This window comes from Dama dama, chromosome 4, assembly GCF_033118175.1.
Source record: "Dama dama isolate Ldn47 chromosome 4, ASM3311817v1, whole genome shotgun sequence".
Taxonomy (NCBI): Eukaryota; Metazoa; Chordata; class Mammalia; order Artiodactyla; family Cervidae; genus Dama; species Dama dama.
The window spans coordinates 8,926,604-8,990,801 of NC_083684.1; the positions used below are offsets into that span (position 1 = coordinate 8,926,604).

A 64,198-nucleotide genomic window follows, 5' to 3' on the forward strand; every position below is an offset into this window, starting at 1 on the left:
CAGCAATTAAAGTGAATGAGCTGGGTCTCTGTATTAGCGGGAATAAATCTAAAACTACGTAGGTAGGGAAAGGCAGGTTGTAAACCTGATGTAGCAGATGATACAGTTCATGTAAGTTTTTACAAATATTATACTGCACTGGTGGATTTAGAAGCGTGTGGTAAATTTGAAAAGCCCACACAGAAATAAGGCACAGTGAGTTCAAAATAGGGATCACCTTCCAAGAAGGAGAAGAGGGGACTTTAGCTCAAATGGTTCTATGTTTTATTTTTTTTATTTTATTTTTTTGGTTCTATGTTTTAAAAAGAAATACTTGAAGCAAATCTGGAAAAAGATAACATTTACTAAACTCCAATGAAAGGTACAAATGTGGTATTATTTTCTGTATTTCTGTATTTCCCACTATTTTTTTTAATAGGAAAAAAAAAAAAAAAAACCACTTGGAAAGTGCCTAGAGCAGTATAGCCCCGGGCGGAGGCCGTGGGAGGCTCTTTGACCACACCCTCACTCTGCCCACAGGGCCCCAGCCTGAGCCACGTCTGGGGCCCCAGACCTCGGCCTTTCCTGCCCCAGGCGCAGAGTGTGAGGGCTTGGGAAGCTCCCAAAGGCCCCCACTCCTCCCTGAAGACTCACCTGCGCGTCAGGGTGTGAGGCCCAAGCGGCAGGGCAGGCCTCTGATCTCCCTCCCGGCCAGGCCCAGCTCGCTCCAGACAGAGCCCCTCAGCCCTCTAACGGGGCCTGGCTCGGGGCCGTCAGGCGCTCAGGGGCTCTGGGACTTCCTCAGCCACCTCCCAGACCTGGCCGGCCATGGCCCTGTGTGCTAAGTCACTTCAGTTGTGTCCAACTCTTTGTGACCCCATGGACTGCAGCCCACCAGGCTCCTCTGTCCGTGGGATTCTCCAGCCAAGAGTACCGGAGCGGGTGGCCATGCCCTCCTCCAGGGCATCTTCCTGACCCAGGGATCAAACCGGCATCTCTTATGTTTCCTGCATCATAAACTGGGAGGCAGTTTTTCCACCACCAGAGCCACCTGGGAAGCCCAGAATGCATCCTGGCACTCACCGAAGGCGGCCCCTACAAGGGCAAAACAGGAGAGGAGCCAGAGAGGAGCCATGTTGCTGCCGTCAGGGAGATACGGGGTGCCTGCCCCAGGCTCCTTTTATATCCTCCGGGACCCCACAGGCTCCACCCAGCCCGAGAGCCATCTCCCTCCTGTTATCTAGGAACCTTGGGTGATAAAGGGCACCAAGCCCCCCCGGAAGCCTGAACTGGCTCTCAGCTTCAGATATCCCAGCGCCTGGGAAAAGGGCAGCTGCCCTGGCACAACGTGGCCCAGGAGTCTACCAGGGCGCTGAGGGCAAGACCAGTGCCCAGGCTGGGAGCTCAGGTCCCACAGGGCCCAGCTCAGGGCAGCCAGGACGCAGGGCGGTGGGTTCTGCTCCCAGCTTGCTGGGAGGATTCCCAGCTCCTAAGTACAGGTGGCCCCAGCACCAGGCACAGAGAATCCCAGCTAGTCATCACTGGGGGGCCTTGGGTTCTCAGAAAAGAGTGCTTTCAATGCGAGACTCATCTAGAAGCACAGTATCACACAAAGATGCTGGGCCATCCAGAGGTCACCTCGAAACCAGCCCAGCCAAGCAGCTTCAAGCCTGTGTGAGGGCACGTGAAGGAATCACCCCATGGGTGGCCACAGGCAGGTCACCCAGGTTGGCAGACATGCTGTCCCGTATCTGCTGCTAACCTCAAACACACATTCTCTCTGCCTGTGATAACTCACAACTTAAGAAACTGGTGATTGCATAAAGCTTGAGCTTCAGATAAAATGGGGCTTTAATTTAGCACCATCAAATGATACACTGAGGAAACAGCAAGGAAAGGATTTTAATTGTCACAGAACAATGGGAAGAGGACAAATGTAGGTAATACGCCGGTGGCGTGTTTGCTGTCAGTCAAAGACTTTCCAGCACCTTGGACACAAGGTCCTTCTCTCCCCTGGGCCAGGGCCTGGTGTGGACCCCGGGGACAACCCACAGTAACAGAGCACAGGGCGCCCCTGCCCTCCTGGGGCCAAGACCCCAGTGAGAGACATAGACACGACACAAACATGAAAAGAACATGGGGAGTCCGAGAAACCAAGAGAGTGTCTAGGCATCTGCTGCTCCGGACCTGGGCCAGCCTGGGTCTCACCGATAAGCCAGTCTGAGAAGGAAAATCAGCCAGCTGGGCAAACTGCGTCTATTTCCAGAGCGTCCAGGGCTCTGTGGTCCCAGGGTCACGGGCATCTAGAGAGAAGCTGGTCAGGGCAAGCAGGACAGTGTTACAGGTCTGGATTTGGACTTCATCAGCTTTGAAGTTCTGTCTCCAAGTTGTGAATTTAGTTTTGTTTTAGAATTCTCTGCAGGGGGATGTTCAAAATACTTAAACACTGTTGAGCAGACGCTCTGACCAGTGAGAACAGTGACATGGCCGGGACAGGCCCACAGAGGCCCTGAACCCTGTCTCTGGGGGGAGGCGGAGGCAGCCAGATTGCAGGGGGCAAACAGAGTGGGGCCAGCAGCTGTTTGATAACTGGGTCTGAAGCTTTTTGATTTTTTAAGAATTATTATTATTTTTGGCTGTGCCTGATGTTCGTTGCAGCACACGGGCTCTTTACTGCAGGGCGCATGCTTCTCTAGTTGCCCCCACGGCATGTAAGATTTTAGCTCCCCAACCAGGGATTGAACCTGTGTCCTCTGCATTCACAGGCAGATTCTTAACCACCGGACCACCAGGGAAGACCCACTTTTGATATTTTAACAGGCTGGGTTCAGTCCAGGAAAGTCAGCCCTGGCTTTGAGCATAAGGAATAATCCATACTGAATTCCAGGCCAAGGTAATTTATGGAAATATTAACATTTGCTGTTTTGTTTTTCCTTCACTCATTCCAAGCAGGTAGCAAAGCCATTTGAAATTTCCTTGCCTCTGGGATTTTTCCAGAGTGGAAAGCAGAAGCAGCCTGAAGTCACTGGCTCCTGAGGCCTGTTGGGAAAGTAAACTCTTGGCTGAGTAGAGTTCAAGAGTGATAAGGCCTTGGCAGGGGTGGGGCGGTGGGGGTGTGTTCACCACAGGGGAGGGGGTGCTTCCCTAGCCCATAGAGATTTTCCAGACCATGAGGTGAGCACCCCTAGGATGAGGGTGACCGTCCTGTCACAAGGAATGACAGCCTTTGCCACTTGCCTAAAGCCATCTCCCCCTTCTTGTCCTCGAGGAGGGTTCCCCTGGAAGGTCACCCCAGCCCAGCTTTCGGGGGGGAGGACTCCGATGAACAGAAGCCAGCAGAGGCAGAGGTGCTCTTCCCTTCCTGATCCTTGACTGACTCCCGTGCAGAGGTGGTGCTTGGCGCCTCGGCTGCCATCCTCAGATCCAGAGAGGAAAGACCCTGACCCAGAATCACACCATCTCCCAGTGCTGAGCGAAAGCCTACACCTGCACACCTCCAGATCTCTGCCGTGTGAGAAAAGCAGATCTCTGCCGTTGAGCTACTGTCAGCCAAGTGTTTTATCCTGAAAAGCATCTTCAGTGACGCAGAGTAACTGTGGGAATGCTCCTGGATGTCCTCTGTTTTCCCTGCAGAACTACTCTCCACCCTTTCCATCCTGCTGGCCTCCAGCAAGACTGTCCTTCAGGGATGAGACTGCATGACAGCGTCCCTGGTTCTCTGGCTTCCTGGTGGGGTCAAAGCCAGAGACGGGAGGAGAGAGGAGTCAAGTATTTATTCTCTGGGTTCCCCCCGCCCCCAGAGGCTGCTGTGGGTTGACACAAACTACTATGTATAAAATAAGCTACAGGGGGCAATTCCCTGGCAGTCCAGTGGTTAAGACTCTGTGCTCCCATTGCAGGGAGTATGGGTTCAATCCCTGGTCAACCCCTGGACAAACCACGGTCAGGGAACTAAGATCCTGCATGCCTCAGGGAGGAAAAAAAAAAAAAGCCACAGGACACATTGTACAACATGAGGAACACAGCCAATATTCAACAATAACTACAAATATAGCTAATATTTAACAACAACTATAAATATAAATAACATTAAAAATTTATGAATCCCTATATTGTACACCTGTAACTTATGTAATACTGTACATCAACAATACTTCAATTAAAAAAAAACAAAGAGCTCTGAAAATGGATGGTGGTGATGGGTGCACAACAGTATGACTGTACTTTGTACCTTCTGAATTGTACACTTAAAAATGATTAAGATGGTAAATTTCATGTTATGCATATTTTAGCACAATTTTGAAAAGTGAAAAAAAAAGTGATACCCCTTCACAGCTGTAATTTTAAAAATGGAAAATAAGTTTTGGTGAAGCTGTGTGGAAACTGGAATCTTTGTACATTACTGGTGGGAATGGTGCAGCTCCTGTGGAAAACAGTCTGGCAGAGTCCCAAAAGATTAAACAGAGAGCCACCATGTGACTCAGCAATTCCACTCCTAGATACACAATCCCTAATCTTTGGCCCTGCATCCAATTTAGGACTAACCGCAGAAAGCTAAGTGTGTACTCCTAATCAGTCTCAAAGGATGCCCAGATTCTAGTTGGCCCTCCTCCAGCTTCCCTGTGCCCACACCTCCTACGGGTGCATCTGAAGCTCTCCACTATAAAGCATTTCCTCTCCTCTGCTTGCCTTTGAGTCTCTGCCAAATGCAAGTGATGCTGCCTGACTACCTGGGTATAGCAAGCTCTCAATGAACAATCTTTTTGGTCCTCATTTGGGTGGTCTTTACTGATTTCTACAAAGGCCAAGCTCCTATTGGCGGCCTCCTCCTTGCTTGTCACCCTCCCCGGGGGCCAGGTAATCATTCTTGCATTTCCAGCCCCACTGACCTTAGCCCTAAGCACCTCCATCTCCTTATGGTTTCCCTAAGCCCTCGCTACACCTTTAGAAAGTCTCTTTGTTAGACTCTAGTGAGACTCCTGGTAGAATAAAATCAAAGTTCAAATTTCAATCTGTAATAGGAAAATAAAGAAACCTACACTTCTTTCCTGCCTGTGTTTAGGGCTGAGAATCACTTCATTACCAGGAGCAAAAAGCAAGTGGGATGATAGATGGATAACAGCGCAAATGTCCCAGCAAGAGAATGGGTACATGCAGTGTGGTGTATGAGACTTTCCTGGCGGTCCAGTGGTTAAGATTCTGCCTTGCCAAAGCAGGGGTTGTGAATTCCATCCCTGGTTGGGGAGCTAAGATCCTACATGTCAAGCAGCATGGCCAAAAGATTAAAAAGAAAAAAGTTTTTTTAAGTGTGGAGTATTACACAATATTGTAAAGCAACTATACCTCAAAAAGATTTTTTTTTAAAGTGTTATATACTTATGAAGTGCAACACCACTCAGCAATACAAAGGAACACACTGCTGATACACTCAGGAAGACATTTGGTAGAGTGGAAGAATCCAGACACAAAGACAGCATACTGTATGGTTTCATGTGTATAAATTTTAGAACAGGTAAAACTAATCTATGGTGAAAGACATCGGGACAGTGGTTGCTGGTTGCCTCAGAGAAGGGGAAGATGGAAATCGGCACGAGGAAACTCTGGGGAGTAATGATATTATTTTACATCTTGGCTGTGGGGTTTGTTACACTATCATCTACATATGTCAGCACTTATCTGTTCACTTTGGATCTGTGCGTTTCACCACGTGCAAACTGTATTCAATATATCTTACCTTTGATGGTAAAGAGGGTTGGGATTTGACCCCCTCAAGAGGAGGAGCTCCCCAACCTGAGGAGACTACCTTCTGAGGTCCCGCTTGGAGGAAGAGGGCACAGTTCCAGAGGCGCAGTCCGAGCCCTGACACGACCCCGCGCGGGGCCAGACCCCAGGAGGCGGCTGGGCCCCCGCCCGCTGACCCGGGCTCCCGGGCGGGCCCCGTCTCCTCTCCTGAGGGACGGTCTCTGAGGGGCACCTGTCCGCGGGCTGACTCCCGCACGGCCCCCTGAACATTCTTGACGCCACAGTCCGGCAACGAGCGAACAGGTGCAGAGTGAAGGCCTTCTGACAGGAAGACCACCCGCGGCCGCCTCCCCCCGGGCGTTTGTCTGGGCTCTGGGAGTCTACGCAGGGTTCCAGACACCGGGACGGGCCAGACAAGTATTCGCGGCAAAGGGAACCCAGGAAAAGGCTCTTCACTGTACACTGGGTTGGCCAGACAACCTTGGGGTCCAGAGGCCCCGGCCTCCGACCTGTAAGGAGGCGCCCACCGCTGGGGCCGGGGCCTGGAGGGCGGCGGGTGTTCCACCCGGAGGGAAAACGCCCAGAGACCAGAAGTCGGAGCTGTGGAGAAAGACTCCGCCCTCAGGGGGCCTTTCTCTGGGCGGGGGCGGGCAGAGCGCGCAGTCTCAGGGGCGCGCGCGGGAGGGCACCGCTTGCCCCGCGCCGCGCCCTTAGCCCCGCCCCCAGGGGCTCCGTCCGGTCCGGCCCGCCCCCTTAGCCCCGCCCCCAGGGCTCCGTCCGGCCCGGCCCGCCCCCTTAGCCCCACCCCCAGGGCTCCGTCCGGCCCGGCCCGCCCCCTTAGCCCCACCCCCAGGGCTCCGCCCGGTCCGGCCCGCCCCCTTAGCCCCACCCCCAGGGCTCCGTCCGGCCCTCCCCGCCCCCTTAGCCCCGCCCCCAGAGGGCCCGCCCCGCCCCGCCCCGCCCCGCCCCGCCCCGCCCCGCAGCTGCGCGTCTTCCCAGATCGCCGCCGGCCGCGTGCAGGGGGCGCGGCGCCCGCGGGGCCCGGGCCGGCTGTCGGCTCCCAAGGCCACGGCCACGGGTCGGCCCCGGTCGTGCTCTCCCACCGGCCGCGCCCCAGCCCACTCAGGCTCGGCGGCTGCCTCCTCGCATTTGTGCTTCACCAGGGCCCCCTCCAGCGGCCCCTGGCCTCTCCCCTGCCTCGTGCCCTCCCGGCGCTTGCTGCCATCCCGGCTCGCTCCACCAGGCCTGTGCCCTCCTGTGCCTCGACACCGGCCCCACCCAACAGCTAGCAGACTGGTAGATCACAGCTTAATGTCTCCCTCCGAGTGGGGCCTCCTGCTTTGGTATTAGTAATAATAACAACAATGATTATGATAACCCCTTGGCTGGTGGTAATGTGTTTTTTTTTTTTACTTTTTTTTTTAAACTGTTCCCCACTCCTTTCCCACGTAGGCTCCTAAGGCAGGACTTTGTGTTTCTTTCTTTTGTTTATTCTGTCCCAGCGGAAGCCTGGTAAGCTCTGGTTGATAAGATGGATGAACTTGAACAGGTGGTGGGTTTCACATGGACAGGGCTCACGCTCTGCATTCTGTTTCATAACCTGCTTTCCCACCTGATGCATTGTGGCCGTCCCTTCCTGTCATAGCAGTCCTTTAGAAAGCACAGAGCGCCCCACAGGTAGTCAAAAAGGAAAAGTACCAGATGGGCCAGGCCTTTTCATGAAGTAGGACCTGTACTCTAAGCATCCCCATCTTACATATTAATACTTACAAAAGGGATCAGAGAGGCTGAGTAACTTGCCCAAGGCCCCCACAGCTGTTTTGTGCCAAAACCTGTGAACCACCACACTAGAGTCATCAGTGCAATGGAAATGAAAAATAGCCATGAGATACCATTTTACCCATGTGTTTTGGGGTGCTTGCCCTGTGCCTGATGGCCTCACCTTCAAATTTCTCACCCCCCAGTTTCCCAGTTGCTGGGAAAGGGTCCTACTGCCCACCGGAAGTAGGCCTCCTTGCCTCCTGCTTTTCCTCCTGGTGCAGCCTCCACCAGCTCTTGCCGGGACAACAGCAGGGGCCCCCTGGCTGGCCCTGAGCCCAGTCCTGCCTTTCGATGCCATGTGCTCAATTCTAAGGGCACGATGCCTGGTTGGGGGGGCCGGGCTCCACGTGAACGGGCAGTGGGTGGCTTGCCCTCTGAACCATGCGGCACACAGCTCACGTGACCACCGCTGACACTGAACTGAGCCTTCAGTGAGCCGCCTTGGCCATCCCGAGACGAGGGGCGCATCCTCAGCCCACCGGTCACCCGTGCCTCCCCATGCTGCAGTCCCTGCCCCTCCTCCTACGTGACCACACTGCCCATGGGGTGCTGAACCACTGCACACCAACTCGATTACTCGCCCAAGGTCTTCCAGACTATGAGAGACTGAGCTGGGGCTCAAATCCTGCCCAGACCTGGCTGCTGCTCGAAGGGCCCCTCCAGAAGCAGGGCCTGGAGAAGGAAACCTGACTGTCCTTTCCCCTTAGCTGGTCGAGGGCCACCTTGTTCGGCCCACCTTTACCCTTCTCACTGGCCCAAACTCGGCCATGGTTGCAGCTGCTGCCATCCCAGGCCCTGATGCCAGCCCAGGCCCTGATGCCAGCCCTGCTCTGGCACATCCTATCCAGTGGGCACATGCTCAGGAAAGGGATTATCACCTCAAGGTCTTCAGATAGCAGCCTGGTGCACAGGGATATAATAGGGACCCTGCAGCAGGCATCCCACACCTCTCTGAAGGCAGCACCATGAACTTCCTTTGGCTTCTCTCCTGCTACGCCCTCCTGGGCACAGCCTTTGGTAAGTACCTGGGCAGGCAGAGGCCAGAAAGGCTGTCTCCCCTTCCACCAACTGTTGGAAGGGATGCTGGCTCCACCAACCCCCAGATAAGCTAGGGGCAGTTCCCGGGGTCCCGGCTCTCAGCTCAGCCATGCACGGTGCTGTGCGGGTCTCTCTCCCTCTCTGAGCCTCATGTCTCTAGAATGAGGACGCTGGGAAGACTGGACCACACCATCCAGTGTGAGGTCCCCAGGGTGGAGGTGTGCAAGGAGGGTGGGCCCTGTGCAAGGAGGGGGAGCGGTTCTAGAGGGCCAGAAAGTTCTGTGAAGAGTTAGTGGCTCCCAAGCAGCCTCAGATGATGAGCAAGTGGGCGGGCGTGGCTTGGCCCCCATCAGCTCTTTCAGGCCCTGAACCAGCCCTTTTAAACTTTCAAATTTGTGTTCACTGTGTGTCGGGCACAGAGTAAGTTCCTGCTTTGCCTTAGTAGTCAAAGCATCTTTCATCTTTATTATATACCAACTCTATGAGGTTGCCTTACGATCCCCATTTTGCTGATGGGAAAACTGAGTGAGTAAGCTGGGCAGTGTGATAGGGCTGGGTTCAAACCCACAGAGCCCAGCCTCCTAGCCTGTCCTCTGGTGCTGCCACCACATTGCACTCGGTCTGCTGGCCTCTGCTGTCCCTGGGGTATTCCTGGGGCCATGGGTCCTGGGTGAGACCTTGGCCTCCATGCCTCCATACTCCCTCCCCAGGCTGCGGGGTCCCCGCCATCCAACCTGTGCTGAGCGGCCTCTCCAGGATCGTCAACGGGGAAGAAGCTGTCCCTGGCTCCTGGCCCTGGCAGGTGTCCCTGCAGGTGAGGGGGTTTCTGTGTGCGAGGGGGCAGGCACCGGGTCTGCTGGGCAGGGGGCTGCTGCCTGGGTCGGTGCTGCTGGTGTCCAGGGATGCGCTGGGAGGGATGCGCTGACCCTCCCCATCTTCCTCCAGGACAGAACCGGCTTCCACTTCTGCGGGGGCTCCCTCATCAATGAGAACTGGGTGGTCACCGCTGCCCACTGCGGTGTCACGTGAGGGCCCCGGGTCCCCAGGAAACCCTTTGGGGTGGTTTCTTCCAGCACTGAGGACTTGCCCTTTAATGCCATTTCCCAGTTTCTTTTTGTTTGTTTCTCCTCCCCCGGGGTCTCCTTCTCTCCCTGGCGAGGGTCTCCCCTGGAGCGGAGGGCAGGCTGCCCCTAGCCAAGTTGGGCCCCCAGCAGGCTTCGAGCCCCAACCCCGAGGTTCTTACCTGCCTGCCCCGAGGCCGCCCTGCATTCTCAGCAGCCTGAGCCGCGGCAGCCACGTCGGGCCACCCGCCTCCCAGGTTCTAATATTGAGATGTGCAGCAAATCCAGGACCTGCCGGTCTCCCGGGGTCGCGGGGAAAACTTGCGACAGGCGGGACCGCACAGTGGATTCCGAGCTTCAAGCTCCGACCCACACCACACCCCTGTGAGCACGCGCACAAAGACACGCAAACTCTCGCACGTGTTTGTGCCCCGACGCACATGCGCACTCCACGCCCCACCTACCAGCCTCCAGCGGGAACCTCTCTTTTCTTTGGCTCTCTGCAGAACCTCCGATGTTGTCGTGGCTGGGGAGTTTGACCAGGGCTCAAGCTCTGAGAGCATCCAGAAGCTGAAGATTGCCAAGGTATGGTGGCCCTACGGGGTCGTCCAGGTGTGACCCCAGTTAGGGCGGTCCCTTGGGAGTGGCCACCCACATGAAGTCCCAGACACTCCAGTCCCCTCGGTCACCCCGATACCCCAACCCCGATACCCCATCACGATGGAGCAAAGCAGAAGGCCAGGTGTGTGAGGCTCCAGGAAGGGAAGGTCTGCACCTTGAGCCTGGGCTGCAGTTCCTGGCTTCTCCCCAGACCCCAAAGGCGGCTGTTTGTCTCCCTCCCCCCACCACCCCCCACACACAGGTTTTCAAGAACTCGAACTACAACTCGTTAACCATCAACAACGACATCACCCTGCTGAAGCTGTCGACGGCGGCGAGCTTCTCCCAGACCGTGTCCGCCGTGTGCCTGCCCAGCTCCAGCGACAACTTCGCCGCTGGGACGATGTGCGCCACCACGGGCTGGGGCCTGACCCGATCCACCAGTGAGTGAGGGGTGGCCACGGGCCACCACGGGCTGGGGCCTGACCCGATCCACCAGTGAGTGAGGGGTGGCCATGGGCCACCACGGGCGGGTTGGCTGGGAGGCGGGGAGCACAGTCGCTGACCACCCACCCTGCCCTTCCAGATGCCAACACCCCTGACCGGCTGCAGCAGGCGTCCCTGCCCCTCCTGTCCAATACCAGCTGCAAGAAATACTGGGGCACTAAGATCACCAACGCCATGATCTGTGCGGGCGCCAGCGGTGTCTCCTCTTGCATGGTAGGGCCCCCCAGCCCCAGGAGGGTTCAGGCCAAGGGCTTGGGCAAAGAGGGAGGAAATGGAAGCCGTAGGCAGCCCTCTTTCAGGGCCTGCCATTCTCTTCCGGAGCATTCCTGCCAGAGTAGCTGGGAAGACAGGCTCCCGGAGAACCCCCAGTGGCCTCAGCAGAGGGGCACTAGAGCGGGGCCTCTGCTCTCAGAGCTGCCATGTCACAAGATGCCCTTGATGTCCGCGTCTGAGCAGTGGCACCTCTTGACCTCGTGCAGTGCACAGCCTGAGCAGCAGAGCATGGCGGCCCTAAAGGCTCCTGAAGGGGTTGGCAGACCTTCCCCTCTCCCGGTGGCCCTGTGGCCAGCACCACGCTGTACTTTCCTCCTGTCAATCAAACCTGCTCTACTGAGCCTCTGTTATAGGACCCCAGGGGTGACCCAGGCTTCCAGGGGCACAAACCACAGGAGCTGCTGAAGTTTCTTTCACAACCCCTCTAATATGCACATGCTGACCTTCCACTGGCTGTCCAGTCTGGGACTGGGCGCTGGGAACAACGTTCACGAGTCTCTGGGCTGCCAGCTCCAAGCCCCCTCCTCCCTGTCCTGCAGGGCGACTCTGGTGGCCCCCTGGTCTGCAAGAAGAACGGAGCCTGGACCCTGGTGGGCATCGTGTCCTGGGGCAGCAGCACGTGCTCCACATCCACCCCTGGCGTGTATGCCCGCGTCACCGCTCTCGTCAACTGGGTGCAGCAGACCCTGGCCGCCAACTGAGCCCCCAGCCTCACGCTGGCCTCCCTGCCAACCTTGCTCCTACGTAGCCCCAATAAACTGGTGGAAGACATGTTGATGGTGTCTGTGTCCTGTGCTGGGGTTTCTGGGAGTTTGTTCTTCTCCTGAACTTGGACCTTCACTGAACCAGGTGGTGGGGGGTGTCCAGGAGGGCTCCTCGTTGGTGTACCTCCCACGAGTGGCCAGAAGGGGTGCACACAGATGAGGGAGGACCTTGGCCTCCCGCCTCCCCCTGCGGGGTCCTCTCCGTCGACCCTTGGCTCCTTGTGCTCAAGGCCTGCCCTGGGGAGGGGGCACCTGGGGGTGGAGTCTGGTGCTGGCCCCACACACTTGTGACTCCAGGAAACCTTCCCAGGAGCGGCCCCCAAGGGCTGTCTCTTTCCCAAGCCCGCGCTGCAGTCAGGTGCTTCTCAGCCCAAGGTCTTCTGATAAGGAGGGGATGGTGAGGCAGGCTGTGATTGGTGGGCCAGGGCAATATATTGGGGGTCCCTCAGGCAGACCCCATCTCCCCTGCTGAGCCGCACACCATGGCCCTTCTCTGGGTTGTCCTTGGCTTCTTCCTCTTTGGCAGCAGCTTCGGTAAGTGCAGGGCTCAGGGAGGCCTGGCAGCCCCAGGTCAAGCCTCACCCCTGCCCTGGCCCCCAGCCCCAGAAGCAGGGGACGGGAGGGTCCAAGTCCTCGTACCTTGAACCACCCCTGCCACCCACCCCTCCAGGTGCCCCTCCGACCCTCCTTGGGCACCTACACCCGGCTCCCCACTCCTCCGCTGGGCCTGGGGCCCTCCTGCCACCTGGAGGTCCCTTGGGCTCCTGACTTGGTCTCCTCCATTCGCTCAGAAGCCTTGGGGTGGTCTGGGCTCCTCTGCCCTCCAAACGTGCCACTGAGCCATGTGAACTCTGCCTCAGGAATGTTCCCCAGGTCCATCCATCTTGCCCGGCCCCTCCACCCTCTGGGTTTGGACACACTCCTGGGTTGGTGTCACCCCACCTATGGTAATTGTTCAGTCGCTCAGTCGTGTCGGATTCTTTGCGACCCCATGGATTGCAGCACACCAGGCTTCCCTGTCCTTCACCATCTCCCAGAATTTGCTCAAACTCATGTCCATTGAGTCAGTGATGCCATCCAACCATCTCATCCTCTGCTGCCTCCTTCTCCTCCCGCCTTCAATCTTTTCCAGCATCAGGGTCTTTGCCAATGAGTCAGTTCTTCGCATCAGGTGGCCAAAGTATAGGGTAATACTCTCACGCAAATCTGCTCCCCCTGAAGACTCAGAGGCCATGAGAGCACCCAGGACCTCCTAGCCTCTGGGAAAGGATCCTGGACTCAGAGGGGACTGACACTCCCCTCAAGGCACATAGCAGCCCGGGCCTGGGCCCTAATTGCAGAGACCCTCCGCTTCAGGGACCGTCCACAAGAATGTCTAAGGGCAGCTGTCAGCTAGCCAGGAGGGGGCTAAATTTCTTGCAGCAGACAAAGCTCTGGGTGCCAGGGTGCCACGGAGGCCTGGAAGAGCCACGTCTGCACCCTGATCCCCCTTGAGGCACCATCTACAGACCAGCGCCCCGTCTCTGCCCCTCAGGCTGCGGGGTCCCCGCCATCGACCCTGTGCTGAGCGGCCTCTCCAGGATTGTCAACGGAGAGGACGCCGTGCCCGGCTCCTGGCCCTGGCAGGTGTCCCTGCAGGTGAGGGGGGGCTGAGGAGGAGCAGGTTAGACGGGGGGAGCTGAGGCGGGAGAGGCAAGGCTGACTCTCTCCCAACCCCTCCCTAGACCAGGTCCGGGTTCCACTTCTGCGGAGGCTCCCTCATCAATGAGGACTGGGTGGTCACTGCCGCCCACTGCGGGGTCAGGTGAGGCCCCACCTCACCTGCTCAAAGGGACCACCTTCACCTCCCAGCCCCAAGCAGGCTCAGGGAGTGGGCACGGGGCTGCTGAGGGGGGCAAGGGGCTGGGGGCGGCTGCTCTTGTTCCCCACCTGCAGGCAGAACAGTCTCCAGGAAAAGCCACCCTCCACCCCTGCCAGCACCCTGGCCCCCAGACCCCAGCTTGGTCCAGGACAGCGGGTCTGGGCCTCCGCCTTCACAGTACAGGCAGAGAAACCGAGGCCCAGGGAGAACAGGGGTGCCCCGGGGTCCCCGCATGATGGGGCCCAGGTGGGCTCGCCGGCCTGGCACAGTGCCCAGGCCTCTGCGGGGGTGGCCGTGAGCCTGAGCTCTGTCTGTGGCTTCCTTTCTAGGCAGGGTCACCTGGTGGTGGCCGGGGTGTCCGACCAGGGCTCCGAGGAGGAGGACGGCCAGGTGCTTAGAGTCGCGGAGGTACTCACGGTGGGCGGGCAGCGCAGGGAGGTGGGGGGGAGAGCTGGGGCGGGGAGGAGGGGGGCGCTGGGGGGGGGTCATGGACTGAGGACCCTGACCAGCGGCTCCGCTTCACCCCGCTGGCACCTCTCTAGGCTGACTTTCTGTTCTTCTCCTTCCCAAACACAGCTCCTTTACAAACACTCAAGGTTGTTTTGCTCATTGTAGGAAAATGCAAAATGTCACATGCCACTCCCCCCTCCCCCGCCAATTTGGTCTGTTCGGCCTCATCTGTGTTCCCTCAACACCCTTTGCACCCCCACCTCCCAACTGCACGCCTGCGCCCCCCTTGCCCCCGCCCCTGCGGCCTGCCCAGTCCCCGCCGTTCCGCGCAGGTCTTCGAACACCCGCAGTGGGACCTGCGCGCCGTGCGCAACGACGTGGCCCTGCTGAAGCTGGCGGCGCCCGCCCGCCTCTCTGCAGCCGTGGCCCCCGTCTGCCTGCCCAGCGCCGACGCCAGCTTCCCCGCGGGCTCCCTGTGCACCGTCACCGGCTGGGGCAAGACCCGGTACAACGGTGAGTGTCCGTGAGAACTGCTCAGGGCCCAGACTCCTTCTGTGCTTTCAGCTAAGTCCTGAGCACAATCGGAAATCGCAACAATCAACCTTCCCTTTCTTTACCTAAAGAAAGTGAAAGTGAAGTCGCTCAGTCGTGTCCGACTCTTTGCGACCCCATCGACTGTAGCCCACCAGGCTTCTCTGTCCATGTGGTTTTCCAGGCAAGAGTACTGGAGTGGGTTGCCATTGCCTTCTCGAGATGATCTTCCAGACCCAGGGATTGAACCCGGGTCTCCTACATTGTAGGCAGACGCTTTACCGTCTGAGCCAGGGAAGTCCACTTAACCCTCTTAATTAAAAACCTATCAAGCAAAATTAAAAATGAAGTTTAACAATATATACCTGACCAGTTGAAGAAACACCTAAGTTCCAGCACCTGTGTTGCCCCCTCTAATCTGCATGGAGGTAGACTGGGACAGGTGGGTGTGCCCAGCACCCCTGAAGTCAGGCCCGAGCACCCAGGTTGCCCCTCCCTCCCTGACCCCAGCCGCCTCAGGCTCTTCCTCGCGTCCTGCTGGTCCTTTAACAGGCCGCGAGCAACCAGGAAAGGACAGAACAGGGAGGTGCTCCCTCGTGGGTCCCCCCAGCGCCCCCAGGCAGAGGAGGACTGGGGAGAAGGGCCAGCAGGCAGGGCTTGCTTGACCAACTGTGCTGCGAGTGCAGAACCGCACTGCCTGGCGTGGAACCGAGAGGGACCGCCTCCCAGACTCTGGGAAGGTGGCGCTCAGCACCCACGACCGTCCTGATGGAGTTGGCCCGTGCAGCAGGAGGGCAGGGTTCCGGCGGGCGCAGGTCTCCTCTCCCTGGGCCCCTGACCCCATGCCCTCTGTCCTTCCAGCCTTCGATACCCCTGACAAGCTGCAGCAGGCCACCCTGCCCATCCTCTCTAATGCTGACTGCCAAGAGTTCTGGGGCAGCAAGATCACCGACGTGATGATCTGCGCGGGGGCCAGCGGTATCTCCTCTTGCATGGTACGGCCTGCTACCCTGCCCACCTTCACTGGCTCCCCCTGGTCAGGCCAGGAGGGCTGTCCTCTCTGCCACGACCTCCTTACCCTCACTTCACTTCAGTGTCCCAGTGAAGGCGTGGACCAGAGCTATCAGAGGCCCCTGGTGAGAGCTGGCCCTGACCAGGTGTGGTGTGAGGCTTCCAGGGGTGTTTAATCTCACACCATGCTCACAAAGCGGACATTTCAGGCTGTTTTATAGGTGACGGGAGGCTGAGAGGACCAGCCCTTGCCCCAGGCCCCCCAGGAGTTGGGGGCAGAGCAGGGGCTGCCCTTTGAGTAGGTCCGAGTGCCCTTGGTCTGCACCCCCTGGGCTCGGCCAGGTCCAGGCACACCGGGGCCTGGCACCTTCTTTCTGGCTTGGACAGTCCTGTCTACCTCCTGCAGGGCGACTCTGGCGGTCCCCTGGTCTGCCAGAAGGATGGAGCCTGGACCCTGGCGGGCATTGTGTCCTGGGGCAGCAGCCGGTGTAGCCCATTCTTACCTGGTGTGTATGCCCGGGTCACCAAGTTCATTCCCTGGATTCTTGAAGTTCTGGAGGCCAACTGAACCTCTGCCCCACCCCAGCTCCCATCTGTGTAAAACCCAATAAAACTGCCTGCATCTTCACCTCTGCGTCTTCGCTGGGCTGGATGAGGGGTGGGAGGGTGGCCACCTTTCCTGAGGACCCTCGAGTTCAGAGCTGAGAGGGCTGGCAGATCGCCCAGCCCTACATCCTTCTTCACAGAGATGGGGACTGAGGCCCAGATTCACATGCACCACGGTGACAGCTGGTCCCCTCCCGGGAGGAGGACATAGCAACCCACTCCAGTGTTCTTGCCTGGAGAATCCCATGGACAGGAGCCTGATGGGCTACAGTCCACGGGGAGTACAGGCTACAAAGAGTCAGACATGACTGAAGCAACTTAGCACACTCTGGTCCCCTATCTCCCAACTTGGAAGCCCAGTCTCTGTAATTCAGATGGAACACTTCTGGAGAAGTTCCACAATCTGAAATTAAGAGCTCCTTTCTAAGGGCTAAGTTCTGGACAAGGGCTGTGAAAGAGGGTTTCTCTGCATGGAGTCCTGTGCCTCCCAGGGGTGCCCTCAGTGGGAGGCTCTCTGTCTTCAGATGTGGGGGCCGCAGCAGGGCTCACTGGCTCCTGGAGCAGCTCCCACCCCTGCACCCGCCTTCCCCTCGGCCACTGCCGGGGACCGGGGTGGATTTCCATCAGGCCTCGGCGCTGGCCACACAGCATGGAGCCTTCCTGGCCACGGGGCTCCGCCGGACGCGGCTCTTCAGCCTCCTTCCAGCAGCCCAGGATCCTCTGCCTCCTCTCCAGGCCCAGCCCTGCTCCCCCAGGCCTTCGTTTTCTTTTGAAGAGACCTACTTTCTCTTCGCCCTTCCGAAAGACCAGCCACAGCCTCAGCCTGAAACCCCTGGAAACCCCTCAACCCGCCAGCCCGCCTGTGGCACGCCTGCCCCCCCACCTGGCCTTCTAGCCTCTCATACCTCAGGAGGGTGCTTTTCATTTTTAAATTTTATTTAAATGTAGACTATTAGTCAAATGATTGGAAAATCAATAATGAAAAATAGTTTCTTAGGGTTTTCTCCTGGTGCAGAGAGAACATACCCCCAGCCACGCTTGCCCTGTGGGGGGGGGGGAGACACGTGGCCCCCTCACTGGTCAGCCCAAGGGGTCCCCTGAGGCCGTGTGGGTGGTGGGGCCTGTGGACCCCAGCCCACCCCGAGGGCTGGTGCCCCTGGGCCTGCAGTGCACTCGGGAGAGACCGCCAGCCCTCGTGGCCTTGGCTCTGGGCCCGGCTCTGCTGGGGCTCCGCCGGGAGGCCCCGCCCACCTCCTGGCCCGTCATAAATACACACGCCGCCCTGCGCAGTCTGGGCGCCCGGCCCCGCGCAGGGCAGCAGCTCTCCGGGCCCACGCCGCCCTGCCCTCCTGCCCTCGCCCCTCCGCGGGCGGCGCTCAGGCGGCAGCCAGCTGGCCCAGGACGCGGCGGAACTGCTGGGTGCTGTGGCCCAGCTCCTTGACCCGGTCCACCATGTCCTGGGCGGCGGCGGGCGACGGGTACTGCAGGGCGGCGGCCTTGGTGGTGGCCACGATGCCGCGCAGCAGCTCGCAGAGCAGGTTGCTGTAGTGGGTCACCTGGCTGCGCACGTCGGCCGCCTGCGCCTGCCGCGACAGCGTGTCCCCGATGAACACCAGCTTGTGCGCGCTGAGGATGACGAACTTGCTGTGCGCCACGAAGATCTTGGGCGGCTGGTTGGTGGCCACGGCGGTGAAGAAAGCGTCCACGGCGTTGGTCAGCGTGCTCAGGTTGGCCTCACACTGCTCCAGGTAGAAGAGCAGCAGCTGCCGGTCCGAGGGCCCCAGGCCGCCCGGCCGCCCCGGCGCCCCGGCCTGAGCCGGCGTCCAGCTGGCCAGGTCGTGCTCTATGGGCCGCGACACCTCTTGCTCCAGCCGCTCGAACTGCTTCAGCTGGCAGAGAGGGACAGCAGAGTGAAAAGCAGGCCGCAGGGCAGAAGGAACAGAGCCCAGCGGGAGAGCGAGGGCCCCGGTCAGAGGCCCGCGCTGGCCTCCCTGGTCCCACCCGCCCAGCCTGCCCTCAGACCGTCTCCAGATAACCTTCCCACTCATCTCAAGAGGTGGCAGGCCGCGTGTGTCACAGCTTTGAAAAGACAAAACTGCTAGAGCGGGGGACGGCTGAGTGGTGGCTGGGGTCAGGGGTGGCAGTCTCCTGGTTTGGATGCTGCTGTCCTCAGACGCCATCCCTGGCGGGGTGGGGGGCGCACTGAGAGAAGGGAACGCACTCGACACTTTCTTTCCAACTTCCCATCAATCTCTAAGTATTTCAAAATGAAAAGTTAAAAAAATATTCTCCTTAACGTATGCAGTATAAAAAGATTCAAATACACGCAGTAGAGAAGAAGAGAGTTATCACCTGGAGTTTCATGCACCCTGAAATCTGTTAAATCTCTGGTGAATTATCCTTTTAGGACTATACACTGAAGTCGTTGCAGATGAAACAATGTAAGGTCTTCACAATGATGTGGCAGACAAGTTGCTGCCCTGAGAATGACTGGGGCTGAGGAAGCCCGGGGTTCTTTTTCTCCAATGAGTTTACCTGGGGGGGTTATTTTCTTCAATTTTATACATGCATTAAATCTCTCACATAAAAATGTTAAGCAAAAACCAAAAGCTCATAGTATTTGCCTATTTCAGAAAAAATTCTCACCATTAACTAATGAATATTCTACAAAGGCATTTTCCTTTAAACACAAATAGTCCCTTTCCCTCTTGAATTAGAAAACTGGAGGACTTCCCTGGTGGCCCCGTGGTTGAGACTTTACTTCCACTGCACCGGGTGCAGGTTTGATCCCTGGTCGGGAAACTAAGATCCCTCTTCCCCCACACACAACCCCAGGAAAAGATAAAAACTGGAAACATACAGTATACTATGTATACATATATTAAATATCTACCTGTATATATATATATATATATAGCTTACAATATACATTAAATATGCATACATATTATAACTTACCTTGAGCACCCAACAATAATGGGCCGTGCACTTCCTGTCAGTGAGTACACATAAGCCACGTGATAAAAAGCCCCAGCAGTAGCAGCTCTGGCCTGGGTGTCAGTGGCGTGGACTGATAAGTCCTCACCACAAGCTGGTTCTGACTGGGTGGCTGTGACCGGCCCTGCACAGACTCAGGTTTCAGGCTTTACTTTATTAGCAAACCACTGTGACGCTGACCCTTCCTAGCACTTGAAACCCTGACTTTCCCTCTTAGCCGGATACATGGTGAAACTCGCTTGGTTCTCTTGTCCAGCGTGAGAATATGCTCATTTTTTGCGGCTTTATCTCCAGTGAGTCCTTTTCAATCTTTGACAGATGCTTAACAGCTATATCATATTCTACTGTCCGAATGGCCATACTTTATTCAGCCTACACCCCACTGGTAGGTATTTGGTGGTGGTGGGGTCTCCAGAGTTTTCACTGGTGTGGATGTGGAACAACAAACACTCCTGTCAACACATTTTATGTTCCTGTGCCCCTCTCTTGGAGACTCAAGATCTTTAGTTTCTCAAACACGCTCCTTTTACTTCAGCTTCTAGTAATCTATCTAAGTGACTGACCAGGTATATGAAGAGATTTGTAGATTTGTTTACAAAAGTAACTCTGGGAACAAACTAAATGTCCACCAACACGAGTCTGGTTAAGTAAATGCTGTCAGACTGCAGCAGGAGGCAGAGAGACACATGTGGCACATGTCCATTTCCTAAGTCAGTGGAGATTCCGTTCGTAGCCAGTCATTAACACCTATACCTTGACTGCACCTGTTCTACGTGCCCAGCACCTCCTGAGCATTATATACTGTTTACTCATGTAATTCTCACACTGACCCCAAGACGGGTATAACTATGTTCCCTACTTTGCAGCTGGGGAAACGTGGCTTTGAAAACCACACCCCAAGTCCCCAGTCTCAGGGTGAACCTGGTGGGCTCTTTCTGAGACCACCCTTCCCCATGCTCAAGGAATGGGAGATGAGGGAAACTTTCTGGGTGATATTTTCTGTGTTCATTTTTTACCGGACTATATTTTAATTTTTAAAATCTTCATAATCAGAATAAAACTCCCTTTTAAAGAAATTCATTTCCTATTCTATGGAAACAAGCCAAAATATGAGGAAAATTCTAGGTCCTCAGATAAACACAGCAGTGTTTTTCACAATAAGAAAAATGGGGTACAAACTAAACATTCAACTATAACTGATGTAGGCTGACTTTAAAAATAATTCATGGTCAATATTTAATGCCACGGAAACGTCCTGAGATGAAAGCAGATGTAACTGTTTTCATTCACGTCTCAGCCATGGACAGAGGCCCCTTCCGAGGCCGGAGCAGGACTGGAAACCAGCCCCAGAGCGTGGTGACCGCCCCCGAGGGTGAGCGGCTTCTTTTTGCTTTCACACGTCTCTGCGTGTGCTCAGATACCTACCACGATGACTGACAGCAACCTAAACACGAATCGCACTGACACACGGGGACAGTAATGCGGGAGAGCGGGGCGGGGCGTGTCTGGGGAGCCCCGGGGGGCTCAGCTCGCAAGGCGGACTCTCAGGACGACGGCGCCAGGACAGGTTGCGAGCGTGGGCGCCCTCACCTGCTGCAGCTCCAGCTGGCCCTTCCCTTGCCTCATGATGTTGCCCTTTTCCAGCAGCTCCTTCTGGGTCTTCTCGAACTCTTCCTTCCCCTGGAGGGGAGACACAGCATAGAGTTGAGCCACAGCGCCCAGGCCAGGGGGGTGCAGTGAGGCCAGCAGCCTCTGGGGGCGCTGCGGCCACGCTCGGGGTGAGGACGGGGCTCGGACGGGGCGGACGCACGCCACGCGGCCACATGAGGGCCGGGCTCGGGGCTCGGACGGGGCCGACGCACGCCACGCAGCCACGCGTGGGCCTGCCCCAGGGCTGGGCTCGGGGTGAGGTAGCAGGGCCCCGGGACTCCTTTAGGCCCAGCCCTCAGACTGGCACCCGCCACGTGGCACGCATAGGCTCGGAGTGAGAACAGGGCGTGTGGTGAGGATGGGCTGGGCGCACGCCAGCAGTCAGGCCCCACTGCCCTGCCCGGCCCCCACAGTGGGAATCACGGCCGGGCCTGCCCCCTGGTGCACAGGGTCTGCCTGCCCACCCCTGCCCGCTGTCCCTGGGATGCCCACTCGGCTGACACCCGGGCCTCGGCTCAGAGGCCCAGCCGGGCTCACTGTCCCGTCACCTCGCTGTTCCCCCTCTCCTCCTGCCAGGATCTTTGCCTTTGCTTGTACTTCAGGATTCACTTCCCCAAACAGGGCAAGGCAGCAGACAAGTCCTGCCCTTGCAGGTGATCGGCAGCCATCCCTGGGGGACATTGCAGGACCTCTGATGGTGCAGCCACATGGGTCCACGGGCCTGAGATAGGGGAGGACGGGACTCCAGGGGCCCAGCTGGCCTGGAAGGTCCAAGTGAGCAGGGCACTGGGACTCAGCAAGCCCTTGCCGGGACCCACGTCTACCTTTGGCCATAAGAGCCTTCTCTGGGGGGATCAAGGTCCCCATGACAGGGTGGCAAAGCCAGAGCCCTGAGGACCAGGGGCCCTCCCCAGGGCCCAGGTGCACCCACCTGCAGGTGGACGTAGTCATAGTCCTCCATCCAGCCCCCCTCGCTGTTCTCATACTGCCCGTCAGGCGAGTCCTGGGAGGTGAACTTGGGGGGCGAGGGCAGGGGCCGGGACTGGATGCTGCTGGCCTTGTCAGTGGGGTTGGGGTGCAGGGGGCCACCCCCCTCCGGCCCCGGAACAGAGGCCTTGGTCCGTCTGAAGAGCAGCGAGGCGTTGCCGTGCAGGAAGGAGGCCAGCTGCTTGGCGTCCTCGGGCACTGCCCGTGAGCAGGCCACCAGGCGGTCCAGGTCTTCGGGGGTGGCCCCCACACCTCCCCGGCCACTGTCAAGGGCCTGGCCATGGGCCACCAGTGTCTGGTACACGTCCTCCATCTTCTGCAGCTGCCGGCTCAGCTTAGCGTGCAGCGTGCGGTCAGAGGTGTGCGTGGCGTTGCCCACTGCGCTGCGGGCGAACTCCAGCAGCTCGTGGACGGCCGCATGCACGGCGGCCACAGCGGCCCGCAGGTCTGTGGTTGGAGGCTCCTGAGGCTCGGGGGGCCCACGTCGGCCCCCGCACGCGCCTGCGCTGCCTGCTAGGTCCAAGAGGTGGGCCACAGTGGCACTCACGCCCTGCTGCAGCCGGGCTAGGGCCTCCACGGCCACCTCCAGCTCCAGGGGCTCGCGGCCCGGCACCGCCGCCTCCAGGGAGGAGGCCGACTGGCTGCTGCGGGTGCTGCCAGTGCTCGAGGCCGACAGGCGCTTGGCGTCAGCCGGGGCCTCCCTCTCGGCCGCAGGGGGCACCGAGTACAGGCTGGTGTCTGCCATGGCACTGCTGGCCGTCTCGGGGGGCAGGAGCCGCTCCCGGGGCACGTCGTAGAGGGTGCCGGGGCTGGGCCGCCGCAAGCCTGGGGGCACGTCGTAGAGGTCGGGGGCCGGGGGCGGCACGTCATACACGTCCTCGGCCGGCGGGGAGTCCGGAGGGAGCGCGGCCAGGACCAGCGGGTGGCGGGTCGGGTCGAAGGGCTTGGCTTTGGCGAAGGCGGGGGGCACGTCGTAGGTCTCCTCACGCAGCAGGGGGCCGTCGGGCACGTCCTTGCTCACCGAGGGAGGGACGTCGTACACCTGGGGGTCGAGAAGCAGGTCACAGCTGCCCGTCCACCTGCCCCCGCCTCAGACCTGCGGGTGGACCCAGGCATCCACACACAGCCTGGCGCTCAAGCGTCGCCATTCTTCCTGCAGGTTACGCTTCAGAACCCGACTCTGGGGCCAGACCAGAGCTCAAAATCATGGCCCCACCACTTACTAGCTCTGTGACCTCAGGCGCTGGCTGCACCTCTGTGCCCGGCCAGTTGCCTATGAGAGAACGCCCTCACGGGTTTATTGTGAGGACTACACGATTTAATTCTCTGTGTAACTGCAAACACTCAGGGAGAGGTCAGCTATTGCACCATTACCTCCACCACCGTCAGCATTGCCACCACTGGGATATCCTCTAGTCTGTCAGTCTCTCAGTCCTGTCTGATTCTTTGTGACCCCATGGACTGGAGCCCGCCAGGCTCCTCTGTCCCTGGGATTCTCCAGGCAAGAATACTGGAGTGGCTTGCCATGCCCTCCTCCAGGGGATCTTCCTGACCCAGGGATCGAACCTGCTTCTCTTACGTGTCCTGTATTGGCAGGCAGGTTCTTTACCTCTACTCTGTGGCAGATATTAATAGGTGGCTGAGCCACCTGCATGCTGTGCTCAGGGTGCTGACGCCCTGGTTCGACCAGGACAGTCCTGGTTCGTGCCCCAGGCCCCTTCTAATTATTCATCCTCCTCCTCCCCCTCTCAGAAGAACCCTGGTTCGGACGGTGCATTCTGTGGTCCCCCTGCTATCCCATGTGATGCTCTCAAGAACCTCCTGGAGAACACCCTGCAGGGGAGGGACCCTTTCCCTGAAGAAAAAGCCGAGGCTCGGGGTGGGTGCCTGGATTCCACCCCCATCACAGAGGTCCTGGAGGCAGGTCTCTGGAGCCCCCTGCTCTGCAGGCTCCCGCCACAGGGCGCACACAGTCACACCCAGCACCCTGCGTGGCCGCAGCATCCCGTCTGCGCTCACCGCGTGGTGGCTGGCCGGCGGCAGGCCCTTCTCCACACTGGGGGGCACGTCGTACACGTCCAGCGATGGGTCCCGGCCATTGGGACCCTTGACGGCCATGGGGGGTGTGTCGTATACCTGAGAGCAGGAGAGGCACAGTAATGCAGGGGCCAGGGCCACCTGAGGGCAGGGAGAGAGGACCCCAAGCTGCACCCCAGGGCCTTCCGGGCCGGGGCTGGGGAGCGCAGCGCCCCCACCCGCCACCAGCCTGGACACCCACCTCCTGGCTGCACTGGCCGGGCAGCAGCCCGCGCACGGGGGGCACGTCGTAGATGTCCTGGGGCCCGGGGGCCAGCAGGTGGCGTGGGATGTCGTACTCGTCCTGCTCGGGCGGGGGGGCCTCAAACACGTAGCCCTGCCCCACGCGGGTGGGCACCACCACCTGCGGGCAGACGGCCGGCCGTCACCTCGGGCCCTGGAGGCCGGCCTCCACGGCCCCAGGGCGCTGCCACCACCAGAGGTGAGCAGGACACACACGATGGCCCCGGAGCCGAGGGTGTGTGCGTCCCTCGGGGTCCTGGCCTCTCTTCAGTCAGACCGCGTGCGGGGACCACAGGGACCCACTGTTGGCCAAGAGCCATCTGGTGTGGCAGGACACAGGTGCTGTCTCCACAGCCGAGCAATCCGCAAGGTTCCAGAGGTGCCTACGCGTGGGCTGAGGAGGGGGCCGCCCCTGCCGACAGCGCCTCCCAGCCGCACTGTCCACAGCGCGGCCTGCCCACGGCAGTGTCCCCACCGAAGGGCCTGGCAGCTGCCTTTGGACTCCAGATGATGGAGGCGGTGGTGCCAGGCAGGGTTCCCCCCAGGCCGGAGGAGGAGGGGGCCTGCAGGCGATCCCGGAGGTCAGGGCCCGGGGCCTGCCTGCCCTCCTTGTCCCGCACACCTGTGGGGGATTCCTGGGAAGGGGGTCACTGAGAACTCCCAGCCCCTAGAGCCAGTGCTACGGCAAACAGCAGGACACACGCTGTTCTGGCAAGTTGTGCGGGGGTATGAGGAAAGGATGGAGACCGGAACCAGGACCCCTGTTCCCCACAGCACCACACCCCGGGGGCCGCGGAGACCACCCTCCACGCACCCAAAAGGACAGGGCCTCGGTGGGGAGGTCTTCCCTCCCGGTGCAGGGTGCGGGGTCCCTGGCCCGCTGGTGGGCAGGGCTGGGCAGGCAGCCTCCCCCTGCGGGCCTCGTGAGCCCCCGGATCTGCTGACCCGGCAGGGGCACACCTCCTCCACACGGCTCCCAGCTCAGCCCTCTTGACAAAATGCCATTCTGTTCCCTAATCAAACGGGAGGTCCGGGACGCGGTGACTCAGGGCTCCCCACGCGTCCCTGGGGGCGGTCCTTCCCAGGTTCTCTTCTCCAGCACCAGACTTGAGTGTCCTCCAGGGCTATTTTCAGACGCTGGAGCCAGCCAGCAGCAGGCCGGAGGGGGGTGGGGGGGGCAGCTGGCGGGATGTGGCGGGTCGGCGGGACCCTGAGGCGAGGCCCGAGGGGACCCCGGGACGAGGGGTGCGTCCCGGCCTCTCCCTCTGTGCCCGCCAGCACCACCGCGGGGAGCAGCCATGCTGGCTGACAGATGTCTCTTGTTAGAGGGCAGAGCAAGCGGCCACCGGGAGGAAGCTGGTCAGGGAGACCTGTGCCCCAGAGAGCCGCGGAGCCCCTCATCACAGGCTGTTGGCTCCACACCTGAGGCCCCATCAGCAGACCTGGCACCCCAGGGGTGGGGGACAAACCCAGAGCTGAGCAGGAGACACAGCACCCAGCCCAGGGCCCACATGAGCTCTCACGCACACATCTCAAGGCACAGGAGACAGACACGCAGAAGCCGAGAAAATACGCCCCCCAGCCATGGCCAGACACACATCCAGACCATTACCTGGGCAGGCGCCACAGGGCACCGTCAGGAGACCGAAGTGAGACTGAAGGCTCCCAAGACCCCAGAACCCGGCAAGCGCCCTGCTGCCTTCTGCCCGGGCCAACCACCACCGGGCAGCCTGTCCCTGTTCCGGGCAACGTGCGTCACCCCACGCAACCCAGGCCAGCCCACTCTATGGTGCCGAAGGAAGGAGGCCCAGGTCTGACATGGGTTCCCCCCTCCTGAAGAGCAAGGCTGAGCTGAGCCGTGTCTGCAGCTCTGACCCAGAGGCGCTCCCCCAGGACTGGCCTCCTCCTCTGGGGCCTCCCGGCTTCTGCCCTCGGCTTCCTAAGCCATGCCCTAGCCCCAGAGGGCGCTGACTCCCGAGGGTCCCTGACCTCCCCCGAGCCACGCAGGCCGCCCTGCTCCAGGCTGCCAACAGGTGACCATTCCTGGGCGCCTGCCTCATCAGTCGCCTTCTGTTTCCCTGGCCCCAAGGCCCCACTGATACTCTGCAGGGTCCCCCTCAGTCCAGCCAACCTCCAGCCCTAGAACCAGGGGCCTCAGTTTCCCAGGCTTCTGAAAGCACAGCCTGAAATGTGGGCACAGATGCAAGCTGCAGAATGTTTACAGTCTTGCAGTTTGTTACAGAGACACTCGCCATCAGAAACCCCTTGGAGCCTGTCCCCCAAAGAGGGGGTGACAAGCAAAACTGGGGGCAGCTGTGATCACACTTAGAGACCCAAGAAAATGCTTCTGGCATCTAATGCCAGATTTATGACCTCAAAGGCGAAAGTCTGTACCATCTGTGAGAAATGAGTAGTTCAGTAGACAAAATACGCTGAAATCCCCCAGCGGGCCCGTCTCGATTGGGGGAGCTCCTCTCCAGGCGTTCTCACACATTATGCACCTGCCCGTGACAAGCAAGCACGGCTTTCATGACTATGAAATAAAAGCAGATGCAATCGAGGCTGCCCAGGCCAGGAGCAGCGAGGCTTCTCAGGGGAGGGTGAGGTTCCTGGACACAGAGCCTTACTCCCTGGGCCCCCAGCCAGGTCGGGGCCCTCGGGGACACTGGCTCTGGGCAACCCCCACAGTGGGCAGACAGGGGGAGCTCGCCAGCTGGGGGAACCCAGAGAGCAGTCCAAGAGCAAGCCGTGTGCACGGGAGGGAAACAGGACCCACAGATAAACGTGGGCCCGAGTCAACAGCCCACAGTGGGGCCTCGCTGCGCCGCCGGGCTGGGGGGTTCCACTGTGTCCGGCCTCAAAGCTGCGCCAGGACACGCCCGCCTGCAAAGGCTCGGAAAGGAGAGAGCAGGCGGGGAGAGCGCCTGCCCGGGGAGTGTGAGGAATGGAGCTGTGTGGGTTTGCCAGAGGGACTCTGGCCTGTCCCCAGGCTCCCCAGCCAGTCTCCCCACCCCGCCCCGCGCCACCGTGCAGCAGTCCCTGTCTGGGCCGCCCCAGCCCAGCCCCCAGCCTGTCCAGCCAGGCGGCGGAAGGAGCAGGAGACGAGGGGCCTCCGCCCAGGCCTCCCAGCTGCCAGGCTCTGCCCGTGGCAGGGCCAGGGTGACACCACACGCTGGACCGCTGCCCGGCGGGCATCTCGGCCCCGGGCCGGCAGAGCACAGAGGCCCAGTGCCGTGGGGAGAGTGTCCTCAGATGGGCAGCTCTGGGCGAGACACGCACTCCAGTCCTGCTCCGTCCACGGCAGACGGGCCCCGGGGTGAGGGGCGTGTGGGCAAGTCGGGGTGCCGCTGGGGTGCTGGGCTCTCACCTCCCGTGGGCAACAAACAGCCTGCCAGGGACTTGGACTGAAAGGCCCTCTCGGGCGACCAGACCGTCCAGCAGGCAGTGTGCACCCTCAGTCCAGGAGTCACGGACAGGTCACCCTGTGGCTTCCGCAGCTCGCTGCCACAGCCCGAGAGAGGGTCGGGCGCCTGGGGGACGCGCTCACTGCTGAGGGGCCCCCGGGCGCCCCGGGCCCTTCCTCCGTGCCCTGCCGGCTGACGCTCATGCAGCCGCCGTCCTGGCCTATGGGTCCCGAGCGAGGTGGCAGAGCAGAAGGACGGAGCAGCTGCAGGCCCGACGACAGCGGAGGCCCCGCCGCCCCGCACCGCTCACCCTCACCGCGCCACTGGGCAGAGAAGTGTCGTTGTCAGCCAGCGCATCCTTCTGGGATCCTGGCCACTCCAGCCTTGTGATCCATACCCCAATTACCCGTCAGAACCTCCACCCCCCTTTCCTGGGCTCCCTGCGCCCTCCCCTCTGTGCAGAATGGCTTTATCCTGCACGGAGGGGCAGGTCACTCCCACCCCAAACCCTCTGTCCTCAGGAGGGTACCAGGCCCCCAGGGTCCTGGCTACTCTCAGGCCTCCTGGGCCAGCTCCAGCTGCCACGCCAGTCTTAGACATGCTGGTCCTCTGCCGGGAAACCCTCCCACTGGGGCTTGTCAGCTGAAGGACACCTCGTGGCCCAAGACCAGCTGCATGTCTTCTCCTGGGCAGCTCACCCCCACACCAGCAGACACGTAAACACTCAGCACTCACCTCCCACTGCAGCCCCACACCAAACGCAGAGCCGCTACGGGAACCCCCGTGGTCCCATAGGTCACACTGGCTGGGCCCTGCTGTGTCCAGCAATCAGGCCTGGGCAAGACCCCCCGGAAGGGCCGCCTGATCTCCCAGGGAGGCCTTACCTTGGCTGGCGGCTTCGTCCCCTCCCAGTGCCGTGCATCCATTGACGGGGGCACCTGGTAGACGCCCTGCCCTACCCCGGCGGAGGGCGGCACCTGGTAGGTGTCCTGGGCGGGGCTGCCCGGCCCCAGGGACACCTGGCAGAGGTCTGGGGCTGGGCTGGGGAACGGGTGATGAGGCATCTGCTTGGAGAAGGCGGAGGTCTGCTTGGCCGGCGGGGACTGGAACTGGGGGCTGGGCCCAGGGGCCTGATAGAGGCCCTGCTGAGTCTTGCTGGGGGTGGGTACCAGGTAGACACTGTCTGGCTGAGGCGGGAAGGTGGACGGCAGCATGGGCGTGTACGGGGCCGCGGGGGCCAGGAGGCTGGGCTGGGGTGGGCCGGGCGCCGCCGGCTTCTTGTCGTGCATGCCCACCAGGATCTTGAGGCGGTTCCCGGGCACGATGCCTTGACGGCCGTGGAGTGAGCAGAGCCACCAGCCGCCCAGGCCCTGCGTGTCCCGCTCCAGCACCGTCATGATGTCGCCCTTGCGGAAGGAGAGCTCATCCGGGGACTCGGCCACGTTGTCATAGAGGGCTTTGGCCAGCACGTTCTGGGGAGAGAAGTAGGTGTGAGGGCAGAGGCGGCGCTCGGCACCCGCTGCCCGCCCAGCTCCCACCCTCTCCAGGACTGGGGGGCACGTGGCTCTGGCACAGAGGCAGGAACTACGCAGGGTTTAGCGGGATCCCTGCGCCTCTGCGCCCACCGCCCCTGGCAGAACAGCCCCGCTGATGCTGGCGCTTCAAACGTGCCTGCAGTGTGCCTCAAAGCCCTCGCAACTGCAGCCTCCACACACACTCCAGGATGGCACCCAAGCTACTGAAAAAAAACACAACCAAATACTCCCAGAGTCACGCTACAGGCTGGACCCGAGGCTGGGGAGGGCAGCGATCATGACAGTAACGGCCACCACGTCCTGCAGAGAAAACAGGATGCACGCCCTGCCTGCTGCCCCGCCGGTGCGGTCAGCCAGGAGGAAGAGACCAGACGACACACAGCAGCAAAACAGTCATCGTCTGCAGAGCACGCGCCGTCCACGTAAAGAGCCCAACAAGCGCGAAGGGCCGACCTCACGGGAAAGACGTCAGCAGATAACAAAAGCTGCAAGTTATCTAAAAGTTAAGCAAGCACAGACTCCAGGAGACCTTGGAGGAGAAAATGCGCCAACTGGGCCAAGCTTACTTAATATGTTACAACTGCAATAAAAATGCCAACAGAATTTTTGGGAGAGGGAAGAAGACAATCAAAGACAAAGAATCTTTCTAGAAGTAAGTGGAGAAATAGAGGTCGGCAGGTAGGCAGGTTCGTTCTGAAAATGGAAGGCAAAGAGGCACTGCATTCTTGCCATGAGGATGGGTCATGACTCCAGACCACGACTGGGACCCCCACAGTGATGGCGAGGGCAGGACCACAACACACATGCTCACGCACCGCGGGAAGAGAAGCCCGTTTGGACACTTGCCTCACGTTACAAACACCTGTAAAAGGTACGAGCTTAGAGGTGACAGAAGAAAACACTGTCCCAGACTATCTCTGGGACTTTGGAGTGGAAAAAATTATAGAACAAAATCCCAGGAAAAAAGACCACAAAAGCACAAAATCTAAGGAAACAACAACAGAAGCAAAGATAGATTCAGGCTCACTGACGTGAATGGTTTCAGCTGGATGGGCGAATCACAGAAAGCTGGCAGGTGGCAGGCCACCAATGACAAGACGATCAAATCTGGAGTCTGGAGGGGCTCTGACATCTAAGCAGTGAAAAGGCAAAACACCAGCAGAAAACCCACAAAACACAGAGTTCTCTGAAAGGGAAAGCAGACTGGCCAAGATAGCCACAAAGGATGCGCAGGGCCCCAGCTGGCAAAGTGGGACATGTTCTTGATTCTGCCCTGAGCTCTGGCAGGGCCCGGGGGCTAGTGAGGAATGCCAGCCATGCCCGCCCGAGTTTCGGCTGCAAAGAGGCACTCTATGGCCCAGAATGCTGTGTGCAGATGTCACAGGCACCTACAGAACAACTCTACGTGTTTTTCACAGACACTTGTCCGAGGACAGATTCCAGACACATTACATTTGCATGGGTGCCTCTGGAGGAGGGACAGAAATGAGACAGACATCAGGAATAAATGGGGAAAATACAGCAAAACGGGAAGGCATCCCGTAAAGCTGAGGAAGGCCGCAGAAGGGCAGCACCATCCCCCCAGCCCTGCTCTTTACTCCAGTAATTACCCTTAGTTCTCACAGCTGCCCCAGAGCCACTGACTTGGGGCGCTGCTCTGTTCTCCGTGAGTCAGCCCCCCCGGAGCAGGGAGACACGCTCCACGCAGAGGCCCCAGGGCCCAGCGGGAGGACCCCAGTCCTGGCAGACAGCGTACTGACAGGCCTGGAACCTCCCTGGAGACAGGGAACGGGGAAGAGGGCCCCGCCTTTCAGTCCTCAGCCCACTGCGTGTGCGGGGGCAGGGCCCAGAGGTGCCCCAGGGGCCCAGTGGGAGGGCCAAGGCCAGCCCGGCCCCAGGCAGGAGTGGAGGCAGCGGGCAGGGGAGGAATGGAGGCAGCGGGCAGGGGAGAGGGCAGCAGGCAAGAGGGAAGGCAGCAGAAAGGGGCGAGGGCAGCGGGCAGGGGCGAGGCAGAGGGCAGGAGGGAGGCAGCGGGCAGGGGCGAGGGCAGAGGGCAGGAGTGGAGGCAGCGGGCAGGGGCGAGGGCAGCAGGCAGGAGTGGAGGCAGCAGGCAGGGGCGAGGGCAGCGGGCAGAGGTGAGGGCAGGAGGGAGGCAGTGGGCAGGGGCGAGGGCAGCGGGCAGGGGCGAGGGCAGCAGACAGGGGCGAGGGCAGTGGGCAGGAGGGAAGGCAGCAGGCAGGGGCGAGGGCAGTGGGCAGGAGGGAAGGCAGCAGGCAGGGGCGAGGGCAGCAGGCAGGGGCGAGGCATCGGGCAGGAGGGAGGCAGCAGGCAGGGGCGAGGGCAGAGGGCAGGAGAGAGGCAGCGGGCAGAGGCGAGGGCAGCAGGCAGGAGTGGAGGCAGCGGGCAGGGGCGAGGGCAGCGGGCAGGGGTGAGGCAGAGGGCAGGGGCAAGGGCAGCAGGCAGGAGTGGAGGCAGCAGGCAGGGGCGAGGGCAGCAAGCAGGAGGGAAGCCAGCAGGCAGGAAGGAGGCAGGGGTGAGGGCAGCGGGCAGGAGGGAGGCAGCGGGCAAGAGGGAAGGCAGCAGGCAGGGGCGAGGCATCGGGCAGGAGGGAGGCAGCGGGCAGAGGCGAGGGCAGCAGGCAGGAGGGAAGGCAGTGGGCAGGAGTGATGCAGAGGGCAAGGGTGAGGCAGAGGGCAGGGGCAAGGGCAGCGGGCAGGAGTGGAGGCAGCAGGCAGGGGCGAGGGCAGCAAGCAGGAGGGAAGCCAGCGGGCAGGAGGGAGGCAGCGGGCAGGGGCGAGGGCAGCAGGCAGGAGGGAAGGCAGCGGGCAGGGGTGAGGGCAGCAGGCAGGGGCGAGGCATCGGGCAGGAGGGAGGCAGCAGGCAGGGGCGAGGGCAAAGGGCAGGAGAGAGGCAGCGGGCAGAGGCGAGGGCAGCAGGCAGGGGTGAGGGCAGCAGGCAGGAGGGAAGGCAGCGGGCAGGGGCGAGGGCAGCAGGCAGGAGGGAGACAGCGGGCAGAGGTGAGGGCAGCAGGCAGGAGGGAAGGCAGCGGGCAGGGGTGAGGGCAGTGGGCAGGGGTGAGGGCAGCAGGCAGGGGCGAGGCATCGGGCAGGAGGGAGGCAGCAGGCAGGGGCGAGGGCAGAGGGCAGGAGGGAGGCAGCGGGCAGAGGCGAGGGCAGCAGGCAGGAGGGAAGGCAGTGGGCAGGAGTGATGCAGAGGGCAAGGGTGAGGCAGAGGGCAGGGGCAAGGGCAGCGGGCAGGAGTGGAGGCAGCAGGCAGGGGCGAGGGCAGCAAGCAGGAGGGAAGCCAGCGGGCAGGAGGGAGGCAGCGGGCAGGGGCGAGGGCAGCAGGCAGGAGGGAAGGCAGCGGGCAGGGGTGAGGGCAGCAGGCAGGGGCGAGGCATCGGGCAGGAGGGAGGCAGCAGGCAGGGGCGAGGGCAAAGGGCAGGAGAGAGGCAGCGGGCAGAGGCGAGGGCAGCAGGCAGGGGTGAGGGCAGCAGGCAGGAGGGAAGGCAGCGGGCAGGGGCGAGGGCAGCAGGCAGGAGGGAGACAGCGGGCAGAGGTGAGGGCAGCAGGCAGGAGGGAAGGCAGCGGGCAGGGGTGAGGGCAGTGGGCAGGGGTGAGGGCAGCAGGCAGGGGCGAGGCATCGGGCAGGAGGGAGGCAGCAGGCAGGGGCGAGGGCAGAGGGCAGGAGGGAGGCAGCGGGCAGAGGCGAGGGCAGCAGGCAGGAGTGGAGGCAGCGGGCAGGGGCGAGGGCAGTGGGCAGGAGGGAGGCAGCGGGCAGGAGGGAAGGCAGTGGGCAGGGGTGAGGCAGAGGGCAGGGGCAAGGGCAGCGGGCAGGAGTGGAGGCAGTGGGCAGGGGCGAGGGCAGCAGGCAGGGGAGAGGGCAGCAGGCAGGAAGGAAGGCAGTAGGCAGAGGTGAGGGCAGCGGGCAGGGGCGAGGGCAGCGGGCAGGGGCAAGGGCAGTGGGCAGGAGGGAAGGCAGCGGGAAGGGGCGAGGGCAGTGGGAAGGGGTGAGGGAAGCGGGCAGGGGCGAAGGCAGCGGGCAGAAGGGAAGGCAGGGGCGAGGGCAGCGGGCAGAGGGAGGCAGTGGGCAGGGGCGAGGGCAGCGGGCAGGGGCGAGGGCAGCGGGCAGGAGGGAAGCCAGCGGGCAGGAGGGAAGCCAGCGGGCAGGAGGGAAGGAAGCGGGAAGGGGCGAGGCAGAGGGCAGGGGCAAGGGCAACAGGCAGGAAGGAGGCAGTGGGCAAGAGAGAAGCCAGCTCCTGGCAAGAGGGCCAGGGCCGCTGCAGCCTCCAGGGCGGTGGAGAGCTCAGCGGGGTGCAGCAGAGGCCCAGGCCTCGCCGGGAGGCAGGCCAGGCCCGAGGCCAGGACTGTGCCAGGCCAGCTGTGTGCCAGCCCCTCCTCTGTGTCTCCTGGGGCCTAAAGAGTCAGAGCCTGCTCTGGACCTGCCTTGGAAGTGGGACTTGGGGTGGGACCACCTGCATCCACTGGGGCCTGCGTCTTGTCCCCTGGATTCATCAGCGGGCAGAGAAGAGAGAGAACGGGGTCTCACCCAGCTCCACGTCGGCCTTGGGGGGCCATAAAGAGCTCCAGGGCCCCAGGACCGCACGCTCAAACTCCAGGCTCAGAGTGTTGGCGGGGAGTGCACCCCCACAGAGCTAGAGGCCAGGAAGCTGGGAATCAAGGGGGATGAGGCCCAGGGAAGCCAGCCCCTGCGCGGAGCAGAGGCCTGCCCACACCAAGGGGAGCAGCGGGGTTCAGGCCCCACACAGCACCGTCCACAGCACATTAGATCAGGTCAGTTATGAACACAAGAGGGGTACATGATTCCTCAATAAAAAGTCACTTGAACTTGAAAAATGGGGAGAGAATAATGTTTGAGATGATGAAAGAATGCTTTTTCCTCCTGTTTTTCAGAAATTTGCAATTTTTATTTAATAAGCATTTTTCGGTGTGGGGGCTGAAAACACATACGTTTTGACAACCTCCTGGGCTCCACAGCAGGATGGGATGGCCCAGGCCGAGGTGGGTCAGAGGGCAGAGGCCTGGGAGGAGCCCCACAGCCTGCTGGGTTCCCAGGTCCCAGCCCCGGCTGCCTGCAGGAAGAGCAAGTTTCCCAAATATGGTCTGCAGTCTGCTTGATGGAGCACACTCTGACTCCGTCGGGGGGGCGGGACGTCCAGCCCACCCTCCCCCAGCGAGTGACCCCAGAACACGGAGCCACCCCGCTGGGTCCCCTCAGCCCCTGCCCCATGACCACAGGAAGTGCCAGCAGAGTGAGTCACAGGAAAACCCCTCCAGCCCAAGGGGGCGGGTGCAGACAGGGGCATGCCCGCGGACGCCCCCCACCTCGGAGGAGGGCCGCCCGCGGGGCCAGCAGAGGGGCTTCAGGCAGCGCTGGCTTCTCGGGCGGCTGGGGGGCTCCACCCAGGGCCAGGGCCAGCGGGAAAGGGGGACAGGGTGGGAGGGAGGGCCTGGCCCCAGGAGGGTGCCCAAGGAGCTACCGGGGCACTGTGCGGCGTGTGAACACGTGGAGCAGTCGGCCTGCGGCGACCGTACGGTCCAGGGAGGCCCGCGCCGGGCTGGGCAGCGCCTCCAGAGAGGGCACATGGCAGCAGGCGCCTGGCACCAGGAGCGCCTCGGCCTGCATCAGCTGGTGCCCACTGCCGCCCTGAGCCCCAGGGCTGGGCTCGCCACGGCCCAGCACTGCCGCGCGCCAGCTGGCCGGGCACCACCCCGGGGCCTCCCAGCCGCTCCTCACGCCCGTCCCCAGGTCTGAGCAGCAGCACCAAGACCGGCCTGGGTCTGCCCTCCCCGCACTGCAGGGAGGGTCCCCTGAGCTCAGGGCCGAGCCTGCTCTCCCAGGACGCTGCTTCTGTTTGGTGAGAGGCTTGCCTGGCCAGGTGCTGGGCCGGCCTCTGCAAGGCAGCGTGAGCCTAGCTCGACCGAGAAGACACACCACGGTCCGCCAGGACAGGGCGAAGAGTGAGACGCAAAACTAACGTGACAGGGCCAGCTCACAGAGGCCGGGCTGAGGGCCTCCCAAGAGAGACGTCTCAGGTGACTCACGAAGGACGAAAGCCAGGCAGCCAGGAAACCGTGCGGGGAAGCGTGTGTGGACAGAGGGCAGACACGAGACAGGACCGGGAAGTGGGGACAGGCTGGAGGGGAGCCAGGGCCGCGGCCTGGACTGGCAGGCCGCCTGGGGAGGACGCAGGGAGGGCCCAGTAAGCACGTCCAGTGGTGGCACGCCGTGGCAGAACAAGGCGAGACCCACCGCTCCGGAGCACTCCTGCATTGCACGCGCGCCCCCGGGCCCAGAACCTTGCTCCAGGCTGAAGAGGGGCCCGTCCACCCAGCACCCGGCCCGCCAGCCTCCGTCACGAGCCCCAGGGATGTAGAGCCGGGCCCCCGGGAGGGCACAGGACAAAGGCCCACCCGTGTCCAGGCACCCCGCGGACAGCGGCCGCCCACCCAAGCCTCTGGCCCCTCGCTCCTGACCTGGGGAGCCCCTCGCTAAATTCTACTCCTTCGGGATGCTACTCGGGTGTCGCCACCCCCAGGAAGGCGCCCACGTCCTTTCCCGGGCACCCACCGCCTGCTGCGTCCTCCCTGAAGTGCCGATCGACACCCCTCATCACTGCCCACTTCGTGTCCCCCAAACTGGGCATCCAGGACTGGGGGGTACCCCCGCACAAGCCAGGCTGAACCCGGGGCTGCTGACCTGCCGGGTGCAGGAGGGGGCGGTGCCCTGGCCTCCCTGGGAGCTGCCCGAGGAAGCCAAGAGGGCCCCCTGACACGGCCTCGCCCCAGAGGGAGGGGACAGGGGCACCACCAGCCCGAAGCAACACTCCCCAGGCAACAGCCTGCCGCCGGCGCACCCAGAACAACGGCCTGGTTGTTGCACGGGGAGCTGAGAGGCTGTCCCGCAGGCTGGCCTGGTGTGAGAATGGCCCTCGTTGTGTGTGCCAGACCCACCCGGGCCCAGGGCGCAGAGCAGCTGGGCCATGGCCTCCATCGGACGGGTGTGCCCTCCACTCGCTGCCCCGGGGAGTCCTGGGTGTGCTCTGGGTGTACCCAAACCCAGGCTCGGGGGTGGTACTACCTGGCGGCTGAGAGACTGACAGGCTCACAGTGACGACCTGACGACACAGCTCTTCTGCACACTCAGTTATCTCCTCCACCCATCGTACAGACGGGGAAACTGAGGCGCACAACCGTTACCTGGTCTGCCAACGTCATGGGCAGGACATGGCAGAGGAGCCCTGAGCTGTGTGGCAAAGCGCAGCCAGGTGGCCCCAGGGCACTGTTCAGGTCCACGGAAGCTGGGGCGGAAAGTTCACAGGCCTTGTCCCCCACCCCCCATCCCCGCCCCTGCCACACACCCTGGCCCTGAGCACAGAGCCTCACACACGGCACTCACTCCACAAACACTGGTTCTCTTCATGCATGGCCGTCTCAAGTGTGGGCCAAGTTTATCTCTGGGGTATTCTGTTTGCTTGTCCCAAAGAGACCCTGTGGCTAGTGGATACAGCCAAAACGTGTGTGTGCCACTGTGGCAACCCACACCCACAGCTCACCCGTGCCCTGGGACGCCTCCAGGAGGGCAGCCCCATGCCTAGGTCCCTGACAAGACTCCATTCTGCTCTGGGCTGCAGTGGGGCCGGGAGGACAGCACCTCTTCCCTTTCCAGGGGTCCCCACACCCCCATCTCGGACAGCTGGCCTTGGCATCGCCCAAGACAACTGAGGGATCAGGGTCTGGGCTCAGGTCTTCAGTGTTCAGCGTGAGGAGCATGGGTGAGCCCCCCACGCCAGAACCACCCTCTGGGAACAAGGGAGGTATGCCTCCTTCTCCGCCTACTGGGCAGCGCCCGAGCCCCCAACGCAGAGCAGGCCCCAGGCCTGACCCCAGCAGCCAGAACAGGTCCACAGACACAGACCGGAAACCTGGCTGTGGGGAGTCACGGCCAGCAGCTCCCTGGGGCCAGCAGGCGCCTGGACCTGGCCTTGGCTCACAGTGGCGAGAGCGGAAGCCTCTGTGTGCAGGTCCCAGGCAGGCGTCCCGGGCACGGACCCTGGAGGCTGGGCAGGGAGGGCCCTCCTGCCGCAGACATGACCTGCAACCTCCAGCACACCAGACGGTGGGGAGGGGTGGGCCTGACCCCGGGCGCTGAGGGGCCCCTGGAGAGGGACGAGAGCAGGCCCGCCGTCCCAGAGCCCACCCCACCTGCTGGCAGCTGGGAGTGGTCCTCAGGCCCTGAGCTCCGCACCACTGCCACCCGCCCAGGGAGCCGACCCAGACCCCAGACGCGCTGGGACGGACCACCCTGCTCAGTCTGGGGATTCGGCTGCTCGGCAGAGGGCCAGCACAGGCCGACCTTGACTTCACGGACAGCATCAGGCCCTGGGAAGCCAGCACAGCCACCCCCCAGGTTTGCCACCAGAGGGGCCGAGGCAGAGGCAGAGACCAGCTGGGGAGGCAGGGGCGTTGTTCCTTACAACGCCTTGGTTTCCCCACCTCGGCGCTCAAAGCCCCCTCTCCAGTCCTAAATGATAACTCTCAGTAGCCCTTAAAGCAGCACCACCTGCTTCAGCAGGAGGAGGGAAGACACACGGGCACAAAGAACACAGTTCTCCAGCTCAGAACAGTCCCAAGCCCCGACTTCCAGGACGCGCTGGAAAAGGGGTCTGGGACGGGGCCCTGCTCCTCCGCCCTGAGCTCCCTCCAGGCCAGCCAGTGCTTCGTCCCTCTCCCCACGCAGAGATGGGAGCAGGTCAAGTCAGAGGCTCTCCCACCCGCCCCCTGGAGGGAGACCACCCTGGAGCTCCATAGGGGCCTTCAGGGCCCAGAGAGGAGGAACTTGGGCAGTGTCTTCCCGGAGGATGACCCAGTGCCCGCCAAGCACTGTCCCCACCCCCTTCCACCTGCTGGCTGGTTCTAGACGCCCCAGCCAGCCATGGGCTCCTGGGGGATGGAGGAGAGCTCTCCAGGCTGAGAGAAAACGGGCGCTGAGGCCCCTAAAAGAATGACGGAGGCCAGGTGGGGGCCACTGAGGCACAGTGCGGGAGCCAGACAGAGACCCCATGGAGCTGGCAGCACCCCCAGTCCCAGAAGGAGGGGAGCACGTGGACGAGCTGGGCCACACCAGGAGACTGTGCTCTGGGTCAGCTCTGAGGACTGTAACGTCCCTCTCTGGCCTCAGTGCCCCCATCTGCGCCTGGGGGGAGCAGCTGTCTGGGGGCCTCTCCCGCTTGGGCAGGACTCCCGGGGCACTGCCCTCAGTTCAGTCCCTTGCCCAAGCCTGGGCAGACGGGGCCAGCCCACAGCGCTGACACCTCTGTTCAGCGTAAGCGTCCAGCTCTCTGGAGTGGAGGCTGACCGTCCTGGCAGAGCCTGGGGCTGCCCTAGCCTGCCTCCACCCTGCACCCACTGGACTCTCCCCTAGCCGAGGTCAAGTGGGTGGTGGGTGCCAGTGCCAGGAGGGCTTGCCAACAGCTCCTCCCAGACACCCTTCCAGCCAGGCTCCACCTGCACCCGGGCCTCTCTCTTGCTTTTCTAAGCCTGTTAGCCCTGACGTCCCTCCAGCCTAGCATCAGCTCTCCACCCTGGAAAGGTAATGGTCATGGGGGAGATGAGGCCACCTCCCGGCCTGGCTGAAACTGGCACAGCAAACCTGGAGAGGACCTCCCAGCTGAGACTCTTAAGGCTGGGGAGAAAACAAGCTCCCCGTTCTCAAGACCAGCTAGAGATGGGAGACCCCGACAACTCCCCGACCTCCCCCAGGCCTCGGCAAACTTCAGCTTCTCCGAACCCATCACCACCACCCGGGGCTCCACCAAGCGCAGCAGCAACCCAGGGACGGAAGCCCGGGCTTCGGCCACCCGAGGGGTGGCCGCGCCCCTCCCGGCTCGCACGCTCCACCCGCGGAGGCGAGGGCCCGGGATGGGACCGCCGCGCGGGCCTGGACTGCCCTGCCCGCCGTCCAGCTGCTACAACTCCTTTTGCAGCGAGCGAAGGCCATAAACGAGAGGAGCCCGCCCCGGATCCCGGAATCCAACGCTGGCGACCCGGAGGTTAATTATTAACTTATCCGCGGACCACGCACTTGCTCCCGGCGCTCTCGATCCCTAGCCTGGGGCAGGGGCAACCGACCCCCAAAACACACGGAACACCACCCCGCCTCCTGGAAATTCACGGCCCAAGGGGCCCCGGGTCGTTGCTCCAGGCGATGGAGGGGGGCTCGGAGACCCGGCTCTCAGGCCCAAGGTCACCCGGCAGGCGCGGCCGGCAGGCGGGAGCGGGCCTGCGGCCAGCGACTTTCCCGGATCCAGGAACTTCCCTGCGGCCCGCGGCGCCCGAGCCCGGTCCTTCCAGCAGCCCGCGAGCGCGCGGGGCCTACGGTCCCCCACAGCCCCGGCCTTCGCGAGCCCGGGCCGCGCAGAAGGGGTTCCCAGGACCCCGGCCCCACGCCCCCGCGGCGGCCGTTCCCAGGACCCGCGGGTCCGGCAGGAAATGCCGCTCACTTAACCCCTCCCCGCCTGGGCCCGCCTGGTCCGCCCCGGTACGGGCAGAGCCGGGGGACCTCCGCGGACAGCCCCGGGTGCGCGGACCCCGACCCGGCCGCGCTCACCAGGTAGTTCATGGTGTCCGGTGAGCCTGGGCTCCCCGCGGGGGCGCACAGCGAACCGCCCGCGCCGCGCGCTCGCGGCGTCCCGAGCGCCCCGAAGCCGCCCGGCTCCCGGGCCCCGGTCCAGCCGCCTCAGCGCCTCCCTGGCCACTGCCACCGCCCAGGGCCGGCCCGCCTCGCCCCGCCCGCCGCCGCGCCCGGCTCCGGCGTGCCCGGCCGCGCGCACCTATTGGCCGCTCGGGCCCCCATGCAAATAGGACGCCGGTCCGGGGGCGGGGCGCCGAGCAGGGCCCGCCCCCGCCCCGACCCCGCCCCCGGTGCCGGGACTGCGCGGGGCTCCAGGAACCCGCCTGCCCCGCGCTCCGAAGGCCTGTCCCTGCCCTCCACCGAGGGCAAGCACGCACCCTCCTGAAAGGCCGAGGCCTTCCTCTTTCGGTAAGACTGCCGGGATTGCCCTCCTCTTCTGCGGCCGTGTCAGCCCCGAGGGCGCCAGCCTTCCCCGCCCGCCAGCGCGGGTCATTTCACACGCGTCCATCCAACAGTCCGACTCAGATCTGCACCCGGAGGAGCATGCCCCAGCTGGCAGAAAACTAAGATTCCGACCACCGCACCGACTCTGGTCAGGCCTGTGGTGTCTTACGAGCCCCAGGATGTGAAGACACGGCAGGGAAGCCGGGGACAGCAGCTGCCTCTGTGGGTAATGCGGGGAGAGGAGGCCCGGAGCGCATCGTGTTCTAACAGCCACAGTGTGCGGGAGGCTCCAGCGCACCGGGGACAAGAAGCGTGTCCATCTACCCCCTGCTCCGAACTGGATCCAGCTTTCCTAGTGCTGCCCCCACCCAGATCCCTCAGTCAGCCCTGTGCAGGCTGACACCTCTGGCCCAACAACTCCCCTGTTTCAGCAGCAGGGGCTGGGAGGGATGCTGATGGGAATAGCCAGGAGGGAGAAGCGCTATGGGAAGCTGAGTGGAGGGCACTAGGGAGGGCACCCCTCCCTAGGAGACAAGCTGTGACCGTCTCTGAACGTGCTCCAGGGCTGCAGGGCGGTCTGCAGGGAGATCTAGGATGGAGCCGGCTCCACCCGGGGTTCTCCCACAGGCTGCCTTCTCCAGCCACTTGCTGAGTGTGCAGACACCCTCAGGCAGCTCGGAATGCCAGCGAAGCAGCGGGGCATATCCTGTAGAGAACGCCCGGGCGTGGCCTATAAAACACATACAAGCCGGAGGAAGACCCAAAGGTGTCCCTCCACCAACACCCAGGCTGACAGCCCCTCTCCAGGTGTGCTACCATGGGCAGGCTCTCCCTCATCTATAAAAGGAAGGGGCTGGCTGGTCATAGATCTCTTGCAAAGCTTGTTAAGAAACAGATTCCTAGGTTCCCTCCTCCAGAAAAACTGGAAGTGGGGGGAATCCGGACATCTGCATTTCCCCCAAAACTGCTTGGGGAACCACTGGACGGAACTCTCAGCACAGCGTGTGGGTAAAGAGCAGCAGGGTTTGGACACAGGGGGCCCCAGAGTCCTCAAGAAGGAACGGGACAAGCTGCCACCCTATAGCCACCTTAGGACTGGCCCCCCTGTGCCCTTCAAAACAGCCCAGTTCCCCACAGAAGAGCCAGCTCTCAGGGAAATGCTGCCAAGGGTGTCCCCTCCGGCTTGTTCCCAAGGCTGCACCCCAAAGTCAGAAAGGAAGCCGTAGGCCTGCCCTGCCCTCAGCCTGACTGGCACCTCGGCTTCCAAGGAAACATCAGAACAGCAGGCCGTGAGTGAACACCTGTCCATGCTGAGTTGGAGGGGGTCCTTAGATTTTCCCGGTCTCCATTCGGGTGGGGACTAGGGTGGGGACCAGGCTCCACAGCCAGGCAGCAGGACTCCACAGAGATGGGCAGGGACATCCCTGTTGAGCCGGCCTTGGGAGAGCGAGGAAGCCGCTGGGAACAAGCCGGGAGACCCTCCCTCCACGGGGCTGGTTTAAAGCCGCACGAGGGCGGGACTGCTCTAGTGGGCGGGCAGGCGGGGGAGGAGAACCCAGCTCTGGCCCAGGCATTTCAAAAATTTGCTCCTTTTCCACTTAAACTCCCCACCCCCCCAAGACTGTGCCTCCCAGAATGGCATTTCCGCTTTGGAATCCAGGCCCCGGGATCTGTGCCCCACTGTGCTGGAAGGGGAGAGGTTGAAGGGGGAGCGGGGTGCCCCCTCCCAGGCCTGCCTGGGGATCTGGGGGAGGGGCGCCCATTGGGCAGCTCCGCGGGTCTGTGGGGGAGCAGACCCTCCCAGGCCAACGGCCAAGGGATGCAGCCCCCAGGACAGCGCTGAGTCCAACCCTGGGCCAAGGCCTCTATATGATCACATGCTCATCTCGTGCCCACAGTGATCCTGCACAACAGGCTTCCCGATTCGCCCCATTTTCCAGATGAAGAGGCTGAGACCCAGTTTCCCGCCCCCCTGCCCCCCTCCACAGACTGCAATCCCTGAAGGGAGGGCCGGTGGGGCTGCTAGAGCGCAGCCCACCCTGGACCCCTTGCGGCACCTTCAGGACCTGCAGGGCAGAAAGGGGGTTGTGGAGCAGGGGTGCCCAGGGAAGCCGAGGACCCTGCCGCACTCAGAGGCCCCAAGGGACAAGTATGTAGGACCCAAGCACCATCCTCAGACACAGTGAGCTCAGAAGGGGGCCCGGGAGCGCCCCTCCCACACGAGGGCCACCCCTGCAGGGTGACCGCACCGTGTGGCCGGGAAGGAAAGGATGGACAGGCTGGGAGAAGCCAGCAGAGCGCCAGCTCCTCCCAGAGCACCGTGGTCACCCCAGCGGCCTGCCCCTCTGCCAGGCTGTGGGCGAGCTCACAGCTGAGGTGTCCCCCCAGTCCCCGGGGGAGCAGCTGTCTGTGCAGGGCTGATGGTGGTCCGCACCCCAGGCCGTTGGTTCCCGTGCATCCATCACGGGCCCGCTGGGGCAAGCGCTGCTGGTGATCCTAGGCCCTGAGTGAGGAGACATGGCGCCTGCCCTCTGGGCTTTAGGGGGTCTTATTGTCGACGTCAGACCCACAGCACAAAGAACAGTTCTTGCTTTAGCCCCAACAATGTCTGTGGCAGCATTTATAATAGCAAACAGAGAGAGGCATAACGTAAATGCCCAGCTATAGGGGACTGGTTGGGCCACCAGAACCTCTCGATGGAATCCTGTGCAGCTATCAAGATGGCCACTTTCAAAGGCTAAAATCATGCAAGAAAATGCTGAAGCCAAGTGAAGCGTGGACTGAAATGGCTAGCTCCGAGTGGCTCGGACAGCCGCCTTCTCCTAAGCCTGGGCTTTCCCAGCAGCACTGAGGGGGACCGGCCGGCTCTGGGGGCGCAGCAGCAGGGAAGGATTTCCTGAGGCCGGAGGTGAGGGCTGCCAGCCGCAGGGACAGGAAGAAAGGATGCCTCTGGAAGGCCGCGGTGGATGCCTGGCCCTGGGCTGGCCACGCACACCAGCAGGCTCCAAGGCAGCCCCCGAGCCGGAGCCAGCCCTGCAGGCGAGGGGGCAGGACCCCGCGGGGGCCCAGCTGTGCCAAGAACCGCTGTTACACGGCTGCCGCCCCCACATACCGCCCTCCTGGGGCCAGGACAGAACCATCCCACCCAGAGGCTCGGACAGGGGCAGGGCCTTGCCCCGGCACACCTCCAGAAAGTGCCAGAGCCACAAAGTGCAAACCGGCTACCAGGGCGTGTTCCCACAGAGGAGCACCCCAGGGGACCCCAGACAGAGCAGACCCCGGGGGCTGGAGCCATGAAGCGTTGCTCTCCAGGTGGAGAAACCACGGGCGTCCATGTGTCATTATGGCGGTGACCAGCTGTGGGGCAGGCTCCAGTCCCCCCCTCCAGGGCCCCGGGTCAGCCCCCAGGGGTCTGGGTGCAAGGGCAGGACCAGGGCAGAGTGTGGGGCAGACCCAGGGCTGGGGGGCTGGACAGCCTGGACCCCCACCTTAAGGCAGCTCCCTCCCCGCCTCAGGCTCGTTCAAGGGCAGCACAGTCTCCTAATTCTTTTAATTGCTTTTCTAATTTGAAAATTAAGCAGGCACAGAGGCACCTGCAGGGAGGTGCTGGCTTCAGATTGGGGCTCTGCTCACAAGGCTGGGGCACTTCCCAGGGGCTCTCTGCCCCAGCCCTGGGTGCGGACCCCAGTAGCCTGAGAGCCCCCTTCTCTTCTGTGCCCCTCCCTGTGTGCCTCAGAGAGCCAACAACGGGCTCCCCCACTTCCGTGCACAGAGGCCTGCCCCCCCCCCCCACTGGCACCGGGACCCCACTCCCTGGTCCTCGCCCCCCGCTGGCACTGGGACCCCATCCCCGGGTCCTCGCCCCCACAGCGGCCCCTCAGCACTGCCTGGGGGAGGGCGGGGGTGGGAGAAGGGAGGGCTGGGACGAGCCCCTGTCCTCGGAGAGAAAGCTGGGCGGCTGAGCTCTGGCGGGCAGCCTGGGCGGCAGGGCCAGGGTGTGGTCAGGCAGCACCAGCCCGCCATCTGCCTGCCTCTCCCATGGCAACCGGCCCCGGCGCGAGGGCAAGGGGAGGGGCGACTAAACATGCCATCTGCCACCCCCACCCGCTTCTGCCAGAGGACAGGTGCCGGCACCCACCGTGGTCCCCAAGGGGATCAGTGTGGCCCTGACATCAGTGGGGGTCGGGGGGCCGGTGGGGTCACAGGAGGGACCCGGGAGCCCCGGGCTAACGCGGCCCCCGAGGGTGGGGCCACACAGGGCCCGCCCTTCCGCGCCTGCTCCAGCCTGCAGGGTGCTCCACGCGCCCCTGGCCCACTGGTCCTCCTCCGGGTTGGCCTGCAGGCCAGGAGCTCTGAGTCCACCCGGTGTGGGGCCCTCCGTGGTCGCTGCGTCTCTCAGAGCCTCTGGGATGGCACATGTTAAATGTAATCACAGGCCAGGAGGCTGCAGGCACATTCACGCCTCCACCTTAGACACCAGCCCTGCCCCACCAGGCACGCTCCTGGGCACCCACATCTCGAGCACAAGTGCCCTCCGGTAAGCCGCCCCTGCTCTCCCAGCCCTGCCTTTCCACACCCCCTGGGCGGTTCTGCAGCAAAAACCTTTCTGCGAAGCCCAGGTGCCCCCAGACCCCCAGCCACTGTGGAGAGGTGGGCAGGGTCTCCCCTCTGCCTGGCGACTGGGGTGTGGCCATAACGGGGTCTGTCAGGACACATCCTCCAGCACCTGCTCCCCGCTGGAACACCACTGCCAGAAAACAAGTCCTTGTCCTTAGGGAACGTCCACTCCAGGGTGGGTGCGGGGGCAGTGGCGAGACACGGAATGTCTGGGGAGAACGACACAGACAGCAGGGAACAGAGAGGGCTCCTTTATACAGATGCGGGCTCCTCTCTGAGGAGGTGGCATTTGAGCAGCGTGTGACTCTTTTGCTCAGGCTCATTATACAGAAAAAAGTAAGTCAAGGTTTGTAAAAAATAGCACAGGCATGCCAACAACTCCCTGGGTGTGAAGCGCAGCACGCAGATAGGAGCAGCTCTCAAGCCAGCCTCCCCCATTGGAGCTTCTTGAGGGGTCCTCGGGACCTCCGGAGTGACTGCCTGGCGGAGTGCTTTGGCGGGCAGCCAGGGACAAAGTGGGGAGCCCAGGAATCCATCCAGACCAGGGAGGATGGAGAGACAGGGGCAGCTCCCAAGAGAGCTCTATCTCCTCTTAGAAGCCTCTCCCCATCAGCTCAGGAAGAGGGGATTTGAGCCCCGGATACCTGGGGAGGGCTGTGGACGAGAAGGTACGTGTCACACCGCTCTGAACAATCACGGTACTTTGGGGAACTCGGCATTTAGGGAACACAGACAACTCTCTGGGCGTGCCTCAAGGCACACAGGCCTGGATATCAGGTTTTATAAAGTACTGAAATCGGGTATTATACCATCACCAACGCTCGTATGTCCTAGTATTAAAAGCACTTGGCACACAGGACTAGAGACAGACATCCATCAGCGAGAGAGCAGGACACAGAGTCAGAAGTGGACTGCTCAACACAGCAGCGAAGACAGAACTACTGATACACACCCTGTGCGTGAGAATCTCAAAATCATTTTGCTGAATGAAGTCAGGCCCCAAAGAGTATACACTATGATGTGCTTCCGCTTGCATCAAGTTCAAGAATAGGTGAAACCCTTCCATGATGAGAGAAATCACAATGCTGACCACCAGACACCAACACAACACCGTAAGTCAACCACATACCGGTAAAAATTAATTTCTTAAAAAGGGTCACGGGAGAGTCATAGTTTTTCCTTTTGAAAAAACAAAAAAACCAATGTTGACCACGCTATGGGGGTGGGGCACACTTTACAGTAAGGCAGTACCTGTGAACTTTCTGAGATGATGGAGAGGTTCAGCGCCATGATGCGATTGACGGTTACATGGGGTCTACATTAGTCAAAACTTATCCAACTGTACATCTAATGTCTGTCCATTTCACTACATAGAAAACCTTCTCAGTTAAGAGAGTCTCAACTGGTAAAAATAAAACAAATCACAGAGGAAACAATAAAGAGCATTAGGAATACCAAAAAGTAGGTATTGTGATCCCAAACCCACCACGTTACTTTTTGCCCTGGCCGTCAGGGAGCGTCAAGTTAAATGTGTATGCCTACCTTCCCCATACATTACAAAGTTCTGGATTTTGTGATGATCCCAAACTCTGTCCTTCACTATAATCTGTTTCAAATCCTTACTGGAATTTGGTAGGGTTTAAATAATAAAATTGAATTCCTGGAAAAAAAAATAAAAAAAACCTTAGAGAAGGGATTAACTTTAGAAAGCCGTAACTTGTGACCAGCTCTCCTCGTGGGCATCCATCACCACCTCCCAGGTCCCTGACCTGTCCCCAGATCTTTGTCCTGAAGAGAGGGAGACGGTGGTTCAGCAAACTAAGAGAAAGCCAAAGAAACGACGGGATGAGACTAGGATGCAATCACAGCAAGGGGCTGCGATGAAGCCCCATCAGAGGCTGGTGAGGCGCAGCTGAGCGCGGGGAGCACGCCTCCTGCTGGGCCATGGGAGGGGGGGTCAGGAGGGACTGCCTCCTAGCTCTGCGGTCCTACCTCAGCCAGAAGCTAAAGTCCTCTCCTTGAGGGGCCAGGACACACCCCACAGTGTCTCCTTCCCACCCAGCCTTCCCATGCTGCTCCAACCACATCTGAAATCAGCCCTGCGCCCACCGATCCAGCAGCTTCCACCTCCTGCTACACGGCATCCACTCTTGGGGGCACTCAGGGCAGGGCATCCAGCCGGCCTGGGGCACGGTGGGCCTGCTGTTGGCACCACTGGAGGGCACTCCATCTGCCGGGTGAGGGCAAGTACCTGTCCATCCAATGCTGAGAGACAGGGGTCCCACAGGCAGGCAGGGGAGTGGCCAGGGTCATCCTACAGCTTAAGGCCTGGCAGGAACGGGCCACAAAAAAAGGGCTACTGGAGGCGGATTGGGCAAGCCGTGGAGAATTACGGGGGCAGGGGGCTGGTCGTGCAGGAGCCAGGAGTGGGTCTTGGCTATCGCACCAGCCACCAGTGGCAGGATAAAGATAATAACCTCAACAACAGTAGCTGCTATGACTTATTAGCCTCTTACAGAAAGCTTTCTGCAAACCTCGCCAAGATCTCATAAAAGCCCAAGATCTCAGTGCCCTTATGATCCCCAGAATACAGAGGACACAGGCTCAGAGAGGTTCAGGGGTTCGCTCAAGGTACAGACAACCCTGCCCCATCATTCTGGAGCCACGGCCCTCAACCCGCCAAACACTGTCCCCCCAGAAGCGACTCTCTGGGGCCCCATCAGCCACCAGCCGGGCTTCCAGGGCCTGTGCAGGGACGCAGACCCCGGGGTGTGGGGGCTGGCCAGGGGTCATCGGTGCTCCTGGGACCACCTCCTCAGCAGGTGAGCAGGCTGGAGAGAGAGGAGCCAGGTGGGCCCGGGTCCTGCCCCAGGAACCTGACAGCAACGAGACAACCTCCTGATGATGACTGCACGACCACCGCTGGGAATCCTGGAGGGCTTCCCGCAGGGGGCCTCTGCTGAGCAAGAGGAGGGACGGGGGAAGCACTGCGGGGTCGGAGGTCACTTCCCGGCCAAGGCCAGTGTGGGGCGCGCATGCCCGGCGCTCTGGAACCTGAAGCGAGGACCTTGGACTTGGGCTTGCTGAACTCTACTGCTCTCTTCTGCACACGTCCTCCCAGGCCCCTGCCGCCCCTGGCCTGGCTGCCCAGGCCGGAGCCGCCCGGTCCCCTAGCCAGCTCTCCAGCAGTGGCAGCAACTGGCACAGAGCCGGGTACAAAGGGCACCCCGGGACCATTGGCAGAGGCTCAACCAGGTGCCACTCCTGCTCCATGGATCTCCCGATGGGCTGATCCGCCCTGCCGCACCTCCCCGGAGAGCTGCCTGGCCACCCCGAGCCCCAGAAGCCCTACATCCATGGGTGCTGAAGGGCTGACTCGAACTCATGCTCAGAAAGCCACGAGCGGAGGGGCGCTCTCTCAGCAGCCCTGGCCTCAGCACGGCTCTGCAGGCCGCAGGCCCACAATTACAGAGGCCACGCTCGCTCGCTGGCTTTGGACGCCGCCTGACTCAGTTCCCAGACTGGCCCCATCCCTCAGTGGCCGTGCGACCTGGCAGGATGACAGGACCTCCTGGAGCCCAGCGCCCGGCACAGGGAACCCTCCACACACGTCAGCACCTGGCTCCTTGAAAGAACCTGTCCCTCGCTTAATACAGGAGCAGAGGAGAGGCTGGAGCGGCTGTGCCCATTTCACAGACAGGGAACAAGAGGCAGGGACAGGCCGCAGACAACTTCTCTAGCAGCTGGAAGCTGGTTTCCTGCCTGACCGTGCTGGGGGCAGTGTCACTCCTAAACTCAGATCATGCCAGTGCCCACCAGGGCCCTCAGGTGAGTGGTGTAGCCATTTCCCTTACCAAACATTTCCTGCCTGCCCAGAGAGAGGAGGTGGGCCTGGGCGCTAAGCAGCCATGCCCGAGAGGAGGGCAGACGTCAGAGAACAGCCAGGAAGTGCCTCTCCTGGCGCTGTGTGAACTCTGCCCTCAGCTCAGGGCACAGGCAGGAGTATGAGGCAGGGGGTCAGGAGGACCCTGCGTGCCGTCCTCTCTCTGGGCCCCAGTTAGTGGTACAGTCAGGTCTGACTCTGTGCGACCCCACGGACTGTAGCCCACCAGGCTCCTCTGTCCATGGAATTCTCCAGGCAAGAACACTGGAGTGGATTGCATGCACTCCTCCAGGGGATCTTCCTGACCCAGGGATTAAACCCGGGTCTTCTGCATTGCAGGCAGATTCTTTACTGTCTGAGCCAGCAGGGAAGCCCCAGACCACATGTGGGTCAGATGATGGAGTGAGACCAGCTGGTCCTTGGAGGGTCCCCCGCTCTGACACTCAGGAGGTCCCTCCTGGCCCAATCTGGCCTGTCCCAACCTCTTTTCCCCCCCTGGCCCCCACCATCGCCTCCCACCCCATTCTGAAGCATCTGGTAATTGCTGTGGGCCAAAGTGCCTGCGTCAGCCCCATCCAGGAAAAGACTGCCCAAATGAACGGGTATGCTTAAAACCCAAACGTGTCTGTGAGCACCACGTGGGCGGTCATCATTCTGGGTTCCCAGAGCAGGGCCTGAGCAGGAGGCTGGCCTCACCACTCACCAGCACATGAAAGCAATTTTCTGAACACTTCATGGCTGTTCCAAAAATGAACTTCGTCTCCCAGTGCCACCAGTTCACACATCACCAGCGGGCCCAGGAGAGACCCAGGGTGATTCGATAGCCCGGCATGTGTGGACAGAGGGAGAGACCCCCCACTCCCGCTGCAGAACCTCCAAGGGCTGCGGCTGCAGACGGAAGGGTGGGAGAAGATGTGGAGCTGGCAGTGTGGACGGACGAGGCAGAGGTGGACCGCAGGTGTCCAGGGCAGGTGTCCACAACGGTGCCTGTCTGTGCAAGTCGCACCCAGAGTGTGGCCCTCCCACCAGCCCTCTCCTCTCACAGACGGGGCCACGGAGGCACAGAGCCCAGGAAGGCTGCCCAGAGTGTTCAGGTGAGGGGTCCAGGTGCCATCCCAGACCCTGTATCCAAACCTCTGCTGTGACTGTGGAAAACCACACCAAATCGAGCATGGACCTCCCAGACTCAGGCCGTCCAGGCTCTGATGTGGCCTAAAAGTCCCATTCCCTGTTCACTCATGCCCTGGAGACTCCGGCCCTCGGGCAGGCTTAGGTGGCCCACCTCGTCTCTCCGGTCAGTGCCCAACAGGGTCAGGGCAGGTGCCCTGATGCCCTGAGCCAGAAAGGACCCAGAGCCTTGCAGGAAGGCAGAGCAGGAGAAGGACTTGGCAGGCATTTTCTGTCTTCTTTCTTTCTTCCTAAAGATGAGGCAATTATGTTCAGAACCAGAACAGACGGGGGTGGGGGGTTCACATCAGCACGGTCTGGAAGCCCTAATTTTTTCATCTGTAACTCTGCATTAACCGCTTCTGGAGGCGGGCAGGAGCTGGGATCTTTAATTCCATAATAACAATGCTTTGCTGATACACAGCATCTCTTCTCCAATAATCTCCGTGCGCACTCTATGGTGGTTAATTAAAAGGCCACTTGCCCTGCCAAGAAGCCCCAAACTGTCTGCCTCATCGTAAGGATGGGGTCCCCAAAGTGGGAAGCAGTTCCACAGACAAGCCAGGTGGACATGCACACAGGGACCATTGCCCCCTCCTGTCAGAGGGAAAACCCCTAAAGGCCACCGGGAAACAATGGCTGGAGGCCAGGGCTTTACAACACAAGGCCCTCTTCCCAGCAGGAAGCAGGGTAGCAGCCCCCACCTCAGGTGGTGCCTCTGCAAAGCGGCTGGGGGCTGCACCTGAGGCCTGGTGATCAAGGGCAACCGGGACCACTGGCCACCCTCGCAGGCGGGGCTCAGATGCCTGCAGGTGACCGGCCTGTGTGGAGCCCGGGGTGGGGTCGCCCGAGCCTGCTTGCTGGGCTAGCAGGAGAGGGTGCCAGGTGAGAAGAGAAGCCCCCACGGCTAGGGGGGAAGAAGAGGCGAGGCCCTGCACCCTTGGGGGCATCAGCGGCAGAGGTAACTTCCCGGAGAGTGCATCCTCGGGTTCTGAAGGGTGGGCGCAGATCCCAACCGCTAAGCCGGCCTGGGCGCGAGGGGTCGCGGAGAGAAACACTCGGGCCCCGGCCGGGGAGGCCCCTGAGCACCGCAGGGCGGCGGTCCCAGGCCGACCCCCGGTGGGGAGACGTGGACCCCGCCCCCTCAGCCGGCCCGGCCGCCTGGAGGGGGCCCCGGGGAGCGGCCGGGCCCTCTCCCCGCCGGACCTGGCCACCCTCGCGGGGGGGGGGGGGTCCTGGGGGCCGGCGCGGACCCCGCCCGACCCGGGTCTCCAGGGAGAGGGCGCAGGGAAAGGCGGGGGCGCAGAGGCCGGCCTCGGGGAGCCGCCCCCCGCCGCCCCGGGCGGCGCGAGGCCGCGGGCCCGGCGGGGGCAGGAGCGGGCCAGGCCGGCGGTCGGTACTCACCGGCACGGACATCTTGGCCGCCGCTCCCGGGGGCCCAGGCGGGCAGCGGCGCCGGCAGGCGGGGCGCTCGGTCCCCCGCGCTCAGCGCCCCCTGCGCGGTCCCGGCGCTCTCGGGGTTCCCGCGCGGTCCCGGAGCTCCTGCGCGGTCCCGGCGCGCGGTCCCGGCACTCTCGGGGCTCCTGCGCGCTCCCGGCGCGGGGTCCCGGCGCTCTCAGGGCTCCTGCGCGCTCCCGGCCGCTGGACTGTCCGGCCGCCCCAGTCCGCGCCGCGCATGCGCCGCCCGCGCCGCCCCTCCCCCTCGGAGCTCCCCCGCCTGCGGCCGCGTTAAAGGCGAGGACCCCGGACCCCGGGCTTTTTCTGTCGGCCCAACGCAGCGACAGGGCTTGGTCTCCGCCCTTTACCCGTCGGTCAGGGACCACCTCGAGGCGCACCATCTCGTGCCTGCCTGCCGACTCTGGAAGCCTGAACGCCCACCCCACCCCACCCCACCCCCAACTCCACTTTGCCCAGCCCAGGGCGCTGGCCGCCTGCCCTGTGGTCTGGCCGGGCTCCCAGCCCCTGTGTCTGAGGACGATTGCAAGTCAGCCGATCAGGGCTTCTAGAAACCTTTCCCGCTCTCCCCGCTGAAGGCCTCGGGACCCCTCTCCACCCCACCCGTGTCCCCCCAAGCAGCGAGGCCCGACGTTCCTCGCCGGCGCTGTCTCCCCTGACTGCTCCTCCCCCGGGATGCTGAGCGCCCGACCCCTGGAAACAGCCTGGCTGATCCAGGGCACCGAACAGAGCTGGCCTGGCTTCTGGGGAGGATCCTGCCTCCTGCTTATCCCCGCTGAAGGGCCAGCCCTGCCCCGGAGCCCGGGCTTCAGACACCGAAGACAGACGTTCCAGGGCTTGAGCCTTCCTTTCTCTGGGTTAACCCCCAGTTTCTTCAGCTGTTGCGCAGCTGCCGTGGTGCCCAAGTCTGGGCACATACCTGCGCATCCTAGCTGCCCCTCCCCCTGTCCCCCTTGCTGTCCCCGCGGTTACTTCTAACAGATCGAGGCTCTGAGCCCCCTCAGCTACCAGAAGGCAGTACCGGGGGTCTGACCACTCTGTTCCGCTGCCCACCACATACAAACTGTCCCGGCTCCCCGGGGGCCCTTCCCGGACTAGAGGCGGCAGGCAGGGCCACAGCAAGCAGAGGGGGGTCTGGGATGACAGCTGCCACCCCCTCAAAGGGCCTTCTGTGTGTGTCTGGCAGGCGGTCCTGCCCGCGCCCACCCGCCCGCATCCAGCTGGCCCGGGGCTCCTGAGCTGGAAGCCGCAGTTAAGTGTGGTGCCCGGTACACACACACACACACACACACACACACACACACACACACACACACTGCCCCAAGCCCCGCCTTCCTGCTGGAGCCCGGCTCCGCCCCTTCTTTCTTTCCCACTCTGTTTGAATTCTTATCACCCACTGTTCCTGTGTCCTCTCCCGGCCCTGGGAATTGAGAAATGGAAACCCAACAGAGGGGTGCGGCTGGGCCACAATCTCTAAAACCATCCGTGCCTCCAACTGACCCCCTGTGACTGCTTTCCCGGAAAGGCCATCATAGGCTCATCCCTTAGTGCTGGCAGAGAGAACACGGACCAGACCCTCCCTCACTCCGAGGCAGGGACCCAGGGCCTTGGGAGTGGGGTTGGGAGCAGCCAGAGGGGCCCCATCATTGCGCTGAGCAGCCAGCAGGACCAGGTGTCTGTGAGAAAACAGTGGCTGCTCCCCACTCGCCACCACCCAGCAACCCCCCACTGCCCAACACCCCCTTACTACCCAGCCGGCAAATGATCCTCGAATGACTCCTCGGTGCTACGGAAAACAGGCTCTGGGCACCTCACAACTAGCGGTTTACACCAGGCTGTCTGAGCAGCTACCAGCACCCTGGGAGTGTCCTCAAGGGTTACCAGGGACCCAGGGAGACAGGGGTTACGGTTGCTTCTGGCACTCAGATGGAAGGGAATTTGGACATGGCCAGAGTAAGTCTTCTCAGGTGGTTCAAGCGGTAAAGAATCCACCTGCCAATACAGGAGACGCAGGTTCGATCCCTGGATGGAGGAGATGCCCTGGAGGAGGAAGTGGCCACCCACTCCCATATTGTTGCTGGGAAAAGACAGAGGAGACTGATGGGCTACAGTCCATGGAATCGAAAAGGAGTTGGACACAACTTAGCAAATGAATGCACACAGACACAGAGTAAGTCTGGGCAGAGACAAGCTTCACACCCAGTTCTCCAGACACTCAAACCGAGCCTCTGTGCCCCGGGCTTTGCCAGAGGATCGCCAGCCTAGGAGAGTGCAGTGAGGCTTTGGAGGCACAAGCAGACACTGTTTAATGATCCTACATTGGTCACCATTGATGATGGTGATACATCATCATGATACATCCTTGCTAACTAAAGTCACACTTTAATCAGATTTCCTTCCTTCTCCCTTCTGTCCTTTTCCTCTTCCGGGATCCCACCAGGAATCCCACATTACCTGTAGTCATCATGTCTCCTTAGGCTTCTCTGGACTGTGACTGTTTTTCAGACTTTCCTTATTTTTGATGACCTTGACAGATTTGAAGAGTACTGGTCACGGATTTTATACAATGTCCCTCAACTGGGATTTGTCTGATGTTTTTCTCACAGTTAGGTTGGAGTTACAAGTTTTTAGGAGGAAGACCTCAGAGATAAAACGACATTCTCAACACATCATCTCAAGGATACATCATATTAATAGGGTTCACTCTTACCAATGTGATGTTGACCTTGAACCCCTGACTGAGACAGTGTTTGTCAGGTTACTCTGCTAAAAAGTGACTCTTTTTTTCTTTAGTTTTCAACAGTGTACTCTTTGAAAAGAAGTGAGGAGTTACGTTCCACCTCTTTGATGATACAGTATCTACATCAATTATTTGCATTTCTTCTGTCTGGGAAATTGTTCCCATTATTTATTTATTTATTCAATCATGTATATAAGTAGGAACTGATGGATATTTATTTTACATTTTGGATTAGAATCCAATACTACTTTATTTTCTTCTTCAAATTGTTCCTGCTTTGGCTGGGTTGAGTTCTTTCAGTTAGTGAATCAGATTTTTCAAGTGAATCTAGAAATCCAGATTGTTTTATAAAATCTCTAGGTTTTGAAACATTGATTGTGTAAGCCAATGTTTCTTCCTGCCAACTCTGGCAGCAAGTCCTGGAGTAGGATTACCTGCTTTGAACCCTGCTCCTCTGCTTGTGGGCTTCCCAGGTGGTTCAGTGGTAAAGAATTGGTCTGCAATGCAGGAGATGCGGGCTCGATCCCTGGGTTGGGAAAATCCCCGAAAGAAGGAAATGGCAACCCACTCCAAATATACTTGCATGGGAAATCCCATGAACAGAGGAGCCTGGCGGGCTACAGTCCACTGGGTCACAAAAGAATCGGACACAAAAGCATTTGTTTGGGGGAGACCTAGAAGGACACTTCAGGGTTGGAGGTAGCTGGCAGGACCCTGTGAGCCCTGGGGTTGGTAAGAAGGAGCATCACCCCAAGCATAGTTTCCAACACGAGAGTTGAGCTCCACTGCTCTGTGGTGATACCACACTGACCTGGAGTACCCAGCACCAGGTGTCCTGTCTCATTCAAGCTAAAGTGTGAATGACCACCTCTCTTCAGGAAGGCAAGTCAGATTGGAACAGAAAAGAGGTTCAGTTGAGTGGAGTGGATGGGGGGCCTCACTAGCCTGCCAGGCTAGACCTTGGGGTTTGGTCCTGGCACCAGCTCACACTTACCATGTGACCTTAAGCAAGGCCAGTTTCCAACATCCTTGAGGGTAATTTCATGGTCTGGTCAAGGACGGGCCCCCAGGGTAGGGCTCCTCCTTGTCTGCACAGAACCTTGGGTATGCTCTGCTGGAGGGCCTCTGGTCAGGGGAGAGAGAGGTCCAGGTCATCAGGCTGCTGGGCCCAGAGGGAGCCCCTCGTCCCTGAGACAGTGAAGCTTTAGGGCCTGGTAGCAGGAGGGAGATGTATTAGCTTCTTACTGCTGCTTTAACAAATTACCCCAAACTCAGTGGCTCAAACAACATGAATTTGCTACCCTCCAGTTCTTGAAGTCAGAAGTCCAAAGGGTTGAAAGGGCTGCATTCCTTCTGGGGGCTCTGGGGAGAACCCCTGTCCTGGCCTTTCCCCTTGCTCGAGGCCGCCTGCCTTCCTCGGCCTGTGGCTCCGCGTCACTCAGACTCTGCTTCCATCATCCCATCTCCTTCTGTCACTCTGGCCCTTCTGACCTCCTCTCATAAGAAGCTTGAGATTACATGGGGCCCACTCAGGAATCCAGGAAAATCTCCCCATTTCAAGATCGTTAATTTGATCACAGCTGGCAAAGCAGTCATAGACTCTGGGGATTCAGATGTGTATGGGGGCAGACCCTGGTACCCCGAAGCTGCTCCCCCACTGGGTACTATAGCCTAAACCCCCACCGTGGCTACCCACTTGGCCAGCCCAGGAACCCTGTCACTCAGCGCAAGAGAGACCTCTCGCTGCTCGTGGGAACAGCTATAAGTCATGTGTGGCTCCAGCATACAGTCTGGCAAAAACTTCTAACAGGCAGGGAACTTTTGACCCAGAAATTCCATGAATTTATCCTTAAAAATGCAGTCACCAAAAAAAAAAAAAAAAATGCAGTCACAAGTAGCCAAAGATTTACGTGCAAGGATGTAACTTGCAGCTTTCCTTATGGGAATGACTTACAAGTTCAAGAAGACACCAGTGAAACAATTCACGGAACATTCCCAGGACAGAATTCAATCCTGGGCACCACCACAAATGATGTAGAATGACATGGAAATATGTTTATAATATACTGTAAACTAAGGAAAAATAGGCTTCAAATAATAGGTACAGGTGGTCCTGTTTTCACAAAAATTCACATATTTATATTTATGTCATATATTTGCATTGGGTAAAGTGTGGAAAGGTAGATACCAAAATACAAGTTACGGATATTTTGGGGTAGGGATTGGATTTTTTTCACCAGCATGTCATATTTAGGGAGGGCCTATTCACTGCCTGATACTCTACAGACTAATAAGTAGAGCTTTTTCTTTCTTTATGGATTAAAATTTCACAGGAAATTTTAATTTAATTAAAAAAACTAGGAGACTAGTTTTTTTAGTTGCTTTTTGGAGGAGACGAGGGGGTTTTGGTGTAATTAAAATTATTTCCTCTATCTTCTAATGTTTCTTGAGTGAATATTCATTATTTGTACAATTTTACTCACAGTAAACACTTTTTAAAATTGTGGTAAAACATACATAACGTTAAATTTATCATTTTACCTAGTTTAAGTGTACAATTCAGTGGCAGGGAGTATTCAGTCACAGTGCCCTGTAACCATTACCACTATCCATTTCCAGAATTTTCCCCATCTTCCTGGGTAGAAAGTCTGTGCCCATTGAACAATAACCTCCCCTCTCTCTCCTAGGCCCTGGCAACCACCATTCTCTCTGTCTTTATGAATTTGCCTATTCTAGTACCTCACACAAGTGCAATCATACAATATTAATTCCTATTGTGTCTGGCTTATTGCAGTTAGCAAGATATTAGTTGCCAAGTTCTAGGAAATACAGGTCCCCAGGCAGCCTCGTCACCTCTAAGCAGGCAGCAGACAGAGGGAAAGGGATCTGCCGGAGGTGCCCAGCAGTGGGCAGAGCAGCTGGGCAGACCCGCGGGCCCCAACCCCTGCTCCCGCAGCCTTGCCGCTTGCCTCCTCTCTTCTAGAGTGTTCGTAAACACCCAGGAACCAGATCCCTTCCAGGAGCAGGCCTGCATTCTCAGTGACCGTGACAAGTGGAATTTCACTCTCGGAGCAACCCCCAGGCCACTGTGTTTCTGGATCCAGGGATGAAGCCTCCCAGCTGATGAGTACACATTCTCTAAATTATTAAACAGTGGCTGCCACGCTGGGGTCACCAGCGCGAGTCCCCAGAGCAGTGGTTCTGTTCTCAGCGAGGCAGGCCCGCCAGGCCCCCACTGCCATCGCTGCCGTGCTGTCTGGAGGCCAAGGGTCTGGTGGGGGTGCTGGGAGCGCCTCGCCGCTCCTCCCGGAGCGAGGCTCACTCTCATGGAAACGGAAGGAACTCAGTGCAGGGAGGGAGGCCTCTATTGTGACGGAACCGGCCCCTTTGACCTCCATTGGCGGGGCGGGGCGGCCAGCTCTGGGCAGCAGCCTGGCCGTGTGAACTTCAGCGCGGCATGTACATTCTCTGAGCACGGTTCCACCCTGTCTGCCAAGCGGGGCTCAGTAAAGCAGCCCGGCAGCCACAGCTCTGGGAGCCCCCCCACTTTATTCTGAGACCACCCCCTCCTCCCTCCCAGAGTCCCACAGGGCCGCGGCGCCCTGATTCAGAAGTCCTGGACGGACTGGGCTGTCAGGATGGCCTAGAAGAGCCGGTGGGGCTCCTGGTTAAAGCACCACAGGCTGCTGCCCTCAGAATCGCAGGCTCGAGTCCCCCGCCTCCTCCGGCCAGCTTGCCCTACTGGGCCTCCGCTTTCTGCTTCTCAGGCTCCCCTGAGGCGGGCGCTGCTGCCTGTAGGCCCAAACCCTTCCCTGTGCAGGGAAGGGCCCCGGGGAGAGGAAGGCCTTCAGGAACGCACACAGAGCTAGGACCTCGGTCTTCTGGGAGGAAACCCAGGGCAGAGCCTCCTGATCAGAGGTGTGAGGGTAAGACAGCGCCCTTTGGGAGCAGCCGCAAGCTCGCTTTGTTCTTCTGTGGCCTCTGGGCCTGTCGGTTTGTTGAACAATGAAGAGTAGGTAATTATGCGGGCGTGGTTAAGGGTGCAGCCACCCTGGGCCAGCCAGCAGCCTGGGGGGACACTAAATGCCACGAGTTCAGCTCAGTAAGGTGACAGGGCAGCTGCCCCAGGGGCTTTGAACTTCATGGGGGTGTTGTTCTTGCCTGGTGTCTTAAATCTTAAATCTTAAATCTTAAATCTCTGTCTTAAATGATATCCTGGCAGATAGTCCCTTCACACATCTCCAAGGAAGGAGTCATTCCAGTCCTGAGGCCTACGGTGACCCAAGCTCAGCTCATCCTAGGAGGCCCCGGGTCTTGCTGTGACTGACAGCAGGGGCCAGTTCTCCATCTGCAAACACAGAAGCCAGGCCAGTGCTGGCTCTCACACGGCGCCGGCTCCCCCTCGTCTAAGGATGTGCTGAGCGGAGCAGATGCCCCAGGTCCAGTCTGTCCCTGTTGCCGCGTCACTGTTAATCCCCACTGGACAGACCGCAAAAGTGAGGCTGCATGAAGCAGCCCAGACTACAAGAGAGCAGGTGCCAGAGCTGATGTTTGGGGTCTGAACCCCAAGTTGGGAAGCCGCGTGTAATCTGACTGCCCGTCAGGATGGACGTGGGTGCCCTGGAGGACACACAAAGGGGCAGCTGACACGAGAAAGGGATGGGCAAGCCATAGAGGAGAGGAAGAGGGGCCTGAGTTAGGAAAGATAAAGACTGAGAGCCTATGAGGCGGAGACCATGTGGTTGTGAATGATAACTTAAGGCGAATGTGGACCTGCTTACCAAAACTCAGAACCTTCTGGGAAGCCTGAGAGGAGTGAAGTGAAGCTCTGCCTCTTAGCCACACGAAGCTCACTATCCCTGAGCAGGGAGAGGATAAACGTGTGCAGTGCCCAGTCGTTCAGTCACATCCAACTCTGCGACCCCATGGACAGCAGCCCGCCAGGCTCCTCTGCCACGGGGATTCTCCAGGCCAGAATACTGGAGTGGGTTGCCATGCCCTCCTCCAGGGGATCTTCCCAACCCAGGGATCGAACCCAGGTCTCCCGCATTGTAGGCGGATTCTTTACTGTCTGAGCCACTAGGGAAGGCCAAGAATACTGGAGTGGGTAGCCTATCCCTTCTCCAGGGGGATCTTCCCAATCCAGGAATCGAACCGGGGTCTCCTGCATTGCAGGCAGATTCTTTACCAGCTGAGCTACCAGGGAGGTCCTGATAAATGGGCTCAGAAAATGTTTAGAGCGACTCACAGATGAATGTGCCACAAAACTAGGTTTAGATAAATGCAGGGTCATTGGGGGCATGTTTCTGTTGCGTTAGGGTTCTGCAGACAGGCAGAAACAGTAGGATACTGACAGGCTGAAGAGCGCCATGGAGCCCCGAGGGAGCTGGCGGTGCACGTCCTAGGGCAAGCCTGCAGGCACCGCTCCAGGAGCGCGGAGGGACAGGAGAGATGGGTGTCTGAGCTCAGGGGGAGGCTAGCTGGGTGTCTGAGACCAGACTTGCCCTTCCTTCGCCCGGTGCTCTCCTCAGGCCCTCAGTGGGTTGGATGACGCCCAACGACACTGGTGACTCTCATCTTCTCGTCAGTTTATTCATTTGAATGCTACTCATTTCTAGAAAACCCCTTCAGACATGTTTTCCCGGCTACCGGGCCATCCCTTAGCCCAGTCAAGTTGGCACAAAAAATTAACCATCACAGCCGCCCAGCCCAAATGCTTCTTCCAGAGACAGAGCCCTGGGCTGGAACTGCAGAAGGTGCTAGTACTCAGGGACCAACGAGGCCAGTCTTCCCCAGGCCATTCTCCTTTTGGTTATGGACACGTCTTGCCCAAAGCACTGGCTCAGAAACGCACTGTGCTCACAAGCAGGCAGAAAGGGTTTCCTTGCTGAATCTTGTCTTCTCAGGGAGTTTACATAGGAAGAGAGGGCACAACTGCCCTGCTGGAGAGAGGGAGACCCTTCTGGGAGGCAACTGGGCTTTATATTTCAAGGCCTTGAAGAAACGTGCACCCTCCTTGTCATGACAACTCCACTTGTAGCAGTGATCTGGAAATGGTCAGGGATGCAGGTCCAGATCCAGGACTAGGCAGTTCACCATAGCATCATGTATAATAACAAAGGCAGGCAACCTCAGTGGCCAGCGAAGACTGATGAACTAAATTACGGTACAAGCATATAATGGAATATTATGTAGTCATTAATAATCACAAAGAATGTTTGAAAAATGGGGATGTATTGTACATTTTTCATGGTTCATGGTAATGGCTTGGTGCATGGTTCATGGCTCACAGTATATATCACAGGTTGAAACAAGAAAACTGCAGATACTAGGTGGTTGAACAGAGTTCCACGCTGATGGAAACATTCGATATCTGTACTGTCCAATATTGCAGTCCCGGTCACGTGACTGGTGAGCACTTGAAATCTTTGGCTAGTGGGACTGAAGAACTGAATTGTGAATTCTAATGAATTTAAAATTTCAATGGAAATAGCCACATGTGGTTAATAGCTTCTGTAGTGAGCTTCACAGGTATAGTATAATTCCAACTGTGTTAAGAAAAGGTATGTGAAAACATAGGGAAATGGACTGAAAAGAATCCCAAAATGTATATAGCAGTTTTCTCTGGAGATGCAGTGCTTCCAGATTTTCCAACGATCAGTGGTTGGCTTTGACAGTCGAAGGGAAAACAGGTCCCTCAGGAGAGGGAAGAAGAGGACAAGCTCGGGGCAGGCAAAGCCCCCGCCCTCAGGAGGGCTGGGCCCTGGCCGGGCGGCCGGGGAAGTAGGGCGTCTGCCTCGCGGGGGGCTGGTTCTGACAGGTGCGCTGTGCCTCTGTGACTTGCATCTCCTCCAAGCTGGTGGGCACCCTCGCTGGCACGCGAGAGCGTGGCTTAGTTGGGGCGAGCATGTGCGCGCGCACGTGGGTCCTGCCCTCTGCCGCCAACCTGGCAGCCCCGTGCTGCCTCCGCAGCTGTTTGCTGAAAACTGGGTGGGCTCTGTTTGAATGTTCACTTATTTCCCAGACTTTCCTTCAGTTACTTCTCCAGTTACCCGTAACTTTACGGAGCTTCCCTCCCCAGACTTCTGAAGGCAGGAGAAAGTTCCTGCAGGTGGGTCTCAGCCAACGGCAGGGAGGAAGCCTGGGTTGGCTCATTACGGTTTGCTGGTGTGTCAGCAATTTAGGAGCTTGGATTGTTTGAAGTGGCAAGAATAAAGGAAGATGGAATTTTCCTAAAGACACAGCTGGAGGCTTACAGATTTTTTTTCTAGGTAGAGAGGCCATGAGCAATGTTCTCAAACTTCAGAGCACATAGGAATCACAGGGCTGCCTGTGTGACATGCAGACTCCTAGTGTTAAATGCAGAAATGGGGGCAGAGGAGGCCAGGCCACGTACCCAAGGGCACCAGCCGGTCAGCAGAGCTGAGGTGAGGGTGTCTGGACTTTCCCACGAGGCTGTCTTTGACTGTCGCGCTGTGTCTGTCTCCTGTGGCAGATGTTTGGCATGAAAGGAAGAGTGAGACAAACATGGGGTCCAGCCCGTTCTCTAACGCCAACTAGATGTCCAACAACTCGTTTCTGCCCTGTCTAACCACCGAGATTTAGCGCAGACTCCACTGGTTACTGGCTCAGTCACCCAAGACTGCGCCCACTGCAGACGCCAGCTGCACACGAGGAGCTGTGACCCCCGCACTGGGTGTGATAATCTGCTAGAACAACTGCCAGGCTCAGGAAGGTGCTCTCTTTACAAGCAGTTTATAAAAATGGTCCAGGGGGGTCTGAAGCAGAGCGCCACGCTCCCGGCACATGGATGTGGTCGGAAACTTGGAAGCTCCCCAGACTTCACTGTTTATGGGGCTTCACTTAGGTTCCATTGTGTTGGCATGATTGATTAAGTCATTAGCCATCAGTGATTGCTTGATACCTGGCCTCCTTCTCCTCCCCAGAGATCGGGGGTTGTGGTGGGGAGGGGAGGGGCTAGAAGTTCTAACCCTCTAGTCACAGGGGTGCTTTTCCTGGTGACCAGATTCCCATCCTGAAGCTACTTCGGTTTCCCCAGGTGTCATCTCATTATCACACAGACAGTAAATTCCAAGTGTTTTAGGGACTTTGTGCCAGGAACTGCACAAAAATGAAAGATACATTTATTTTCTATCATACCACATAGGGTATTTACAATTTTCTGGAAAACACACTTGCATTTCTACCACCAGTTGCCTACAGCGGTCTCAAGAGCACACACACAGGTCACACCACACACTGTTGGTGCAGAAAGGCTGGGTGTCTGTGTGACTGGGGGACCCAACTTCAAATTCAAAGGTCCTGTAACGGAGATCAATGGCAGAGCTGTAACCGGACTTCGAGGTCCAGTTAGAGACAACAGCAGGGATGAGGCAACCTTACGCAGAGGGTCCACCCCGCCACAGACACAACCTCAGGCACCCAGAGAGCTCCTGGACTCAAACACGTCTTCCATTTGTCTGTCAGGGCGCCTCAGATGCGGGCAGGCTTAGGTTACTAATGTAAAGGCGTTAACTGGAAGAAGTAAGGCATTAAATCATTAGCAGAGATTAGTGGGGCTGGGTGGAGGGTGGCTCCCTGCCTCCCTGCAGAGGCCCAGCAACACGCCTCTGCACCCTGAGGAGCTCAGACCACCAACAGCAGCCTCGGGTCACAGCTGTGGCCCTGGCGCAGCTCAGGGTGCTGGGCAGAATTTGAAGACAGGCAGCTGGGTGACTTCCACTAGAAGACCCAGACACTGACTGTAATTAATTTTGGAGCCTCTAAATTTCAAGCTCATTTATCCAGGTCAGAAACCATTTGTCTGCATCTAACAAGCTGCAGCCTGCCGCAGCATCCTTCTGACATATGGCCTGTTCGCGTGCGTCTGTGCAGTCTTGCGGGTGAGGAAGGCGGACTCAGCAGGACTCGCAAGGCCGGTTGCGCTGGGGTGGGGCACGTGGCCTGGCTCCGACCCCTCGGCTTCCCCAGCGGCCCAACCTGCTTTCAGAGACAGGGGAGCTGAGGTGGAGCTACACACGTGAATCACTCCTCCTGGGGAAATGTTCCAAAAGCCGTGGAGGGATCGTTCTGGGACGCCTGCTAGCCCAGAACAGGAGACAGAGAGAGCTCCCTGACATCCAGCAAGTTCATCCCCATGGCAACTCTCCATCCCTGGACTGCCCACGCCTTGGCTCTCTCTCTCCCTAAGGAGACTGACAGAGGTGATGCAAATTTAAATGTGGGCTTGCCTTTCTCTAAAAAAATTTTATCTTGGGACTTCCCTGCTAGTCCAGTGGCTAATCCCAATGCAGGGGGCCTGGATTCAATCCCTGATCAGGGAACCAGATTCCACAAGCTGCAACTAAAACTAAGACCTGGCGTAGCCAAATAGATAATAAAAACATTTTATCTTGAAATATTATAAATAGACAGGTGTAGTGAATAATGTTAAGAAATATGTGTGTCCTCATTTCCCAATTTAAGATATAAAACCACATCATTAAACAAAGCTCCTTTGTTATCTTTGATTGTATAACCTTCCCAGTCCCATGAGAGGTAACCACTATGCTGAAATTAGTGTCATCACCCATTTGTTTACATATATTTATATGTGTATATATAATTACCTAGGATATATATAGAGAGAGTCAATATACAATCTTTCTCATGTTTAAATATTTTATTGAGGCGAAATTCATATAACATAAGATTAACCATTTTAAAATGTACAATTCAGCGGCATTCAGTGCATTCAGTGTCGGGAAACCACCACCTGTGCTTGCACGCTTTTGAACTTGTGTACCTGGGGCTGTGTGTTAGGCATTCTGTGCATCAGAGCTACTTACGAGGTTCATCTTGTTGATGCATGTAGCCCTGGTCCCTTTACTTCACCGCTGTACTGTATTCTCCTGTGTGGCTATTTCACAACTGACCCTTTCTCCTGATGGCCAGAGGATGGTTTCGAGGTTTTCCCTGTCACCAATAAGCCTGCCTCCCTGAGCACACACCGGGGCTTCTCCAGGATGTCAAACCAGGAGCAGAGCTGCTGTGTCATGGGCCGAGTGCAGCTCCAGATCTGAGGCATCACCAAAGTGCTCTTC

General features: G+C 60.0%; 4 protein-coding genes across 5 annotated transcripts in view; 2 read left to right on the forward strand and 2 right to left on the reverse strand.

Annotated features, from left to right (window-relative positions):
• LOC133049915 (chymotrypsinogen B) overlaps positions 1-1,116 on the reverse strand; it is a 4,606-nt gene extending 3,490 nt beyond the window's left edge. Inside the window, exon 1 of the mRNA XM_061133954.1 lies at positions 1,063-1,116. Within this exon, the coding sequence (XP_060989937.1) occupies positions 1,063-1,114 (52 nt within the window). The 5' untranslated portion in view covers positions 1,115-1,116. The remainder of the gene's footprint in view (positions 1-1,062) is intronic.
• A 7,391-nt stretch (positions 1,117-8,507) lies between these two features.
• On the forward strand, positions 8,508-11,722 carry LOC133049905 (chymotrypsinogen A). The gene is made up of 7 exons (XM_061133947.1): positions 8,508-8,559; positions 9,291-9,394; positions 9,526-9,605; positions 10,148-10,226; positions 10,504-10,684; positions 10,828-10,961; positions 11,561-11,722. The coding sequence occupies exons 1-7, from the start codon at positions 8,508-8,510 to the stop codon at positions 11,720-11,722; spliced, it is 792 nt and encodes a 263-aa protein (XP_060989930.1).
• A 545-nt stretch (positions 11,723-12,267) lies between these two features.
• On the forward strand, positions 12,268-16,206 carry LOC133052488 (chymotrypsinogen B-like). Its single transcript, XM_061137414.1, has 7 exons — positions 12,268-12,319; positions 13,320-13,423; positions 13,510-13,589; positions 13,976-14,054; positions 14,429-14,609; positions 15,489-15,622; positions 16,045-16,206. The coding sequence occupies exons 1-7, from the start codon at positions 12,268-12,270 to the stop codon at positions 16,204-16,206; spliced, it is 792 nt and encodes a 263-aa protein (XP_060993397.1).
• A 953-nt stretch (positions 16,207-17,159) lies between these two features.
• Positions 17,160-51,400, reverse strand: BCAR1 (BCAR1 scaffold protein, Cas family member). 2 transcript variants are annotated; one of them, XM_061137901.1, is made up of 7 exons: positions 51,305-51,400; positions 28,486-29,073; positions 24,157-24,318; positions 23,898-24,014; positions 21,823-22,920; positions 20,832-20,921; positions 17,160-18,133 (listed from the first exon to the last, which is right to left on the reverse strand). In XM_061137901.1, the coding sequence occupies exons 1-7, from the start codon at positions 51,314-51,316 to the stop codon at positions 17,621-17,623; spliced, it is 2,580 nt and encodes an 859-aa protein (XP_060993884.1). In that variant the 5' UTR covers positions 51,317-51,400; the 3' UTR covers positions 17,160-17,620. The 2 variants fall into 2 exon arrangements, with proteins under 2 accessions (XP_060993884.1, XP_060993875.1); XM_061137892.1 differs by lacking the exon at positions 51,305-51,400 and adding an exon at positions 39,766-39,889.
• Between the last annotated feature and the right edge of the window lie 12,798 nt (positions 51,401-64,198).

Excerpts from the sequence above, each read along its gene's own strand:
- LOC133049905 (XM_061133947.1), top strand. The coding sequence starts at position 8,508 with ATGAACTTCCTTTGGCTTCTCTCCTGCTACGCCCTCCTGGGCACAGCC. Across the intron at positions 10,227-10,503 it reads AGAAGCTGAAGATTGCCAAG|GTTTTCAAGAACTCGAACTA; the intron begins GTATGGTGGCCC and ends CCCCACACACAG. Across the intron at positions 10,685-10,827 it reads GGGCCTGACCCGATCCACCA|ATGCCAACACCCCTGACCGG; the intron begins GTGAGTGAGGGG and ends CTGCCCTTCCAG.
- LOC133052488 (XM_061137414.1), top strand. The coding sequence starts at position 12,268 with ATGGCCCTTCTCTGGGTTGTCCTTGGCTTCTTCCTCTTTGGCAGCAGC. Across the intron at positions 14,055-14,428 it reads AGGTGCTTAGAGTCGCGGAG|GTCTTCGAACACCCGCAGTG; the intron begins GTACTCACGGTG and ends CGTTCCGCGCAG. Across the intron at positions 15,623-16,044 it reads GCGGTATCTCCTCTTGCATG|GGCGACTCTGGCGGTCCCCT; the intron begins GTACGGCCTGCT and ends TACCTCCTGCAG.
- BCAR1 (XM_061137901.1), bottom strand. Across the intron at positions 24,319-28,485 it reads GGACGAAGCCGCCAGCCAAG|GTGGTGGTGCCCACCCGCGT; the intron begins GTAAGGCCTCCC and ends GTCTGCCCGCAG. Across the intron at positions 24,015-24,156 it reads CCGGCCAGTGCAGCCAGGAG|GTATACGACACACCCCCCAT; the intron begins GTGGGTGTCCAG and ends TCCTGCTCTCAG.